Below are 72,089 nucleotides of genomic sequence, written 5' to 3' on the forward strand. Positions count from 1 at the left end.
ATCCAACTCTTCCCATCCAATCCTGAGACCCTTCCTATAACATGAGATGTTATATCCAACTCCTTCCCAATCCAATTCTGAGACCCTTCCGATAGCATGAGATGTGATATCAAAGTCCTTCCCATTCCAATCCTGAAACCCTTCCTATAACATGAGCTGTGATATCCAACTCCTTCCAATTCCAACCTGTGACCCTTCCTATAGCATGAGATGCGATATCCAACTCCTTCCCAATCCAATCCTGAGACCCTTCCGATAGCATGAGATGTGATATCTTAATGCTTCTAGCAAACCTGAGACCTTCCCATGGCATGAGATGTGATATCAAACTCCTTCCCATTCCAATCCTGAGACCCGTCCTATACTATGAGATGTTATATCTCAATGCTTCTAATCCAAACCTGAGACTGTCCTATAACATGAGATGTGATATCTCAATGCTTCTAATAACAAACCTGAGACCCTTCCTATAACATGAGATGTGATATCCAAGTCCTTCCAAATCCAATCCTGAGACCCTTCCGATAGCATGAGATATGATATCTCAATGCTTCTAATACCAAACCACAGAACCGTCCTATAACTTGAGATGTGATATCCAAATCCTTCCCCTTCCAAACCTGAGACCCTTTCTTTATCATGAGATGTGATATCCAACTCCTTCCCATTCCAATCCTGAGACCCTTCCTATAGCATGATATGTGATATCCAACTCCTTCCCTTTCCAATCCTGAGACCCGTCCTATACAATGAGATATGATATCTCAATGCTTCTAATACCAAACCTGAGACTGTCCTATAACATGAGATGCGATATCTCAATGCTTCTAATAACAAACCTGAGACCCTTCCTATAACATGAGATGTGATATCCAAATCCTTCCCATTCCAATCCTGAGACCCTTCCTATAACATGAGATGTGATATCCAACTCCTTCCCAATCCAATCCTGATACCCTTCCGATAGCATTAGATATGATATCTCAATGCTTCTAATACCAAACCACAGACCCGTCCTATAAATTGAGATGCGATATCCAAATCCTTCCCCTTCCAAACCTGAGACCCTTCCTTTAGCATGAGCTGTGATATCCAACTCCTTCCCATTGCAATCCTGAGACCCATCCTATACCATGAGATATGATATCTCAATGCTTCTAATACCAAACCTGAGACTGTCCTATAACATGAGATGTGATATCTCAATGCTTGTAATAACAAACCTGAGAGCCTTCCTATAACATGAGATGTGATATCCAACTCCTTCCCAATCCAATCCTGAGACCCTTCCGATAGCATGAGATATGATATCTCAAAGCTTCTAATACCAAACCACAGACCCGTCCTATAACTTGAGATGTGATATCCAAATCCTTCGCCTTCCAAACCTGAGACCCTTCCTTTAGCATGAGATGTGATATCCAACTCCTTCCCATTCCAATCCTGAGACCCTTCCTATAGCATGAGATGTGATATCCCAATGCTTCTACCAAACCTGAGACCCTTACTATAGCATGAGAGGTGATATCCAACTCTTCCCATCCAATCCTGAGACCCGTCCTATACCATGAGATGTTATATCTCAATGCTTCTAATACCAAACCTGAGACTGTCCTATAACATGAGATGTGATATCTCAATGCTTCTAATAACAAACCTGAGACACTTCCTATAACATGAGATGTGATATCTCAATGCTTCTAATACCAAACCTGAGACCCTCCCTATAGCGTGAGATGTGATATCAAAGTCCTTCCCATTCCAATCCTGATACCCTTCCTATAACATGAGATGTGATATCCAACTCTTCCCATCCAATCCTGAGACCCTTCCTATAACATGAGATGTTATATCCAACTCCTTCCCAATCCAATCCTGAGACCCTTCCGATAGCATGAGATGTGATATCAAAGTCCTTCCCATTCCAATCCTGAAACCCTTCCTATAACATGAGCTGTGATATCCAACTCCTTCCAATTCCAACCTGTGACCCTTCCTATAGCATGAGATGCGATATCCAACTCCTTCCCATTCCAATCCTGAGACCCTTCCGATAGCATGAGATATGATATCTCAATGCTTCTAATACCAAACCTGAGACTGTCCTATAACATGAGATGCGATATCTCAATGCTTCTAATAACAAACCTGAGACCCTTCCTATAACATGAGATGTGATATCCAAATCCTTCCCATTCCAATCCTGAAACCCTTCTGATAGCATGAGATATGATACCTCAATGCTTCTAATACCAAACCTGAGACTGTCCTATAACATGAGTTGCGATATCTCAATGCTTCTAATAACAAACCTGAGACCCTTCCTATAACATGAGATGTGATATCCAAATCCTTCCCATTCCAATCCTGAGACCCTTCCTATAGCATGAGATGTGATATCCAACTCCTTCCCATTCCAATCCTGAGACCCGTCCTATACCATGAGATATATCACAATGCTTCTAATACCAAACCTGAGACTGTCCTATAACATGAGATGCGATATCTCAATGCTTCTAATAACAAACCTGAGACCCTTCCTATAACATGAGATGTGATATCCAAATCTTTCCCATTCCAATCCTGAGACCCTTCCTATAACATGAGATGTGATATCCAACTCCTTCCCAATCCAATCCTGAGACCCTTATGATAGCATGAGATATGGTATCTCAATGCTTCTAATATCAAACCTGAGACCCTCCCTATAGCATGAGATGTGATATACAACTCCTTCCCATTCCAATCCTGAGACCCTTCCTATAACATGAGATGCGATATCTCAATGCTTCTAATAACAAACCTGAGACCCTTCCTATTACATGAGATGTGATATCCAAGTCCTTCCCATTCCAATCTTGAGACCCTTCCTATAACATGCTATGTGATATCCAACTCCTTCCCAATCCAATCCTGAAACCCTTCCGATAGCATGAGATATGATATCTCAATGCTTCTAATACCAAACCACAGAACCGTCCTATAACTTGAGATGTGATATCCAAATCCTTCCCCTTCCAAACCTGAGACCCTTTCTTTATCATGAGATGTGATATCCAACTCCTTCCCATTCCAATCCTGAGACCCTTCCTATAGCATGATATGTGATATCCAACTCCTTCCCATTCCAATCCTGAGACCCGTCCTATACAATGAGATATGACATCTCAATGCTTCTAATACCAAACCTGAGACTGTCCTATAACATGAGATGCGATATCTCAATACTTCTAATAACAAACCTGAGACCCTTCCTATAACATGAGATGTGATATCCAAATCCTTCCCATTCCACTCCTGAGACCCTTCCTATAACATGAGATGTGATATCCAACTCCTTCCCAATCCAATCCTGAGACCCTTCCGATAGCATGAGATATGATATCTCAATGCTTCTAATACCAAACCACAGACCCGTCCTATAAATTGAGATGTGATATCCAAATCCTTCCCCTTCCAAACCTGAGACCCTTCCTTTAGCATGAGATGTGATATCCAACTCCTTCCCATTCCAATCCTGAGGCCCGTCCTATACCATGAGATGATATCTCAATGCTTCTAATACCAAACCTGAGACTGTCCTATAACATGAGATGTGATATCTCAATGCTTCTAATAACAAACCTGAGAGCCTTCCTATAACATGAGATGTGATATCCAACTCCTTCGCAATCCAATCCTGAGACCCTTCTGATAGCATGAGATGTGATATCTCAATGCTTCTAATACCAAACCACAGACCCGTCCTATAACTTGAGATGTGATATCCAAATCCTTCCCCTTCCAAACCTGAGACCCTTCCTTTAGCATGAGATGTGATATCCAACTCCTTCCCATTCCAATCCTGAGATCCTTCCTATAGCATGAGATGTGATATCCCAATGCTTCTACCAAACCTGAGACCCTTACTATAGCATGAGAGGTGATATCCAACTCTTCCCATCCAATCCTGAGACCCGTCCTATACCATGAGATGTTATATCTCAATGCTTCTAATACCAAACCTGAGACTGTCCTATAACATGAGATGTGATATCTCAATGCTTCTAATAACAAACCTGAGACCCTTCCTATAACATGAGATGTGATATCTCAATGCTTCTAATACCAAACCTGAGACCCTCCCTATAGCGTGAGATGTGATATCAAAGTCCTTCCCATTTCAATCCTGATACCCTTCCTATAACATGAGATGTGATATCCAACTCTTCCCATCCAATCCTGAGACCCTTCCTATAACATGAGATGTTATATCCAACTCCTTCCCAATCCAATTCTGAGACCCTTCCGATAGCATGAGATGTGATATCAAAGTCCTTCCCATTCCAATCCTGAAACCCTTCCTATAACATGAGCTGTGATATCCAACTCCTTCCAATTCCAACCTGTGACCCTTCCTATAGCATGAGATGCGATATCCAACTCCTTCCCAATCCAATCCTGAGACCCTTCCGATAGCATGAGATGTGATATCTTAATGCTTCTAGCAAACCTGAGACCTTCCCATGGCATGAGATGTGATATCAAACTCCTTCCCATTCCAATCCTGAGACCCGTCCTATACTATGAGATGTTATATCTCAATGCTTCTAATAACAAACCTGAGACTCTTCCTATAACATGAGATGTGATATCCAAGTCCTTCCCATTCCAATCCTGAGACCCTTCCGATAGCATGAGATATGATATCTCAATGCTTCTAATACCAAACCACACACCCGTCCTATAACTTGAGATGTGATATCCAAATCCTTCCCCTTCCAAACCTGAGACCCTTCCTTTAGCATGAGATGTGATATCCAACTCCTTCCCATTCCAATCCTGAGACCCTTCCTATGGCATGAGATGTGATATCCAACTCTTCCCATCCAATCCTGAGACCCGTCCTATACCATGAGATGTTATATCTCAATGCTTCTAATACCAAACCTGAGACTGTCCTATAACATGAGATGTGATATCTCAATGCTTCTAATAACAAACCTGAGATCCTTCCTATAACATGAGATGTGATATCTCAATGCTTCTAATACCAAACCTGAGACCCTCCCTATAGCGTGAGATGTGATATCAAAGTCCTTCCCATTCCCATCCTGATACCCTTCCTATAACATGAGATGTGATATCCAACTCGTTCCCAATCCAATCCTGAGACCCTTCTGATAGCATGAGATGTGATATCTTAATGCTTCTAGCAAACCTGAGACCTTCCCATGGCATGAGATGTGATATCAAACTCCTTCCCATTCCAATCCTGAGACCCGTCCTATACTATGAGATGTTACATCTCAATGCTTCTAATACCAAACCTGAGACTGTCCTATAACATGAGATGTGATATCTCAATGCTTCTAATAACAAACCTGAGACCCTTCCTATAACATGAGATGTGATATCCAAGTCCTTCCCATTCAAATCTTGAGACCCTTCCTATAACATGAGATGTGATATCCAACTCCTTCCCAATCCAATCCTGAGACCCTTCCGATAGCATGAGATATGATATCTCAATGCTTCTAATACCAAACCACAGACCAGTCCTATAACTTGAGATGTGATATCCAAATCCTTCCCCTTCCAAACCTGAGACCCTTCCTTTATCATGAGATGTGATATCCAACTCCATCCCATTCCAATCCTGAGACCCGTCCTATAGCATGATATATGATATCCAACTCCTTCCCATTCCAATCCTGAGACCCGTCCTATACAATGAGATATGATATCTCAATGCTTCTATGACCAAACCTGAGACTGTCCTATGACTTGAGATGCGATATCTCAATGCTTCTAATAACAAACCTGAGACCCTTCCTATAACATGAGATGTGATATCCAAATCCTTCCCATTCCAATCCTGAGACCCTTCATATAACATGAGATGTGATATCCAACTCCTTCCCAATCCAATCCTGATACCCTTCCGATAGCATGAGATGTGATATCTCAATGCTTCTAATAACAAACCTGAGACCCTTCCTATAACATGAGATGTGATATCCAAATCCTTCCCATTCCAATCCTGAGACCCTTCCTATAACATGAGATGTGATATCCAACTTCTTCCCAATCCAATCCTGAGACCCTTCCGATAGCATGAGATATGATATCTCAATGCTTCTAATACCAAACCACAGACCCGTCCTATAAATTGAGATGTGATATCCAAATCCTTCCCCTTCCAAACCTGAGACCGTTCCTTTAGCATGAGATGTGATATCCAACTCCTTCCCATTCCAATCCTGAGGCCCGTCCTATACCATGAGATGATATCTCAATGCTTCTAATACCAAACCTGAGATTGTCCTATAACATGAGATGTGATATCTCAATGCTTCTAATAACAAACCTGAGAGCCTTCCTATAACATGAGATGTGATATCCAACTCCTTCGCAATCCAATCCTGAGACCCTTCCGATAGCATGAGATATGATATCTCAATGCTTCTAATACCAAACCACAGACCCGTCCTATAACTTGAGATGTGATATCCAAATCCTTCCCCTTCCAAACCTGAGACCCTTCCTTTAGCATGAGATGTGATATCCAACTCCTTCCCATTCCAATCCTGAGACCCTTCCTATAGCATGAGATGTGATATCCCAATGCTTCTACCAAACCTGAGACCCTTACTATAGCATGAGAGGTGATATCCAACTCTTCCCATCCAATCCTGAGACCCGTCCTATACCATGAGATGTTATATCTCAATGCTTCTAATACCAAACCTGAGACTGTCCTATAACATGAGATGTGATATCTCAATGCTTCTAATAACAAACCTGAGACCCTTCCTATAACATGAGATGTGATATCTCAATGCTTCTAATACCAAACCTGAGACCCTCCCTATAGCGTGAGATATGATATCAAAGTCCTTCCCATTCCAATCCTGATACCCTTCCTATAACATGAGATGTGATATCCAACGCTTCCCATCCAATCCTGAGACCCTTCCTATAACATGAGATGTTATATCCAACTCCTTCCCAATCCAATTCCGAGACCCTTCTGATAGCATGAGATGTGATATCTTAATGCTTCTAGCAAACCTGAGACCTTCCCATGGCATGAGATGTGATATCAAACTCCTTCCCATTCCAATCCTGAGACCCGTCCTATACTATGAGATGTTATATCTCAATGCTTCTAATACCAAACCTGAGACTGTCCTATAACATGAGATATGATATCTCAATGCTTCTAATACCAAACCACAGAACCGTCCTATAACTTGAGATGTGATATCCAAATCCTTCCCCTTCCAAACCTGAGACCCTTTCTTTATCATGAGATGTGATATCCAACTCCTTCCCATTCCAATCCTGAGACCCTTCCTATAGCATGATATGTGATATCCAACTTCCTCCCATTCCAATCCTGAGACCCGTCCTATACAATGAGATATGATATCTCAATGCTTCTAATACCAAACCTGAGACTGTCCTATAACATGAGATGCGATATCTCAATGCTTCTAATAACAAACCTGAGACCCTTCCTATAACATGAGATGTGATATCCAAATCCTTCCCATTCCAATCCTGAGACCCTTCCTATAACATGAGATGTGATATCCAACTCCTTCCCAATCCAATCCTGAGACCCTTCTGATAGCATGAGATATGATATCTCAATGCTTCTAATATCAAACCTGAGACCCTCCCTATAGCATGAGATGTGATATACAACTGCTTCCCATTCCAATCCTGAGACCCTTCCTATAACATGAGATGCGATATCTCAATGCTTCTAATAACAAACCTGAGACCCTTCCTATAACATGAGATGTGATATCCAAGTCCTTCCCATTCCAATTTTGAGACCCTTCCTATAACATGCGATGTGATATCCAACTCCTTCCCAATCCAATCCTGAGACCCTTACGATAGCATGAGATATGATATCTCAATGCTTCTAATACCAAACCACAGAACCGTCCTATAACTTGAGATGTGATATCCAAATCCTTCCCCTTCCAAACCTGAGACCCTTTCTTTATCATGAGATGTGATATCCAACTCCTTCCCATTCCAATCCTGAGACCCTTCCTATAGCATGATATGTGATATCCAACTCCTTCCCATTCCAATCCTGAGACCCGTCCTATACAATGAGATATGATATCTCAATGCTTCTAATACCAAACCTGAGACTGTCCTATAACATGAGATGCGATATCTCAATACTTCTAATAACAAACCTGAGACCCTTCCTATAACATGAGATGTGATATCCAAATCCTTCCCATTCCAATCCTGAGACCCTTCCTATAACATGAGATGTGATATCCAACTCCTTCCCAATCCAATCCTGAGACCCTTCCGATAGCATGAGATATGATATCTCAATGCTTCTAATATCAAACCTGAGACCCTCCCTATAGCATGAGATGTGATATACAACTGCTTCCCATTCCAATCCTGAGACCCTTCCTATAACATGAGATGCGATATCTCAATGCTTCTAATAACAAACCTGAGACCCTTCCTATAACATGAGATGTGATATCCAAGTCCTTCCCATTCCAATCTTGAGACCCTTCCTATAACATGCGATGTGATATCCAAATCCTTCCCATTCCAATCCTGAGACCCTTCCGATAGCATGAGATATGATATCTCAATGCTTCTAATACCAAACCACAGAACCGTCCTATAACTTGAGATGTGATATCCAAATCCTTCCCCTTCCAAACCTGAGACCCTTTATTTATCATGAGATGTGATATCCAACTCCTTCCCATTCCAATCCTGAGACCTTTCCTATACAATGAGATATGATATCTCAATGCTTCTAATACCAAACCTGAGACTGTCCTATAACATGAGATGCGATATCTCAATACTTCTAATAACAAACCTGAGACCCTTCCTATAACATGAGATGTGATATCCAAATCCTTCCCATTCCAATCCTGAGACCCTTCCTATAACATGAGATGTGATATCCAACTCCTTCCCATTCCAATCCTGAGACCCTTCCGATAGCATGAGATATGATATCTCAATGCTTCTAATACCAAACCACAGACCAGTCCTATAACTTGAGATGTGATATCCAAATCCTTCCCCTTCCAAACCTGAGACCCTTCCTTTATCATGAGATGTGATATCCACCTCCTTCCCATTCCAATCCTGAGACCCGTCCTATAGCATGATATATGATATCCAACTCCTTCCCATTCCAATCCTGAGGCCCGTCCTATACAATGAGATATGATATCTCAATGCTTCTATGACCAAACCTGAGACTGTCCTATGACATGAGATGCGATATCTCAATGCTTCTAATAACAAACCTGAGACCCTTCCTATAACATGAGATGTGATATCCAACTCCTTCCCAATCCAATCCTGATACCCTTCCGATAGCATGAGATGTGATATCAAAGTCCTTCCCATTCCAATCCTGAAACCCTTCGTATAACATGAGCTGTGATATCCAACTCCTTCCAATTCCAACCTGTGACCCTTCCTATAGCATGAGATGCGATATCCAACTCCTTCCCAATCCAATGCTGAGACCCTTCCGATAGCATGAGATGTGATATCTTAATGCTTCTAGCAAACCTGAGACCTTCCCATGGCATGAGATGTGATATCCAACTCCTTCCCAATCCAATCCTGAGACCCTTCCGATAGCATGAGATATGATATCTCAATGCTTCTAATACCAAACCTGAGACTGTCCTATAACATGAGATGCAATATCTCAATGCTTCTAATAACAAACCTGAGACCCTTCCTATAACATGAGATGTGATATCCAAATCCTTCCCATTCCAATCCTGAGACCCTTCCGATAGCATGAGATATGATATCTCAATGCTTCTAATACCAAACCTGAGACTGTCCTATAACATGAGATGCGATATCTCAATGCTTCTAATAACAAACCTGAGACCCTTCCTATAACATGAGATGTGATATCCAAATACTTCCCATTCCAATCCTGAGACCCTTCCTAGAACATGAGATGTGATATCTCAATGCTTCCAATAACAAACCTGAGACCCTTCCTATAACATGAGATGTGATATCCAGATCCTTCCCATTCCAATCCTGACACCCTTCCTATAGCATGAGATTTGATATCCAACTCCTTCCCATTGCAATCCTGAGACCCGTCCTATACCATGAGATATGATATCTCAATGCTTCTAATACCAAACCTGAGACTGTCCTATAACATGAGATGCGATATCTCAATGCTTCTAATAACAAACCTGAGACCCTTCCTATAACATGAGATGTGATATCCAAATCCTTCCCATTCCAATCCTGAGACCCTTCCTATAACATGAGATGTGATATCCAAATCCTTCCCATTCCAATCCTGAGACCCTTCCGATAGCATGAGATATGATATCTCAATGCTTCTAATACCAAACCTGAGACTGTCCTATAACATGAGATGCGATATCTCAATGCTTCTAATAACAAACCTGAGACCCTTCCTATAACATGAGATGTGATATCCAAATCCTTCCCATTCCAATCCTGAGACCCTTCCTATAACATGAGATGTGATATCCAACTCCTTCCCAATCCAATCCTGAGACCCTTCTGATAGCATGAGATATGATATCTCAATGCTTCTAATATCAAACCTGAGACCCTCCCTATAGCATGAGATGTGATATACAACTGCTTCCCATTCCAATCCTGAGACCCTTCCTATAACATGAGATGCGATATCTCAATGCTTCTAATAACAAACCTGAGACCCTTCCTATAACATGAGATGTGATATCCAAGTCCTTCCCATTCCAATCTTGAGACCCTTCCTATAACATGCGATGTGATATCCAACTCCTTCCCAATCCAATCCTGAGACCCTTACGATAGCATGAGATATGATATCTCAATGCTTCTAATACCAAACCACAGAACCGTCCTATAACTTGAGATGTGATATCCAAATCCTTCGCCTTCCAAACCTGAGACCCTTTCTTTATCATGAGATGTGATATCCAACTCCTTCCCATTCCAATCCTGAGACCCTTCCTATAGCATGATATGTGATATCCAACTCCTTCCCATTCCAATCCTGAGACCCGTCCTATACAATGAGATATGATATCTCAATGCTTCTAATACCAAACCTGAGACTGTCCTATAACATGAGATGCGATATCTCAATACTTCTAATAACAAACCTGAGACCCTTCCTATAACATGAGATGTGATATCCAAATCCTTCCCATTCCAATCCTGAGACCCTTCCTATAACATGAGATGTGATATCCAACTCCTTCCCAATCCAATCCTGAGACCCTTCCGATAGCATGAGATATGATATCTCAATGCTTCTAATATCAAACCTGAGACCCTCCCTATAGCATGAGATGTGATATACAACTGCTTCCCATTCCAATCCTGAGACCCTTCCTATAACATGAGATGCGATATCTCAATGCTTCTAATAACAAACCTGAGACCCTTCCTATAACATGAGATGTGATATCCAAGTCCTTCCCATTCCAATCTTGAGACCCTTCCTATAACATGCGATGTGATATCCAAATCCTTCCCATTCCAATCCTGAGACCCTTCCGATAGCATGAGATATGATATCTCAAGGCTTCTAATACCAAACCACAGAACCGTCCTATAACTTGAGATGTGATATCCAAATCCTTCCCCTTCCAAACCTGAGACCCTTTCTTTATCATGAGATGTGATATCCAACTCCTTCCCATTCCAATCCTGAGACCTTTCCTATACAATGAGATATGATATCTCAATGCTTCTAATACCAAACCTGAGACTGTCCTATAACATGAGATGCGATATCTCAATACTTCTAATAACAAACCTGAGACCCTTCCTATAACATGAGATGTGATATCCAAATCCTTCCCATTCCAATCCTGAGACCCTTCCTATAACATGAGATGTGATATCCAACTCCTTCCCAATCCAATCCTGAGACCCTTCCGATAGCATGAGATATGATATCTCAATGCTTCTAATACCAAACCACAGACCCGTCCTATAAATTGAGATGTGATATCCAAATCCTTCCGCTTCCAAACCTGAGACCCTTCCTTTAGCATGAGATGTGATATCCAACTCCTTCCCATTCCAATCCTGAGGCCCGTCCTATACCATGAGATGATATCTCAATGCTTCTAATACCAAACCTGAGACTGTCCTATAACATGAGATGTGATATCTCAATGCTTCTAATAACAAACCTGAGAGCCTTCCTATAACATGAGATGTGATATCCAACTCCTTCGCAATCGAATCCTGAGACCCTTCCGATAGCATGAGATATGATATCTCCATGCTTCTAATACCAAACCACAGACCCGTCCTATAACTTGAGATGTGATATCCAAATCCTTCCCCTTCCAAACCTGAGACCCTTCCTTTAGCATGAGATGTGATATCCAACTCCTTCCCATTCCAATCCTGAGACCCTTCCTATAGCATGAGATGTGATATCCCAATGCTTCTACCAAACCTGAGACCCTTACTATAGCATGAGAGGTGATATCCAACTCTTCCCATCCAATCCTGAGACCCGTCCTATACCATGAGATGTTATATCTCAATGCTTCTAATACCAAACCTGAGACTGTCCTATAACATGAGATGTGATATCTCAATGCTTCTAATAACAAACCTGAGACCCTTCCTATAACATGAGATGTGATATCTCAATGCTTCTAATACCAAACCTGAGACCCTCCCTATAGCGTGAGATGTGATATCAAAGTCCTTCCCATTCCAATCCTGATACCCTTCCTATAACATGAGATGTGATATCCAACTCTTCCCATCCAATCCTGAGACCCTTCCTATAACATGAGATGTTATATCCAACTCCTTCCCAATCCAATCCTGAGACCCTTCCGATAGCATGAGATGTGATATCAAAGTCCTTCCCATTCCAATCCTGAAACCCTTCCTATAACATGAGCTGTGATATCCAACTCCTTCCAATTCCAACCTGTGACCCTTCCTATAGCATGAGATGCGATATCCAACTCCTTCCCATTCCAATCCTAAGACCCTTCCGATAGCATGAGATATGATATCTCAATGCTTCTAATACCAAACCTGAGACTGTCCTATAACATGAGATGCGATATCTCAATACTTCTAATAACAAACCTGAGACCCTTCCTATAACATGAGATATGATATCCAAATCCTTCCCATTCCAATCCTGAGACCCTTCCTATAACATGAGATGTGATATCCAACTTCTTCCCAATCCAATCCTGAGACCCTTCCAATAGCATGAGATATGATATCTCAATGCTTCTAATACCAAACCACAGACCCGTCCTATAAATTGAGATGTGATATCCAAATCCTTCCCCTTCCAAACCTGAGACCCTTCCTTTAGCATGAGATGTGATATCCAACTCCTTCCCATTCCAATCCTGAGGCCCGTCCTATACCATGAGATGATATCTCAATGCTTCTAATACCAAACCTGAGACTGTCCTATAACATGAGATGTGATATCTCAATGCTTCTAATAACAAACCTGAGAGCCTTCCTATAACATGAGATGTGATATCCAACTCCTTCGCAATCCAATCCTGAGACCCTTCCGATAGCATGAGATATGATATCTCAATGCTTCTAATACCAAACCACAGACCCGTCCTATAACTTGAGATGTTATATCCAAATCCTTCCCCTTCCAAACCTGAGACCCTTCCTTTAGCATGAGATGTGATATCCAACTCCTTCCCATTCCAATCCTGAGACCCTTCCTATAGCATGAGATGTGATATCCCAATGCTTCTACCAAACCTGAGACCCTTACTATAGCATGAGAGGTGAAATCCAACTCTTCCCATCCAATCCTGAGACCCGTCCTATACCATGAGATGTTATATCTCAATGCTTCTAATACCAAACCTGAGACCCTTCCTATAACATGAGATGTGATATCTCAATGCTTCTAATAACAAACCTGAGACCCTTCCTATAACATGAGATGTGATATCTCAATGCTTCTAATACCAAACCTGAGACCCTCCCTATAGCGTGAGATGTGATATCAAAGTCCTTCCCATTCCAATCCTGATACCCTTCCTATAACATGAGATGTGATATCCAACTCTTCCCATCCAATCCTGAGACCCTTCCTATAACATGAGATGTTATATCCAACTCCTTCCCAATCCAATTCTGAGACCCTTCCGATAGCATGAGATGTGATATCAAAGTCCTTCCCATTCCAATCCTGAAACCCTTCCTATAACATGAGCTGTGATATCCAACTCCTTCCAATTCCAACCTGTGACCCTTCCTATAGCATGAGATGCGATATCCAACTCCTTCCCAATCCAATCCTGAGACCCTTCCGATAGCATGAGATGTGATATCTTAATGCTTCTAGCAAACCTGAGACCTTCCCATGGCATGAGATGTGATATCAAACTCCTTCCCATTCCAATCCTGAGACCCGTCCTATACTATGAGATGTTATATCTCAATGCTTCTAATCCAAACCTGAGACTGTCCTATAACATGAGATGTGATATCTCAATGCTTCTAATAACAAACCTGAGACCCTTCCTATAACATGAGATGTGATATCCAAGTCCTTCCAAATCCAATCCTGAGACCCTTCCGATAGCATGAGATATGATATCTCAATGCTTCTAATACCAAACCACAGAACCGTCCTATAACTTGAGATGTGATATCCAAATCCTTCCCCTTCCAAACCTGAGACCCTTTCTTTATCATGAGATGTGATATCCAACTCCTTCCCATTCCAATCCTGAGACCCTTCCTATAGCATGATATGTGATATCCAACTCCTTCCCATTCCAATCCTGAGACCCGTCCTATACAATGAGATATGATATCTCAATGCTTCTAATACCAAACCTGAGACTGTCCTATAACATGAGATGCGATATCTCAATGCTTCTAATAACAAACCTGAGACCCTTCCTATAACATGAGATGTGATATCCAAATCCTTCCCATTCCAATCCTGAGACCCTTCCTATAACATGAGATGTGATATCCAACTCCTTCCCAATCCAATCCTGATACCCTTCCGATAGCATTAGATATGATATCTCAATGCTTCTAATACCAAACCACAGACCCGTCCTATAAATTGAGATGCGATATCCAAATCCTTCCCCTTCCAAACCTGAGACCCTTCCTTTAGCATGAGCTGTGATATCCAACTCCTTCCCATTGCAATCCTGAGACCCATCCTATACCATGAGATATGATATCTCAATGCTTCTAATACCAAACCTGAGACTGTCCTATAACATGAGATGTGATATCTCAATGCTTGTAATAACAAACCTGAGAGCCTTCCTATAACATGAGATGTGATATCCAACTCCTTCCCAATCCAATCCTGAGACCCTTCCGATAGCATGAGATATGATATCTCAAAGCTTCTAATACCAAACCACAGACCCGTCCTATAACTTGAGATGTGATATCCAAATCCTTCCCCTTCCAAACCTGAGACCCTTCCTTTAGCATGAGATGTGATATCCAACTCCTTCCCATTCCAATCCTGAGACCCTTCCTATAGCATGAGATGTGATATCCCAATGCTTCTACCAAACCTGAGACCCTTACTATAGCATGAGAGGTGATATCCAACTCTTCCCATCCAATCCTGAGACCCGTCCTATACCATGAGATGTTATATCTCAATGCTTCTAATACCAAACCTGAGACTGTCCTATAACATGAGATGTGATATCCCAATGCTTCTAATAACAAACCTGAGACACTTCCTATAACATGAGATGTGATATCTCAATGCTTCTAATACCAAACCTGAGACCCTCCCTATAGCGTGAGATGTGATATCAAAGTCCTTCCCATTCCAATCCTGATATCCTTCCTATAACATGAGATGTGATATCCAACTCTTCCCATCCAATCCTGAGACCCTTCCTATAACATGAGATGTTATATCCAACTCCTTCCCAATCCAATCCTGAGACCCTTCCGATAGCATGAGATGTGATATCAAAGTCCTTCCCATTCCAATCCTGAAACCCTTCCTATAACATGAGCTGTGATATCCAACTCCTTCCAATTCCAACCTGTGACCCTTCCTATAGCATGAGATGCGATATCCAACTCCTTCCCATTCCAATCCTGAGACCCTTCCGATAGCATGAGATATGATATCTCAATGCTTCTAATACCAAACCTGAGACTGTCCTATAACATGAGATGCGATATCTCAATGCTTCTAATAACAAACCTGAGACCCTTCCTATAACATGAGATGTGATATCCAAATCCTTCCCATTCCAATCCTGAGACCCTTCTGATAGCATGAGATATGATACCTCAATGCTTCTAATACCAAACCTGAGACTGTCCTATAACATGAGTTGCGATATCTCAATGCTTCTAATAACAAACCTGAGACCCTTCCTATAACATGAGATGTGATATCCAAATCCTTCCCATTCCAATCCTGAGACCCTTCCTATAGCATGAGATGTGATATCCAACTCCTTCCCATTCCAATCCTGAGACCCGTCCTATACCATGAGATATATCTCAATGCTTCTAATACCAAACCTGAGACTGTCCTATAACATGAGATGCGATATCTCAATGCTTCTAATAACAAACCTGAGACCCTTCCTATAACATGAGATGTGATATCCAAATCTTTCCCATTCCAATCCTGAGACCCTTCCTATAACATGAGATGTGATATCCAACTCCTTCCCAATCCAATCCTGAGACCCTTATGATAGCATGAGATATGGTATCTCAATGCTTCTAATATCAAACCTGAGACCCTCCCTATAGCATGAGATGTGATATACAACTCCTTCCCATTCCAATCCTGAGACCCTTCCTATAACATGAGATGCGATATCTCAATGCTTCTAATAACAAACCTGAGACCCTTCCTATTACATGAGATGTGATATCCAAGTCCTTCCCATTCCAATCTTGAGACCCTTCCTATAACATGCTATGTGATATCCAACTCCTTCCCAATCCAATCCTGAAACCCTTCCGATAGCATGAGATATGATATCTCAATGCTTCTAATACCAAACCACAGAACCGTCCTATAACTTGAGATGTGATATCCAAATCCTTCCCCTTCCAAACCTGAGACCCTTTCTTTATCATGAGATGTGATATCCAACTCCTTCCCATTCCAATCCTGAGACCCTTCCTATAGCATGATATGTGATATCCAACTCCTTCCCATTCCAATCCTGAGACCCGTCCTATACAATGAGATATGACATCTCAATGCTTCTAATACCAAACCTGAGACTGTCCTATAACATGAGATGCGATATCTCAATACTTCTAATAACAAACCTGAGACCCTTCCTATAACATGAGATGTGATATCCAAATCCTTCCCATTCCACTCCTGAGACCCTTCCTATAACATGAGATGTGATATCCAACTCCTTCCCAATCCAATCCTGAGACCCTTCCGATAGCATGAGATATGATATCTCAATGCTTCTAATACCAAACCACAGACCCGTCCTATAAATTGAGATGTGATATCCAAATCCTTCCCCTTCCAAACCTGAGACCCTTCCTTTAGCATGAGATGTGATATCCAACTCCTTCCCATTCCAATCCTGAGGCCCGTCCTATACCATGAGATGATATCTCAATGCTTCTAATACCAAACCTGAGACTGTCCTATAACATGAGATGTGATATCTCAATGCTTCTAATAACAAACCTGAGAGCCTTCCTATAACATGAGATGTGATATCCAACTCCTTCGCAATCCAATCCTGAGACCCTTCTGATAGCATGAGATGTGATATCTCAATGCTTCTAATACCAAACCACAGACCCGTCCTATAACTTGAGATGTGATATCCAAATCCTTCCCCTTCCAAACCTGAGACCCTTCCTTTAGCATGAGATGTGATATCCAACTCCTTCCCATTCCAATCCTGAGATCCTTCCTATAGCATGAGATGTGATATCCCAATGCTTCTACCAAACCTGAGACCCTTACTATAGCATGAGAGGTGATATCCAACTCTTCCCATCCAATCCTGAGACCCGTCCTATACCATGAGATGTTATATCTCAATGCTTCTAATACCAAACCTGAGACTGTCCTATAACATGAGATGTGATATCTCAATGCTTCTAATAACAAACCTGAGACCCTTCCTATAACATGAGATGTGATATCTCAATGCTTCTAATACCAAACCTGAGACCCTCCCTATAGCGTGAGATGTGATATCAAAGTCCTTCCCATTTCAATCCTGATACCCTTCCTATAACATGAGATGTGATATCCAACTCTTCCCATCCAATCCTGAGACCCTTCCTATAACATGAGATGTTATATCCAACTCCTTCCCAATCCAATTCTGAGACCCTTCCGATAGCATGAGATGTGATATCAAAGTCCTTCCCATTCCAATCCTGAAACCCTTCCTATAACATGAGCTGTGATATCCAACTCCTTCCAATTCCAACCTGTGACCCTTCCTATAGCATGAGATGCGATATCCAACTCCTTCCCAATCCAATCCTGAGACCCTTCCGATAGCATGAGATGTGATATCTTAATGCTTCTAGCAAACCTGAGACCTTCCCATGGCATGAGATGTGATATCAAACTCCTTCCCATTCCAATCCTGAGACCCGTCCTATACTATGAGATGTTATATCTCAATGCTTCTAATAACAAACCTGAGACTCTTCCTATAACATGAGATGTGATATCCAAGTCCTTCCCATTCCAATCCTGAGACCGTTCCGATAGCATGAGATATGATATCTCAATGCTTCTAATACCAAACCACACACCCGTCCTATAACTTGAGATGTGATATCCAAATCCTTCCCCTTCCAAACCTGAGACCCTTCCTTTAGCATGAGATGTGATATCCAACTCCTTCCCATTCCAATCCTGAGACCCTTCCTATGGCATGAGATGTGATATCCAACTCTTCCCATCCAATCCTGAGACCCGTCCTATACCATGAGATGTTATATCTCAATGCTTCTAATACCAAACCTGAGACTGTCCTATAACATGAGATGTGATATCTCAATGCTTCTAATAACAAACCTGAGATCCTTCCTATAACATGAGATGTGATATCTCAATGCTTCTAATACCAAACCTGAGACCCTCCCTATAGCGTGAGATGTGATATCAAAGTCCTTCCCATTCCCATCCTGATACCCTTCCTATAACATGAGATGTGATATCCAACTCGTTCCCAATCCAATCCTGAGACCCTTCTGATAGCATGAGATGTGATATCTTAATGCTTCTAGCAAACCTGAGACCTTCCCATGGCATGAGATGTGATATCAAACTCCTTCCCATTCCAATCCTGAGACCCGTCCTATACTATGAGATGTTACATCTCAATGCTTCTAATACCAAACCTGAGACTGTCCTATAACATGAGATGTGATATCTCAATGCTTCTAATAACAAACCTGAGACCCTTCCTATAACATGAGATGTGATATCCAAGTCCTTCCCATTCAAATCTTGAGACCCTTCCTATAACATGAGATGTGATATCCAACTCCTTCCCAATCCAATCCTGAGACCCTTCCGATAGCATGAGATATGATATCTCAATGCTTCTAATACCAAACCACAGACCAGTCCTATAACTTGAGATGTGATATCCAAATCCTTCCCCTTCCAAACCTGAGACCCTTCCTTTATCATGAGATGTGATATCCAACTCCATCCCATTCCAATCCTGAGACCCGTCCTATAGCATGATATATGATATCCAACTCCTTCCCATTCCAATCCTGAGACCCGTCCTATACAATGAGATATGATATCTCAATGCTTCTATGACCAAACCTGAGACTGTCCTATGACTTGAGATGCGATATCTCAATGCTTCTAATAACAAACCTGAGACCCTTCCTATAACATGAGATGTGATATCCAAATCCTTCCCATTCCAATCCTGAGACCCTTCATATAACATGAGATGTGATATCCAACTCCTTCCCAATCCAATCCTGATACCCTTCCGATAGCATGAGATGTGATATCTCAATGCTTCTAATAACAAACCTGAGACCCTTCCTATAACATGAGATGTGATATCCAAATCCTTCCCATTCCAATCCTGAGACCCTTCCTATAACATGAGATGTGATATCCAACTTCTTCCCAATCCAATCCTGAGACCCTTCCGATAGCATGAGATATGATATCTCAATGCTTCTAATACCAAACCACAGACCCGTCCTATAAATTGAGATGTGATATCCAAATCCTTCCCCTTCCAAACCTGAGACCGTTCCTTTAGCATGAGATGTGATATCCAACTCCTTCCCATTCCAATCCTGAGGCCCGTCCTATACCATGAGATGATATCTCAATGCTTCTAATACCAAACCTGAGATTGTCCTATAACATGAGATGTGATATCTCAATGCTTCTAATAACAAACCTGAGAGCCTTCCTATAACATGAGATGTGATATCCAACTCCTTCGCAATCCAATCCTGAGACCCTTCCGATAGCATGAGATATGATATCTCAATGCTTCTAATACCAAACCACAGACCCGTCCTATAACTTGAGATGTGATATCCAAATCCTTCCCCTTCCAAACCTGAGACCCTTCCTTTAGCATGAGATGTGATATCCAACTCCTTCCCATTCCAATCCTGAGACCCTTCCTATAGCATGAGATGTGATATCCCAATGCTTCTACCAAACCTGAGACCCTTACTATAGCATGAGAGGTGATATCCAACTCTTCCCATCCAATCCTGAGACCCGTCCTATACCATGAGATGTTATATCTCAATGCTTCTAATACCAAACCTGAGACTGTCCTATAACATGAGATGTGATATCTCAATGCTTCTAATAACAAACCTGAGACCCTTCCTATAACATGAGATGTGATATCTCAATGCTTCTAATACCAAACCTGAGACCCTCCCTATAGCGTGAGATATGATATCAAAGTCCTTCCCATTCCAATCCTGATACCCTTCCTATAACATGAGATGTGATATCCAACGCTTCCCATCCAATCCTGAGACCCTTCCTATAACATGAGATGTTATATCCAACTCCTTCCCAATCCAATTCCGAGACCCTTCTGATAGCATGAGATGTGATATCTTAATGCTTCTAGCAAACCTGAGACCTTCCCATGGCATGAGATGTGATATCAAACTCCTTCCCATTCCAATCCTGAGACCCGTCCTATACTATGAGATGTTATATCTCAATGCTTCTAATACCAAACCTGAGACTGTCCTATAACATGAGATATGATATCTCAATGCTTCTAATACCAAACCACAGAACCGTCCTATAACTTGAGATGTGATATCCAAATCCTTCCCCTTCCAAACCTGAGACCCTTTCTTTATCATGAGATGTGATATCCAACTCCTTCCCATTCCAATCCTGAGACCCTTCCTATAGCATGATATGTGATATCCAACTTCCTCCCATTCCAATCCTGAGACCCGTCCTATACAATGAGATATGATATCTCAATGCTTCTAATACCAAACCTGAGACTGTCCTATAACATGAGATGCGATATCTCAATGCTTCTAATAACAAACCTGAGACCCTTCCTATAACATGAGATGTGATATCCAAATCCTTCCCATTCCAATCCTGAGACCCTTCCTATAACATGAGATGTGATATCCAACTCCTTCCCAATCCAATCCTGATACCCTTCCGATAGCATTAGATATGATATCTCAATGCTTCTAATACCAAACCACAGACCTGTCCTATAAATTGAGATGCGATATCCAAATCCTTCCCCTTCCAAACCTGAGACCCTTCCTTTAGCATGAGCTGTGATATCCAACTCCTTCCCATTGCAATCCTGAGACCCGTCCCATACCATGAGATATGATATCTCAATGCTTCTAATACCAAACCTGAGACTGTCCTATAACATGAGATGTGATATCTCAATGCTTCTAATAACAAACCTGAGAGCCTTCCTATAACATGAGATGTGATATCCAACTCCTTCGCAATCCAATCCTGAGACCCTTCCGATAGCATGAGATATGATATCTCAATGCTTCTAATACCAAACCACAGACCCGTCCTATAACTTGAGATGTGATATCCAAATCCTTCCCCTTCCAAACCTGAGACCCTTCCTTTAGCATGAGATGCGATATCCAACTCCTTCCCATTCCAATCCTGAGACCCTTCCTATAGCATGAGATGTGATATCCCAATGCTTCTACCAAACCTGAGACCCTTACTATAGCATGAGAGGTGATATCCAACTCTTCCCATCCAATCCTGAGACCCGTCCTATACCATGAGATGTTATATCTCAATGCTTCTAATACCAAACCTGAGACTGTCCTATAACATGAGATGTGATATCTCAATGCTTCTAATAACAAACCTGAGACCCTTCCTATAACATGAGATGTGATATCTCAATGCTTCTAATACCAAACCTGAGACCCTCCCTATAGCGTGAGATGTGATATCAAAGTCCTTCCCATTCCAATCCTGATACCGTTCCTATAACATGAGATGTGATATCCAACTCTTCCCATCCAATCCTGAGACCCTTCCTATAACATGAGATGTTATATCCAACTCCTTCCCAATCCAATTCTGAGACCCTTCCGATAGCATGAGATGTGATATCAAAGTCCTTCCCATTCCAATCCTGAAACCCTTCCTATAACATGAGCTGTGATATCCAACTCCTTCCAATTCCAACCTGTGACCCTTCCTATAGCATGAGATGCGATATCCAACTCCTTCCCAATCCAATCCTGAGACCCTTCCGATAGCATGAGATGTGATATCTTAATGCTTCTAGCAAACCTGAGACCTTCCCATGGCATGAGATGTGATATCAAACTCCTTCCCATTCCAATCCTGAGACCCGTCCTATACTATGAGATGTTATATCTCAATGCTTCTAATAACAAACCTGAGACTCTTCCTATAACATGAGATGTGATATCCAAGTCCTTCCCATTCCAATCCTGAGACCCTTCCGATAGCATGAGATATGATATCTCAATGCTTCTAATACCAAACCACACACCCGTCCTATAACTTGAGATGTGATATCCAAATCCTTCCCCTTCCAAACCTGAGACCCTTCCTTTAGCATGAGATGTGATATCCAACTCCTTCCCATTCCAATCCTGAGACCCTTCCTATGGCATGAGATGTGATATCCAACTCTTCCCATCGAATCCTGAGACCCGTCCTATACCATGAGATGTTATATCTCAATGCTTCTAATACCAAACCTGAGACTGTCCTATAACATGAGATGTGATATCTCAATTCTTCTAATAACAAACCTGAGATCCTTCCTATAACATGCGATGTGATATCTCAATGCTTCTAATACCAAACCTGAGACCCTCCCTATAGCGTGAGATGTGATATCAAAGTCCTTCCCATTCCCATCCTGATACCCTTCCTATAACATGAGATGTGATATCCAACTCGTTCCCAATCCAATCCTGAGACCCTTCTGATAGCATGAGATGTGATATCTTAATGCTTCTAGCAAACCTGAGACCTTCCCATGGCATGAGATGTGATATCAAACTCCTTCCCATTCCAATCCTGAGACCCGTCCTATACTATGAGATGTTACATCTCAATGCTTCTAATACCAAACCTGAGACTGTCCTATAACATGAGATGTGATATCTCAATGCTTCTAATAACAAACCTGAGACCCTTCCTATAACATGAGATGTGATATCCAAGTCCTTCCCATTCAAATCTTGAGACCCTTCCTATAACATGAGATGTGATATCCAACTCCTTCCCAATCCAATCCTGAGACCCTTCCGATAGCATGAGATATGATATCTCAATGCTTCTAATACCAAACCACAGACCACTCCTATAACTTGAGATGTGATATCCAAATCCTTCCCCTTCCAAACCTGAGACCCTTCCTTTATCATGAGATGTGATATCCAACTCCATCCCATTCCAATCCTGAGACCCGTCCTATAGCATGATATATGATATCCAACTCCTTCCCATTCCAATCCTGAGACCCGTCCTATACAATGAGATATGATATCTCAATGCTTCTATGACCAAACCTGAGACTGTCCTATGACTTGAGATGCGATATCTCAATGCTTCTAATAACAAACCTGAGACCCTTCCTATAACATGAGATGTGATATCCAAATCCTTCCCATTCCAATCCTGAGACCCTTCATATAACATGAGATGTGATATCCAACTCCTTCCCAATCCAATCCTGATACCCTTCCGATAGCATGAGATGTGATATCTCAATGCTTCTAATAACAAACCTGAGACCCTTCCTATAACATGAGATGTGATATCCAAATCCTTCCCATTCCAATCCTGAGACCCTTCCTATAACATGAGATGTGATATCCAACTTCTTCCCAATCCAATCCTGAGACCCTTCCGATAGCATGAGATATGATATCTCAATGCTTCTAATACCAAACCACAGACCCGTCCTATAAATTGAGATGTGATATCCAAATCCTTCCCGTTCCAAACCTGAGACCCTTCCTTTAGCATGAGATGTGATATCCAACTCCTTCCCATTCCAATCCTGAGGCCCGTCCTATACCATGAGATGATATCTCAATGCTTCTAATACCAAACCTGAGATTGTCCTATAACATGAGATGTGATATCTCAATGCTTCTAATAACAAACCTGAGAGCCTTCCTATAACATGAGATGTGATATCCAACTCCTTCGCAATCCAATCCTGAGACCCTTCCGATAGCATGAGATATGATATCTCAATGCTTCTAATACCAAACCACAGACCCGTCCTATAACTTGAGATGTGATATCCAAATCCTTCCCCTTCCAAACCTGAGACCCTTCCTTTAGCATGAGATGTGATATCCAACTCCTTCCCATTCCAATCCTGAGACCCTTCCTATAGCATGGGATGTGATATCCCAATGCTTCTACCAAACCTGAGACCCTTACTATAGCATGAGAGGTGATATCCAACTCTTCTCATCCAATCCTGAGACCCGTCCTATACCATGAGATGTTATATCTCAATGCTTCTAATACCAAACCTGAGACTGTCCTATAACATGAGATGTGATATCTCAATGCTTCTAATAACAAACCTGAGACCCTTCCTATAACATGAGATGTGATATCTCAATGCTTCTAATACCAAACCTGAGACCCTCCCTATAGCGTTAGATGTGATATCAAAGTCCTTCCCATTCCAATCCTGATACCCTTCCTATAACATGAGATGTGATATCCAACTCTTCCCATCCAATCCTGAGACCCTTCCTATAACATGAGATGTTATATCCAACTCCTTCCCAATCCAATTCCGAGACCCTTCTGATAGCATGAGATGTGATATCTTAATGCTTCTAGCAAACCTGAGACCTTCCCATGGCATGAGATGTGATATCAAACTCCTTCCCATTCCAATCCTGAGACCCGTCCTATACTATGAGATGTTATATCTCAATGCTTCTAATACCAAACCTGAGACTGTCCTATAACATGAGATGTGATATCTCAATGCTTCTAATAACAAACTTGAGACCCTTCCTATAACATGAGATGTGATATCCAAGTCCTTCCCAATCCAATCCTGAGACCCTTCCGATAGCATGAGATATGATATCTCAATGCTTCTAATACCAAACCACAGAACCGTCCTATAACTTGAGATGTGATATCCAAATCCTTCCCCTTCCAAACCTGAGACCCTTTCTTTATCATGAGATGTGATATCCAACTCCTTCCCATTCCAATCCTGAGACCCTTCCTATAGCATGATATGTGATATCCAACTTCCTCCCATTCCAATCCTGAGACCCGTCCTATACAATGAGATATGATATCTCAATGCTTCTAATACCAAACCTGAGACTGTCCTATAACATGAGATGCGATATCTCAATGCTTCTAATAACAAACCTGAGACCCTTCCTATAACATGAGATGTGATATCCAAATCCTTCCCATTCCAATCCTGAGACCCTTCCTATAACATGAGATGTGATATCCAACTCCTTCCCAATCCAATCCTGATACCCTTCCGATAGCATTAGATATGATATCTCAATGCTTCTAATACCAAACCACAGACCTGTCCTATAAATTGAGATGCGATATCCAAATCCTTCCCCTTCCAAACCTGAGACCCTTCCTTTAGCATGAGCTGTGATATCCAACTCCTTCCCATTGCAATCCTGAGACCCGTCCTATACCATGAGATATGATATCTCAATGCTTCTAATACCAAACCTGAGACTGTCCTATAACATGAGATGTGATATCTCAATGCTTCTAATAACAAACCTGAGAGCCTTCCTATAACATGAGATGTGATATCCAACTCCTTCGCAATCCAATCCTGCGACCCTTCCGATAGCATGAGATATGATATCTCAATGCTTCTAATACCAAACCACAGACCCGTCCTATAACTTGAGATGTGATATCCAAATCCTTCCCCTTCCAAACCTGAGACCCTTCCTTTAGCATGAGATGCGATATCTAACTCCTTCCCATTCCAATCCTGAGACCCTTCCTATAGCATGAGATGTGATATCCCAATGCTTCTACCAAACCTGAGACCCTTACTATAGCATGAGAGGTGATATCCAACTCTTCCCATCCAATCCTGAGACCCGTCCTATACCATGAGATGTTATATCTCAATGCTTCTAATACCAAACCTGAGACTGTCCTATAACATGAGATGTGATATCTCAATGCTTCTAATAACAAACCTGAGACCCTTCCTATAACATGAGATGTGATATCTCAATGCTTCTAATACCAAACCTGAGACCCTCCCTATAGCGTGAGATGTGATATCAAAGTCCTTCCCATTCCAATCCTGATACCCTTCCTATAACATGAGATGTGATATCCAACTCTTCCCATCCAATCCTGAGACCCTTCCTATAACATGAGATGTTATATCCAACTCCTTCCCAATCCAATTCCGAGACCCTTCTGATAGCATGAGATGTGATATCTTAATGCTTCTAGCAAACCTGAGACCTTCCCATGGCATGAGATGTGATATCAAACTCCTTCCCATTCCAATCCTGAGACCCGTCCTATACTATGAGATGTTATATCTCAATGCTTCTAATACCAAACCTGAGACTGTCCTATAACATGAGATGTGATATCTCAATGCTTCTAATAACAAACTTGAGACCCTTCCTATAACATGAGATGTGATATCCAAGTCCTTCCCAATCCAATCCTGAGACCCTTCCGATAGCATGAGATATGATATCTCAATGCTTCTAATACCAAACCACAGAACCGTCCTTTAACTTGAGATGTGATATCCAAATCCTTCCCCTTCCAAACCTGAGACCCTTTCTTTATCATGAGATGTGATATCCAACTCCTTCCCATTCCAATCCTGAGACCCTTCCTATCGCATGATATGTGATATCCAACTTCCTCCCATTCCAATCCTGAGACCCGTCCTATACAATGAGATATGATATCTCAATGCTTCTAATACCAAACCTGAGACTGTCCTATAACATGAGATGCGATATCTCAATGCTTCTAATAACAAACCTGAGACCCTTCCTATAACATGAGATGTGATATCCAAATCCTTCCCATTCCAATCCTGAGACCCTTCCTATAACATGAGATGTGATATCCAACTCCTTCCCAATCCAATCCTGATACTCTTCCGATAGCATTAGATATGATATCTCAATGCTTCTAATACCAAACCACAGACCTGTCCTATAAATTGAGATGCGATATCCAAATCCTTCCCCTTCCAAACCTGAGACCCTTCCTTTAGCATGAGCTGTGATATCCAACTCCTTCCCATTGCAATCCTGAGACCCGTCCTATACCATGAGATATGATATCTCAATGCTTCTAATACCAAACCTGAGACTGTCCTATAACATGAGATGTGATATCTCAATGCTTCTAATAACAAACCTGAGAGCCTTCCTATAACATGAGATGCGATATCCAACTCCTTCCCATTCCAATCCTGAGACCCTTCCGATAGCATGAGATATGATATCTCAATGCTTCTAATACCAAACCTGAGACTGTCCTATAACATGAGATGCGATATCTCAATGCTTCTAATAACAAACCTGAGACCCTTCCTATAACATGAGATGTGGTATCCAAATCCTTCCCATTCCAATCCTGAGACCCTTCCGATAGCATGAGATATGATATCTCAATGCTTCTAATACCAAACCTGAGACTGTCCTATAACATGAGATGCGATATCTCAATGCTTCTAATAACAAACCTGAGACCCTTCCTATAACATGAGATGTGATATCCAAATCCTTCCCATTCCAATCCTGAGACCCTTCCTAGAACATGAGATGTGATATCTCAATGCTTCTAATAACAAACCTGAGAACCTTCCTATAACATGAGATGTGATATCCAAATCCTTCCCATTCCAATCCTGAGACCCGTCCTATACCATGAGATGTTATATCTCAATGCTTCTAATACCAAACCTGAGACTGTCCTATAACATGAGATGTGATATCTCAATGCTTCTAATAACAAACCTGAGACCCTTCCTATAACATGAGATGTGATATCTCAATGCTTCTAATACCAAACCTGAGACCCTCCCTATAGCGTGAGATGTGATATCAAAGTCCTTCCCATTCCAATCCTGACACCCTTCCTATAACATGAGATGTGATATCCAACTCTTCCCATCCAATCCTGAGACCCTTCCTATAACATGAGATGTTATATCCAACTCCTTCCCAATCCAATTCTGAGACCCTTCCGATAGCATGAGATGTGATATCTTAATGCTTCTAGCAAACCTGAGACCTTCCCATGGCATGAGATGTGATATCAAACTCCTTCCCATTCCAATCCTGAGACCCGTCCTATACTATGAGATGTTATATCTCAATGCTTCTAATACCAAACCTGAGACTGTCCTATAACATGAGATGTGATATCTCAATGCTTCTAATAACAAACTTGAGACCCTTCCTATAACATGAGATTTGATATCCAAGTCCTTCCCAATCCAATCCTGAGACCCTCCCGATAGCATGAGATATGATATCTCAATGCTTCTAATACCAAACCACAGAACCGTCCTATAACTTGAGATGTGATATCCAAATCCTTCCCCTTCCAAACCTGAGACCCTTTCTTTATCATGAGATGTGATATCCAACTCCTTCCCATTCCAATCCTGAGACCCTTCCTATAGCATGATATGTGATATCCAACTTCCTCCCATTCCAATCCTGAGACCCGTCCTATACAATGAGATATGATATCTCAATGCTTCTAATACCAAACCTGAGACTGTCCTATAACATGAGATGCGATATCTCAATGCTTCTAATAACAAACCTGAGACCCTTCCTATAACATGAGATGTGATATCCAAATCCTTCCCATTCCAATCCTGAGACCCTTCCTATAACATGAGATGTGATATCCAACTCCTTCCCAATCCAATCCTGATACCCTTCCGATAGCATTAGATATGATATCTCAATGCTTCTAATACCAAACCACAGACCTGTCCTATAAATTGAGATGCGATATCCAAATCCTTCCCCTTCCAAACCTGAGACCCTTCCTTTAGCATGAGCTGTGATATCCAACTCCTTCCCATTGCAATCCTGAGACCCGTCCTATACTATGAGATGTTATATCTCAATGCTTCTAATACCAAACCTGAGACTGTCCTATAACATGAGATGTGATATCTCAATGCTTCTAATAACAAACCTGAGAGCCTTCCTATAACATGAGATGCGATATCCAACTCCTTCCCATTCCAATCCTGAGACCCTTCCGATAGCATGAGATATGATATCTCAATGCTTCTAATACCAAACCTGAGACTGTCCTATAACATGAGATGCGATATCTCAATGCTTCTAATAACAAACCTGAGACCCTTCCTATAACATGAGATGTGATATCCAAATCCTTCCCATTCCAATCCTGAGACCCTTCCGATAGCATGAGATATGATATCTCAATGCTTCTAATACCAAACCTGAGACTGTCCTATAACATGAGATGCGATATCTCAATGCTTCTAATAACAAACCTGAGACCCTTCCTATAACATGAGATGTGATATCCAAATCCTTCCCATTCCAATCCTGAGACCCTTCCTAGAACATGAGATGTGATATCTCAATGCTTCTAATAACAAACCTGAGACCCTTCCTATAACATGAGATGTGATATCCAAATCCTTCCCATTCCAATCCTGAGACCCTTCCTATACCATGAGATATGATATCTCAATGCTTCTAATACCAAACCTGAGACTGTCCTATAACATGAGATGTGATATCTCAATGCTTCTAATAACAAACCTGAGAGCCTTCCTATAACATGAGATGCGATATCCAACTCCTTCCCATTCCAATCCTGAGACCCTTCCGATAGCATGAGATATGATATCTCAATGCTTCTAATACCAAACCTGAGACTGTCCTATAACATGAGATGCGATATCTCAATGCTTCTAATAACAAACCTGAGACCCTTCCTATAACATGAGATGTGATATCCAAATCCTTCACATTCCAATCCTGAGACCCTTCCGATAGCATGAGATATGATATCTCAATGCTTCTAATACCAAACCTGAGACTGTCCTATAACATGAGATGCGATATCTCAATGCTTCTAATAACAAACCTGAGAACCTTCCTATAACATGAGATGTGATATCCAAATTCTTCCCATTCCAATCCTGAGACCCTTCCTATAGCATGAGATGTGATATCCAACTCCTTCCCATTCCAATCCTGAGACCCGTCCTATACCATGAGATATATCTCAATGCTTCTAATACCAAACCTGAGACCCTTCCTATAACATGAGATGTGATATCCAAATCTTTCCCATTCCAATCCTGAGACCCTTCCTATAACATGAGATGTGATATCCAAGTCCTTCCCAATCCAATCCTGAGACCCTTATGATAGCATGAGATATGATATCTCAATGCTTCTAATATCAAACCTGAGACCCTCCCTATAGCATGAGATGTGATATACAACTCCTTCCCATTCCAATCCTGAGACCCTTCCTATAACATGAGATGCGATATCTCAATGCTTCTAATAACAAACCTGAGACCCTTCCTATTACATGAGATGTGATATCAAAGTCTTTCCCATTCCAATCTTGAGACCCTTCCTATAACATGCAATGTGATATCCAACTCCTTCCCAATCCAATCCTGAGACCCTTCCGATAGCATGAGATATGATATCTCAATGCTTCTAATACCAAACCACACAACCGTCCTATAACTTGAGATGTGATATCCAAATCCTTCCCCTTCCAAACCTGAGACCCTTTCTTTATCATGAGATGTGATATCCAACTCCTTCCCATTCCAATCCTGAGACCCTTCCTATAGCATGATATGTGATATCCAACTCCTTCCCATTCCAATCCTGAGACCCGTCCTATACAATGAGATATGATATCTCAATGCTTCTAATACCAAACCTGAGACTGTCCTATAACATGAGATGCGATATCTCAATACTTCTAATAACAAACCTGAGACCCTTCCTATAACATGAGATGTGATATCCAAATCCTTCCCATTCCAATCCTGAGACCCTTCCTATAACATGAGATGTGATATCCAACTCCTTCCCAATCCAATCCTGAGACCCTTCCGATAGCATGAGATATGATATCTCAATGCTTCTAATACCAAACCACAGACCCGTCCTATAAATTGAGATGTGATATCCAAATCCTTCCCCTTCCAAACCTGAGACCCTTCCTTTAGCATGAGATGTGATATCCAACTCCTTCCCATTCCAATCCTGAGACCCTTACTATAGCATGAGAGGTGATATCCAACTCTTCTCATCCAATCCTGAGACCCGTCCGATACCATGAGATGTTATATCTCAATGCTTCTAATACCAAACCTGAGACTGTCCTATAACATGAGATGTGATATCTCAATGCTTCTAATAACAAACCTGAGACCCTTCCTATAACATGAGATGTGATATCTCAATGCTTCTAATACCAAACCTGAGACCCTCCCTATAGCGTTAGATGTGATATCAAAGTCCTTCCCATTCCAATCCTGATACCCTTCCTATAACATGAGATGTGATATCCAACTCTTCCCATCCAATCCTGAGACCCTTCCTATAACATGAGATGTTATATCCAACTCCTTCCCAATCCAATTCCGAGACCCTTCTGATAGCATGAGATGTGATATCTTAATGCTTCTAGCAAACCTGAGACCTTCCCATGGCATGAGATGTGATATCAAACTCCTTCCCATTCCAATCCTGAGACCCGTCCTATACTATGAGATGTTATATCTCAATGCTTCTAATACCAAACCTGAGACTGTCCTATAACATGAGATGTGATATCTCAATGCTTCTAATAACAAACTTGAGACCCTTCCTATAACATGAGATGTGATATCCAAGTCCTTCCCAATCCAATCCTGAGACCCTTCCGATAGCATGAGATATGATATCTCAATGCTTCTAATACCAAACCACAGAACCGTCCTATAACTTGAGATGTGATATCCAAATCCTTCCCCTTCCAAACCTGAGACCCTTTCTTTATCATGAGATGTGATATCCAACTCCTTCCCATTCCAATCCTGAGACCCTTCCTATAGCATGATATGTGATATCCAACTTCCTCCCATTCCAATCCTGAGACCCGTCCTATACAATGAGATATGATATCTCAATGCTTCTAATACCAAACCTGAGACTGTCCTATAACATGAGATGCGATATCTCAATGCTTCTAATAACAAACCTGAGACCCTTCCTATAACATGAGATGTGATATCCAAATCCTTCCCATTCCAATCCTGAGACCCTTCCTATAACATGAGATGTGATATCCAACTCCTTCCCAATCCAATCCTGATACCCTTCCGATAGCATTAGATATGATATCTCAATGCTTCTAGTACCAAACCACAGACCTGTCCTATAAATTGAGATGCGATATCCAAATCCTTCCCCTTCCAAACCTGAGACCCTTCCTTTAGCATGAGCTGTGATATCCAACTCCTTCCCATTGCAATCCTGAGACCCGTCCTATACCATGAGATATGATATCTCAATGCTTCTAATACCAAACCTGAGACTGTCCTATAACATGAGATGTGATATCTCAATGCTTCTAATAACAAACCTGAGAGCCTTCCTATAACATGAGATGTGATATCCAACTCCTTCGCAATCCAATCCTGCGACCCTTCCGATAGCATGAGATATGATATCTCAATGCTTCTAATACCAAACCACAGACCCGTCCTATAACTTGAGATGTGATATCCAAATCCTTCCCCTTCCAAACCTGAGACCCTTCCTTTAGCATGAGATGCGATATCCAACTCCTTCCCATTCCAATCCTGAGACCCTTCCTATAGCATGAGATGTGATATCCCAATGCTTCTACCAAACCTGAGACCCTTACTATAGCATGAGAGGTGATATCCAACTCTTCCCATCCAATCCTGAGACCCGTCCTATACCATGAGATGTTATATCTCAATGCTTCTAATACCAAACCTGAGACTGTCCTATAACATGAGATGTGATATCTCAATGCTTCTAATAACAAACCTGAGACCCTTCCTATAACATGAGATGTGATATCTCAATGCTTCTAATACCAAACCTGAGACCCTCCCTATAGCGTGAGATGTGATATCAAAGTCCTTCCCATTCCAATCCTGATACCCTTCCTATAACATGAGATGTGATATCCAACTCTTCCCATCCAATCCTGAGACCCTTCCTATAACATGAGATGTTATATCCAACTCCTTCCCAATCCAATTCCGAGACCCTTCTGATAGCATGAGATGTGATATCTTAATGCTTCTAGCAAACCTGAGACCTTCCCATGGCATGAGATGTGATATCAAACTCCTTCCCATTCCAATCCTGAGACCCGTCCTATACTATGAGATGTTATATCTCAATGCTTCTAATACCAAACCTGAGACTGTCCTATAACATGAGATGTGATATCTCAATGCTTCTAATAACAAACTTGAGACCCTTCCTATAACATGAGATGTGATATCCAAGTCCTTCCCAATCCAATCCTGAGACCCTTCCGATAGCATGAGATATGATATCTCAATGCTTCTAATACCAAACCACAGAACCGTCCTTTAACTTGAGATGTGATATCCAAATCCTTCCCCTTCCAAACCTGAGACCCTTTCTTTATCATGAGATGTGATATCCAACTCCTTCCCATTCCAATCCTGAGACCCTTCCTATCGCATGATATGTGATATCCAACTTCCTCCCATTCCAATCCTGAGACCCGTCCTATACAATGAGATATGATATCTCAATGCTTCTAATACCAAACCTGAGACTGTCCTATAACATGAGATGCGATATCTCAATGCTTCTAATAACAAACCTGAGACCCTTCCTATAACATGAGATGTGATATCCAAATCCTTCCCATTCCAATCCTGAGACCCTTCCTATAACATGAGATGTGATATCCAACTCCTTCCCAATCCAATCCTGATACCCTTCCGATAGCATTAGATATGATATCTCAATGCTTCTAATACCAAACCACAGACCTGTCCTATAAATTGAGATGCGATATCCAAATCCTTCCCCTTCCAAACCTGAGACCCTTCCTTTAGCATGAGCTGTGATATCCAACTCCTTCCCATTGCAATCCTGAGACCCGTCCTATACCATGAGATATGATATCTCAATGCTTCTAATACCAAACCTGAGACTGTCCTATAACATGAGATGTGATATCTCAATGCTTCTAATAACAAACCTGAGAGCCTTCCTATAACATGAGATGCGATATCCAACTCCTTCCCATTCCAATCCTGAGACCCTTCCGATAGCATGAGATATGATATCTCAATGCTTCTAATACCAAACCTGAGACTGTCCTATAACATGAGATGCGATATCTCAATGCTTCTAATAACAAACCTGAGAACCTTCCTATAACATGAGATGTGATATCCAAATCCTTCCCATTCCAATCCTGAGACCCTTCCTATAGCATGAGATGTGATATCCAACTCCTTCCCATTCCAATCCTGAGACCCGTCCTATACCATGAGATATATCTCAATGCTTCTAATACCAAACCTGAGACCCTTCCTATAACATGAGATGTGATATCCAAATCTTTCCCATTCCAATCCTGAGACCCTTCCTATAACATGAGATGTGATATCCAAGTCCTTCCCAATCCAATCCTGAGACCCTTATGATAGCATGAGATATGATATCTCAATGCTTCTAATATCAAACCTGAGACCCTCCCTATAGCATGAGATGTGATATACAACTCCTTCCCATTCCAATCCTGAGACCCTTCCTATAACATGAGATGCGATATCTCAATGCTTCTAATAACAAACCTGAGACCCTTCCTATTACATGAGATGTGATATCAAAGTCTTTCCCATTCCAATCTTGAGACCCTTCCTATAACATGCAATGTGATATCCAACTCCTTCCCAATCCAATCCTGAGACCCTTCCGATAGCATGAGATATGATATCTCAATGCTTCTAATACCAAACCACACAACCGTCCTATAACTTGAGATGTGATATCCAAATCCTTCCCCTTCCAAACCTGAGACCCTTTCTTTATCATGAGATGTGATATCCAACTCCTTCCCATTCCAATCCTGAGACCCTTCCTATAGCATGATATGTGATATCCAACTCCTTCCCATTCCAATCCTGAGACCCGTCCTATACAATGAGATATGATATATCAATGCTTCTAATACCAAACCTGAGACTGTCCTATAACATGAGATGCGATATCTCAATACTTCTAATAACAAACCTGAGACCCTTCCTATAACATGAGATGTGATATCCAAATCCTTCCCATTCCAATCCTGAGACCCTTCCTATAACATGAGATGTGATATCCAACTCCTTCCCAATCCAATCCTGAGACCCTTCCGATAGCATGAGATATGATATCTCAATGCTTCTAATACCAAACCACAGACCCGTCCTATAAATTGAGATGTGATATCCAAATCCTTCCCCTTCCAAACCTGAGACCCTTCCTTTAGCATGAGATGTGATATCCAACTCCTTCCCATTCCAATCCTGAGACCCTTACTATAGCATGAGAGGTGATATCCAACTCTTCTCATCCAATCCTGAGACCCGTCCGATACCATGAGATGTTATATCTCAATGCTTCTAATACCAAACCTGAGACTGTCCTATAACATGAGATGTGATATCTCAATGCTTCTAATAACAAACCTGAGACCCTTCCTATAACATGAGATGTGATATCTCAATGCTTCTAATACCAAACCTGAGACCCTCCCTATAGCGTTAGATGTGATATCAAAGTCCTTCCCATTCCAATCCTGATACCCTTCCTATAACATGAGATGTGATATCCAACTCTTCCCATCCAATCCTGAGACCCTTCCTATAACATGAGATGTTATATCCAACTCCTTCCCAATCCAATTCCGAGACCCTTCTGATAGCATGAGATGTGATATCTTAATGCTTCTAGCAAACCTGAGACCTTCCCATGGCATGAGATGTGATATCAAACTCCTTCCCATTCCAATCCTGAGACCCGTCCTATACTATGAGATGTTATATCTCAATGCTTCTAATACCAAACCTGAGACTGTCCTATAACATGAGATGTGATATCTCAATGCTTCTAATAACAAACTTGAGACCCTTCCTATAACATGAGATGTGATATCCAAGTCCTTCCCAATCCAATCCTGAGACCCTTCCGATAGCATGAGATATGATATCTCAATGCTTCTAATACCAAACCACAGAACCGTCCTATAACTTGAGATGTGATATCCAAATCCTTCCCCTTCCAAACCTGAGACCCTTTCTTTATCATGAGATGTGATATCCAACTCCTTCCCATTCCAATCCTGAGACCCTTCCTATAGCATGATATGTGATATCCAACTTCCTCCCATTCCAATTCTGAGACCCGTCCTATACAATGAGATATGATATCTCAATGCTTCTAATACCAAACCTGAGACTGTCCTATAACATGAGATGCGATATCTCAATGCTTCTAATAACAAACCTGAGACCCTTCCTATAACATGAGATGTGATATCCAAATCCTTCCCATTCCAATCCTGAGACCCTTCCTATAACATGAGATGTGATATCCAACTCCTTCCCAATCCAATCCTGATACCCTTCCGATAGCATTAGATATGATATCTCAATGCTTCTAATACCAAACCACAGACCTGTCCTATAAATTGAGATGCGATATCCAAATCCTTCCCCTTCCAAACCTGAGACCCTTCCTTTAGCATGAGCTGTGATATCCAACTCCTTCCCATTGCAATCCTGAGACCCGTCCTATACCATGAGATATGATATCTCAATGCTTCTAATACCAAACCTGAGACTGTCCTATAACATGAGATGTGATATCTCAATGCTTCTAATAACAAACCTGAGAGCCTTCCTATAACATGAGATGTGATATCCAACTCCTTCGCAATCCAATCCTGCGACCCTTCCGATAGCATGAGATATGATATCTCAATGCTTCTAATACCAAACCACAGACCCGTCCTATAACTTGAGATGTGATATCCAAATCCTTCCCCTTCCAAACCTGAGACCCTTCCTTTAGCATGAGATGCGATATCCAACTCCTTCCCATTCCAATCCTGAGACCCTTCCTATAGCATGAGATGTGATATCCCAATGCTTCTACCAAACCTGAGACCCTTACTATAGCATGAGAGGTGATATCCAACTCTTCCCATCCAATCCTGAGACCCGTCCTATACCATGAGATGTTATATCTCAATGCTTCTAATACCAAACCTGAGACTGTCCTATAACATGAGATGTGATATCTCAATGCTTCTAATAACAAACCTGAGACCCTTCCTATAACATGAGATGTGATATCTCAATGCTTCTAATACCAAACCTGAGACCCTCCCTATAGCGTGAGATGTGATATCAAAGTCCTTCCCATTCCAATCCTGATACCCTTCCTATAACATGAGATGTGATATCCAACTCTTCCCATCCAATCCTGAGACCCTTCCTATAACATGAGATGTTATATCCAACTCCTTCCCAATCCAATTCCGAGACCCTTCTGATAGCATGAGATGTGATATCTTAATGCTTCTAGCAAACCTGAGACCTTCCCATGGCATGAGATGTGATATCAAACTCCTTCCCATTCCAATCCTGAGACCCGTCCTATACTATGAGATGTTATATCTCAATGCTTCTAATACCAAACCTGAGACTGTCCTATAACATGAGATGTGATATCTCAATGCTTCTAATAACAAACTTGAGACCCTTCCTATAACATGAGATGTGATATCCAAGTCCTTCCCAATCCAATCCTGAGACCCTTCCGATAGCATGAGATATGATATCTCAATGCTTCTAATACCAAACCACAGAACCGTCCTTTAACTTGAGATGTGATATCCAAATCCTTCCCCTTCCAAACCTGAGACCCTTTCTTTATCATGAGATGTGATATCCAACTCCTTCCCATTCCAATCCTGAGACCCTTCCTATCGCATGATATGTGATATCCAACTTCCTCCCATTCCAATCCTGAGACCCGTCCTATACAATGAGATATGATATCTCAATGCTTCTAATACCAAACCTGAGACTGTCCTATAACATGAGATGCGATATCTCAATGCTTCTATTAACAAACCTGAGACCCTTCCTATAACATGAGATGTGATATCCAAATCCTTCCCATTCCAATCCTGAGACCCTTCCTATAACATGAGATGTGATATCCAACTCCTTCCCAATCCAATCCTGATACCCTTCCGATAGCATTAGATATGATATCTCAATGCTTCTAATACCAAACCACAGACCTGTCCTATAAATTGAGATGCGATATCCAAATCCTTCCCCTTCCAAACCTGAGACCCTTCCTTTAGCATGAGCTGTGATATCCAACTCCTTCCCATTGCAATCCTGAGACCCGTCCTATACCATGAGATATGATATCTCAATGCTTCTAATACCAAACCTGAGACTGTCCTATAACATGAGATGTGATATCTCAATGCTTCTAATAACAAACCTGAGAGCCTTCCTATAACATGAGATGCGATATCCAACTCCTTCCCATTCCAATCCTGAGACCCTTCCGATAGCATGAGATATGATATCTCAATGCTTCTAATACCAAACCTGAGACTGTCCTATAACATGAGATGCGATATCTCAATGCTTCTAATAACAAACCTGAGACCCTTCCTATAACATGAGATGTGGTATCCAAATCCTTCCCATTCCAATCCTGAGACCCTTCCGATAGCATGAGATATGATATCTCAATGCTTCTAATACCAAACCTGAGACTGTCCTATAACATGAGATGCGATATCTCAATGCTTCTAATAACAAACCTGAGACCCTTCCTATAACATGAGATGTGATATCCAAATCCTTCCCATTCCAATCCTGAGACCCTTCCTAGAACATGAGATGTGATATCTCAATGCTTCTAATAACAAACCTGAGAACCTTCCTATAACATGAGATGTGATATCCAAATCCTTCCCATTCCAATCCTGAGACCCGTCCTATACCATGAGATGTTATATCTCAATGCTTCTAATACCAAACCTGAGACTGTCCTATAACATGAGATGTGATATCTCAATGCTTCTAATAACAAACCTGAGACCCTTCCTATAACATGAGATGTGATATCTCAATGCTTCTAATACCAAACCTGAGACCCTCCCTATAGCGTGAGATGTGATATCAAAGTCCTTCCCATTCCAATCCTGATACCCTTCCTATAACATGAGATGTGATATCCAACTCTTCCCATCCAATCCTGAGACCCTTCCTATAACATGAGATGTTATATCCAACTCCTTCCCAATCCAATTCTGAGACCCTTCCGATAGCATGAGATGTGATATCTTAATGCTTCTAGCAAACCTGAGACCTTCCCATGGCATGAGATGTGATATCAAACTCCTTCCCATTCCAATCCTGAGACCCGTCCTATACTATGAGATGTTATATCTCAATGCTTCTAATACCAAACCTGAGACTGTCCTATAACATGAGATGTGATATCTCAATGCTTCTAATAACAAACTTGAGACCCTTCCTATAACATGAGATGTGATATCCAAGTCCTTCCCAATCCAATCCTGAGACCCTTCCGATAGCATGAGATATGATATCTCAATGCTTCTAATACCAAACCACAGAACCGTCCTATAACTTGAGATGTGATATCCAAATCCTTCCCCTTCCAAACCTGAGACCCTTTCTTTATCATGAGATGTGATATCCAACTCCTTCCCATTCCAATCCTGAGACCCTTCCTATAGCATGATATGTGATATCCAACTTCCTCCCATTCCAATCCTGAGACCCGTCCTATACAATGAGATATGATATCTCAATGCTTCTAATACCAAACCTGAGACTGTCCTATAACATGAGATGCGATATCTCAATGCTTCTAATAACAAACCTGAGACCCTTCCTATAACATGAGATGTGATATCCAAATCCTTCCCATTCCAATCCTGAGACCCTTCCTATAACATGAGATGTGATATCCAACTCCTTCCCAATCCAATCCTGATACCCTTCCGATAGCATTAGATATGATATCTCAATGCTTCTAATACCAAACCACAGACCTGTCCTATAAATTGAGATGCGATATCCAAATCCTTCCCCTTCCAAACCTGAGACCCTTCCTTTAGCATGAGCTGTGATATCCAACTCCTTCCCATTGCAATCCTGAGACCCGTCCTATACCATGAGATATGATATCTCAATGCTTCTAATACCACACCTGAGACTGTCCTATAACATGAGATGTGATATCTCAATGCTTCTAATAACAAACCTGAGAGCCTTCCTATAACATGAGATGCGATATCCAACTCCTTCCCATTCCAATCCTGAGACCCTTCCGATAGCATGAGATATGATATCTCAATGCTTCTAATACCAAACCTGAGACTGTCCTATAACATGAGATGCGATATCTCAATGCTTCTAATAACAAACCTGAGACCCTTCCTATAACATGAGATGTGATATCCAAATCCTTCCCATTCCAATCCTGAGACCCTTCCAATAGCATGAGATATGATATCTCAATGCTTCTAATACCAAACCTGAGACTGTCCTATAACATGAGATGCGATATCTCAATGCTTCTTATAACAAACCTGAGACCCTTCCTATAACATGAGATGTGATATCCAAATCCTTCCCATTCCAATCCTGAGACCCTTCCTAGAACATGAGATGTGATATCTCAATGCTTCTAATAACAAACCTGAGAACCTTCCTATAACATGAGATGTGATATCCAAATCCTTCCCATTCCAATCCTGAGACCCGTCCTATACCATGAGATGTTATATCTCAATGCTTCTAATACCAAACCTGAGACTGTCCTATAACATGAGATGTGATATCTCAATGCTTCTAATAACAAACCTGAGACCCTTCCTATAACATGAGATGTGATATCTCAATGCTTCTAATACCAAACCTGAGACCATCCCTATAGCGTGAGATGTGATATCAAAGTCCTTCCCATTCCAATCCTGATACCCTTCCTATAACATGAGATGTGATATCCAACTCTTCCCATCCAATCCTGAGACCCTTCCTATAACATGAGATGTTATATCCAACTCCTTCCCAATCCAATTCTGAGACCCTTCCGATAGCATGAGATGTGATATCTTAATGCTTCTAGCAAACCTGAGACCTTCCCATGGCATGAGATGTGATATCAAACTCCTTCCCATTCCAATCCTGAGACCCGTCCTATACTATGAGATGTTATATCTCAATGCTTCTAATACCAAACCTGAGACTGTCCTACAACATGAGATGTGATATCTCAATGCTTCTAATAACAAACTTGAGACCCTTCCTATAACATGAGATGTGATATCCAAGTCCTTCCCAATCCAATCCTGAGACCCTTCCGATAGCATGAGATATGATATCTCAATGCTTCTAATACCAAACCACAGAACCGTCCTATAACTTGAGATGTGATATCCAAATCCTTCCCCTTCCAAACCTGAGACCCTTTCTTTATCATGAGATGTGATATCCAACTCCTTCCCATTCCAATCCTGAGACCCTTCCTATAGCATGATATGTGATATCCAACTTCCTCCCATTCCAATCCTGAGACCCGTCCTATACAATGAGATATGATATCTCAATGCTTCTAATACCAAACCTGAGACTGTCCTATAACATGAGATGCGATATCTCAATGCTTCTAATAACAAACCTGAGACCCTTCCTATAACATGAGATGTGATATCCAAATCCTTCCCATTCCAATCCTGAGACCCTTCCTATAACATGAGATGTGATATCCAACTCCTTCCCAATCCAATCCTGATACCCTTCCGATAGCATTAGATATGATATCTCAATGCTTCTAATACCAAACCACAGACCTGTCCTATAAATTGAGATGCGATATCCAAATCCTTCCCCTTCCAAACCTGAGACCCTTCCTTTAGCATGAGCTGTGATATCCAACTCCTTCCCATTGCAATCCTGAGACCCGTCCTATACTATGAGATGTTATATCTCAATGCTTCTAATACCAAACCTGAGACTGTCCTATAACATGAGATGTGATATCTCAATGCTTCTAATAACAAACCTGAGAGCCTTCCTATAACATGAGATGCGATATCCAACTCCTTCCCATTCCAATCCTGAGACCCTTCCGATAGCATGAGATATGATATCTCAATGCTTCTAATACCAAACCTGAGACTGTCCTATAACATGAGATGCGATATCTCAATGCTTCTAATAACAAACCTGAGACCCTTCCTATAACATGAGATGTGATATCCAAATCCTTCCCATTCCAATCCTGAGACCCTTCCGATAGCATGAGATATGATATCTCAATGCTTCTAATACCAAACCTGAGACTGTCCTATAACATGAGATGCGATATCTCAATGCTTCTAATAACAAACCTGAGACCCTTCCTATAACATGAGATGTGATATCCAAATCCTTCCCATTCCAATCCTGAGACCCTTCCTAGAACATGAGATGTGATATCTCAATGCTTCTAATAACAAACCTGAGACCCTTCCTATAACATGAGATGTGATATCCAAATCCTTCCCATTCCAATCCTGAGACCCTTCCTATACCATGAGATATGATATCTCAATGCTTCTAATACCAAACCTGAGACTGTCCTATAACATGAGATGTGATATCTCAATGCTTCTAATAACAAACCTGAGAGCCTTCCTATAACATGAGATGCGATATCCAACTCCTTCCCATTCCAATCCTGAGACCCTTCCGATAGCATGAGATATGATATCTCAATGCTTCTAATACCAAACCTGAGACTGTCCTATAACATGAGATGCGATATCTCAATGCTTCTAATAACAAACCTGAGACCCTTCCTATAACATGAGATGTGATATCCAAATCCTTCCCATTCCAATCCTGAGACCCTTCCGATAGCATGAGATATGATATCTCAATGCTTCTAATACCAAACCTGAGACTGTCCTATAACATGAGATGCGATATCTCAATGCTTCTAATAACAAACCTGAGAACCTTCCTATAACATGAGATGTGATATCCAAATCCTTCCCATTCCAATCCTGAGACCCTTCCTATAGCATGAGATGTGATATCCAACTCCTTCCCATTCCAATCCTGAGACCCGTCCTATACCATGAGATATATCTCAATGCTTCTAATACCAAACCTGAGACCCTTCCTATAACATGAGATGTGATATCCAAATCTTTCCCATTCCAATCCTGAGACCCTTCCTATAACATGAGATGTGATATCCAAGTCCTTCCCAATCCAATCCTGAGACCCTTATGATAGCATGAGATATGATATCTCAATGCTTCTAATATCAAACCTGAGACCCTCCCTATAGCATGAGATGTGATATACAACTCCTTCCCATTCCAATCCTGAGACCCTTCCTATAACATGAGATGCGATATCTCAATGCTTCTAATAACAAACCTGAGACCCTTCCTATTACATGAGATGTGATATCCAAGTCTTTCCCATTCCAATCTTGAGACCCTTCCTATAACATGCAATGTGATATCCAACTCCTTCCCAATCCAATCCTGAGACCCTTCCGATAGCATGAGATATGATATCTCAATGCTTCTAATACCAAACCACACAACCGTCCTATAACTTGAGATGTGATATCCAAATCCTTCCCCTTCCAAACCTGAGACCCTTTCTTTATCATGAGATGTGATATCCAACTCCTTCCCATTCCAATCCTGAGACCCTTCCTATAGCATGATATGTGATATCCAACTCCTTCCCATTCCAATCCTGAGACCCGTCCTATACAATGAGATATGATATCTCAATGCTTCTAATACCAAACCTGAGACTGTCCTATAACATGAGATGCGATATCTCAATACTTCTAATAACAAACCTGAGACCCTTCCTATAACATGAGATGTGATATCCAAATCCTTCCCATTCCAATCCTGAGACCCTTCCTATAACATGAGATGTGATATCCAACTCCTTCCCAATCCAATCCTGAGACCCTTCCGATAGCATGAGATATGATATCTCAATGCTTCTAATACCAAACCACAGACCCGTCCTATAAATTGAGATGTGATATCCAAATCCTTCCCCTTCCAAACCTGAGACCCTTCCTTTAGCATGAGATGTGATATCCAACTCCTTCCCATTCCAATCCTGAGACCCTTCCTTTAGCATGAGATGTGATATCCAACTCTTCCCATCCAATCCTGAGACCCTTCCTATAACATGAGATGTTATATCCAACTCCTTCCCAATCCAATTCCGAGACCCTTCTGATAGCATGAGATGTGATATCTTAATGCTTCTAGCAAACCTGAGACCTTCCCATGGCATGAGATGTGATATCAAACTCCTTCCCATTCCAATCCTGAGACCCGTCCTATACTATGAGATGTTATATCTCAATGCTTCTAATACCAAACCTGAGACTGTCCTATAACATGAGATGTGATATCTCAATGCTTCTAATAACAAACTTGAGACCCTTCCTATAACATGAGATGTGATATCCAAGTCCTTCCCAATCCAATCCTGAGACCCTTCCGATAGCATGAGATATGATATCTCAATGCTTCTAATACCAAACCACAGAACCGTCCTATAACTTGAGATGTGATATCCAAATCCTTCCCCTTCCAAACCTGAGACCCTTTCTTTATCATGAGATGTGATATCCAACTCCTTCCCATTCCAATCCTGAGACCCTTCCTATCGCATGATATGTGATATCCAACTTCCTCCCATTCCAATCCTGAGACCCGTCCTATACAATGAGATATGATATCTCAATGCTTCTAATACCAAACCTGAGACTGTCCTATAACATGAGATGCGATATCTCAATGCTTCTAATAACAAACCTGAGACCCTTCCTATAACATGAGATGTGATATCCAAATCCTTCCCATTCCAATCCTGAGACCCTTCCTATAACATGAGATGTGATATCCAACTCCTTCCCAATCGAATCCTGATACCCTTCCGATAGCATTAGATATGATATCTCAATGCTTCTAATACCAAACCACAGACCTGTCCTATAAATTGAGATGCGATATCCAAATCCTTCCCCTTCCAAACCTGAGACCCTTCCTTTAGCATGAGCTGTGATATCCAACTCCTTCCCATTGCAATCCTGAGACCCGTCCTATACCATGAGATATGATATCTCAATGCTTCTAATACCAAACCTGAGACTGTCCTATAACATGAGATGTGAAATCTCAATGCTGCTAATAACAAACCTGAGAGCCTTCCTATAACATGAGATGCGATATCCAACTCCTTCCAATTCCAATCCTGAGACCCTTCCGATAGCATGAGATATGATATCTCAATGCTTCTAATACCAAACCTGAGACTGTCCTATAACATGAGATGCGATATCTCAATGCTTCTAATAACAAACCTGAGACCCTTCCTATAACATGAGATGTGGTATCCAAATCCTTCCCATTCCAATCCTGAGACCCTTCCGATAGCATGAGATATGATATCTCAATGCTTCTAATACCAAACCTGAGACTGTCCTATAACATGAGATGCGATATCTCAATGCTTCTAATAACAAACCTGAGACCCTTCCTATAACATGAGATGTGATATCCAAATCCTTCCCATTCCAATCCTGAGACCCTTCCTAGAACATGAGATGTGATATCTCAATGCTTCTAATAACAAACCTGAGAACCTTCCTATAACATGAGATGTGATATCCAAATCCTTCCCATTCCAATCCTGAGACCCTTCCTATACCATGAGATGTTATATCTCAATGCTTCTAATACCAAACCTGAGACTGTCCTATAACATGAGATGTGATATCTCAATGCTTCTAATAACAAACCTGAGACCCTTCCTATAACATGAGATGTGATATCTCAATGCTTCTAATACCAAACCTGAGACCCTCCCTATAGCGTGAGATGTGATATCAAAGTCCTTCCCATTCCAATCCTGATACCCTTCCTATAACATGAGATGTGATATCCAACTCTTCCCATCCAATCCTGAGACCCTTCCTATAACATGAGATGTTATATCCAACTCCTTCCCAATCCAATTCTGAGACCCTTCCGATAGCATGAGATGTGATATCTTAATGCTTCTAGCAAACCTGAGACCTTCCCATGGCATGAGATGTGATATCAAACTCCTTCCCATTCCAATCCTGAGACCCGTCCTATACTATGAGATGTTATATCTCAATGCTTCTAATACCAAACCTGAGACTGTCCTATAACATGAGATGTGATATCTCAATGCTTCTAATAACAAACTTGAGACCCTTCCTATAACATGAGATGTGATATCCAAGTCCTTCCCAATCCAATCCTGAGACCCTTCCGATAGCATGAGATATGATATCTCAATGCTTCTAATACCAAACCACAGAACCGTCCTATAACTTGAGATGTGATATCCAAATCCTTCCCCTTCCAAACCTGAGACCCTTTCTTTATCATGAGATGTGATATCCAACTCCTTCCCATTCCAATCCTGAGACCCTTCCTATAGCATGATATGTGATATCCAATTTCCTCCCATTCCAATCCTGAGACCCGTCCTATACAATGAGATATGATATCTCAATGCTTCTAATACCAAACCTGAGACTGTCCTATAACATGAGATGCGATATCTCAATGCTTCTAATAACAAACCTGAGACCCTTCCTATAACATGAGATGTGATATCCAAATCCTTCCCATTCCAATCCTGAGACCCTTCCTATAACATGAGATGTGATATCCAACTCCTTCCCAATCCAATCCTGATACCCTTCCGATAGCATTAGATATGATATCTCAATGCTTCTAATACCAAACCACAGACCTGTCCTATAAATTGAGATGCGATATCCAAATCCTTCCCCTTCCAAACCTGAGACCCTTCCTTTAGCATGAGCTGTGATATCCAACTCCTTCCCATTGCAATCCTGAGACCCGTCCTATACCATGAGATATGATATCTCAATGCTTCTAATACCAAACCTGAGACTGTCCTATAACATGAGATGTGATATCTCAATGCTTCTAATAACAAACCTGAGAGCCTTCCTATAACATGAGATGCGATATCCAACTCCTTCCCATTCCAATCCTGAGACCCTTCCGATAGCATGAGATATGATATCTCAATGCTTCTTATACCAAACCTGAGACTGTCCTATAACATGAGATGCGATATCTCAATGCTTCTAATAACAAACCTGAGACCCTTCCTATAACATGAGATGTGATATCCAAATCCTTCCCATTCCAATCCTGAGACCCTTCCGATAGCATGAGATATGATATCTCAATGCTTCTAATACCAAACCTGAGACTGTCCTATAACATGAGATGCGATATCTCAATGCTTCTAATAACAAACCTGAGACCCTTCCTATAACATGAGATGTGATATCCAAATCCTTCCCATTCCAATCCTGAGACCCTTCCTAGAACATGAGATGTGATATCTCAATGCTTCTAATAACAAACCTGAGAACCTTCCTATAACATGAGATGTGATATCCAAATCCTTCCCATTCCAATCCTGAGACCCGTCCTATACCATGAGATGTTATATCTCAATGCTTCTAATACCAAACCTGAGACTGTCCTATAACATGAGATGTGATATCTCAATGCTTCTAATAACAAACCTGAGACCCTTCCTATAACATGAGATGTGATATCTCAATGCTTCTAATACCAAACCTGAGACCCTCCCTATAGCGTGAGATGTGATATCAAAGTCCTTCCCATTCCAATCCTGATACCCTTTCTATAACATGAGATGTGATATCCAACTCTTCCCATCCAATCCTGAGACCCTTCCTATAACATGAGATGTTATATCCAACTCCTTCCCAATCCAATTCTGAGACCCTTCCGATAGCATGAGATGTGATATCTTAATGCTTCTAGCAAACCTGAGACCTTCCCATGGCATGAGATGTGATATCAAACTCCTTCCCATTCCAATCCTGAGACCCGTCCTATACTATGAGATGTTATATCTCAATGCTTCTAATACCAAACCTGAGACTGTCCTATAACATGAGATGTGATATCTCAATGCTTCTAATAACAAACTTGAGACCCTTCCTATAACATGAGATGTGATATCCAAGTCCTTCCCAATCCAATCCTGAGACCCTTCCGATAGCATGAGATATGATATCTCAATGCTTCTAATACCAAACCACAGAACCGTCCTATAACTTGAGATGTGATATCCAAATCCTTCCCCTTCCAAACCTGAGACCCTTTCTTTATCATGAGATGTGATATCCAACTCCTTCCCATTCCAATCCTGAGACCCTTCCTATCGCATGATATGTGATATCCAACTTCCTCCCATTCCAATCCTGAGACCCGTCCTATACAATGAGATATGATATCTCAATGCTTCTAATACCAAACCTGAGACTGTCCTATAACATGAGATGCGATATCTCAATGCTTCTAATAACAAACCTGAGACCCTTCCTATAACATGAGATGTGATATCCAAATCCCTCCCATTCCAATCCTGAGACCCTTCCTATAACATGAGATGTGATATCCAACTCCTTCCCAATCGAATCCTGATACCCTTCCGATAGCATTAGATATGATATCTCAATGCTTCTAATACCAAACCACAGACCTGTCCTATAAATTGAGATGCGATATCCAAATCCTTCCCCTTCCAAACCTGAGACCCTTCCTTTAGCATGAGCTGTGATATCCAACTCCTTCCCATTGCAATCCTGAGACCCGTCCTATACCATGAGATATGATATCTCAATGCTTCTAATACCAAACCTGAGACTGTCCTATAACATGAGATGTGAAATCTCAATGCTGCTAATAACAAACCTGAGAGCCTTCCTATAACATGAGATGCGATATCCAACTCCTTCCAATTCCAATCCTGAGACCCTTCCGATAGCATGAGATATGATATCTCAATGCTTCTAATACCAAACCTGAGACTGTCCTATAACATGAGATGCGATATCTCAATGCTTCTAATAACAAACCTGAGACCCTTCCTATAACATGAGATGTGGTATCCAAATCCTTCCCATTCCAATCCTGAGACCCTTCCGATAGCATGAGATATGATATCTCAATGCTTCTAATACCAAACCTGAGACTGTCCTATAACATGAGATGCGATATCTCAATGCTTCTAATAACAAACCTGAGACCCTTCCTATAACATGAGATGTGATATCCAAATCCTTCCCATTCCAATCCTGAGACCCTTCCTAGAACATGAGATGTGATATCTCAATGCTTCTAATAACAAACCTGAGAACCTTCCTATAACATGAGATGTGATATCCAAATCCTTCCCATTCCAATCCTGAGACCCTTCCTATACCATGAGATGTTATATCTCAATGCTTCTAATACCAAACCTGAGACTGTCCTATAACATGAGATGTGATATCTCAATGCTTCTAATAACAAACCTGAGACCCTTCCTATAACATGAGATGTGATATCTCAATGCTTCTAATACCAAACCTGAGACCCTCCCTATAGCGTGAGATGTGATATCAAAGTCCTTCCCATTCCAATCCTGATACCCTTCCTATAACATGAGATGTGATATCCAACTCTTCCCATCCAATCCTGAGACCCTTCCTATAACATGAGATGTTATATCCAACTCCTTCCCAATCCAATTCTGAGACCCTTCCGATAGCATGAGATGTGATATCTTAATGCTTCTAGCAAACCTGAGACCTTCCCATGGCATGAGATGTGATATCAAACTCCTTCCCATTCCAATCCTGAGACCCGTCCTATACTATGAGATGTTATATCTCAATGCTTCTAATACCAAACCTGAGACTGTCCTATAACATGAGATGTGATATCTCAATGCTTCTAATAACAAACTTGAGACCCTTCCTATAACATGAGATGTGATATCCAAGTCCTTCCCAATCCAATCCTGAGACCCTTCCGATAGCATGAGATATGATATCTCAATGCTTCTAATACCAAACCACAGAACCGTCCTATAACTTGAGATGTGATATCCAAATCCTTCCCCTTCCAAACCTGAGACCCTTTCTTTATCATGAGATGTGATATCCAACTCCTTCCCATTCCAATCCTGAGACCCTTCCTATAGCATGATATGTGATATCCAATTTCCTCCCATTCCAATCCTGAGACCCGTCCTATACAATGAGATATGATATCTCAATGCTTCTAATACCAAACCTGAGACTGTCCTATAACATGAGATGCGATATCTCAATGCTTCTAATAACAAACCTGAGACCCTTCCTATAACATGAGATGTGATATCCAAATCCTTCCCATTCCAATCCTGAGACCCTTCCTATAACATGAGATGTGATATCCAACTCCTTCCCAATCCAATCCTGATACCCTTCCGATAGCATTAGATATGATATCTCAATGCTTCTAATACCAAACCACAGACCTGTCCTATAAATTGAGATGCGATATCCAAATCCTTCCCCTTCCAAACCTGAGACCCTTCCTTTAGCATGAGCTGTGATATCCAACTCCTTCCCATTGCAATCCTGAGACCCGTCCTATACCATGAGATATGATATCTCAATGCTTCTAATACCAAACCTGAGACTGTCCTATAACATGAGATGTGATATCTCAATGCTTCTAATAACAAACCTGAGAGCCTTCCTATAACATGAGATGCGATATCCAACTCCTTCCCATTCCAATCCTGAGACCCTTCCGATAGCATGAGATATGATATCTCAATGCTTCTTATACCAAACCTGAGACTGTCCTATAACATGAGATGCGATATCTCAATGCTTCTAATAACAAACCTGAGACCCTTCCTATAACATGAGATGTGATATCCAAATCCTTCCCATTCCAATCCTGAGACCCTTCCGATAGCATGAGATATGATATCTCAATGCTTCTAATACCAAACCTGAGACTGTCCTATAACATGAGATGCGATATCTCAATGCTTCTAATAACAAACCTGAGACCCTTCCTATAACATGAGATGTGATATCCAAATCCTTCCCATTCCAATCCTGAGACCCTTCCTAGAACATGAGATGTGATATCTCAATGCTTCTAATAACAAACCTGAGAACCTTCCTATAACATGAGATGTGATATCCAAATCCTTCCCATTCCAATCCTGAGACCCGTCCTATACCATGAGATGTTATATCTCAATGCTTCTAATACCAAACCTGAGACTGTCCTATAACATGAGATGTGATATCTCAATGCTTCTAATAACAAACCTGAGACCCTTCCTATAACATGAGATGTGATATCTCAATGCTTCTAATACCAAACCTGAGACCCTCCCTATAGCGTGAGATGTGATATCAAAGTCCTTCCCATTCCAATCCTGATACCCTTCCTATAACATGAGATGTGATATCCAACTCTTCCCATCCAATCCTGAGACCCTTCCTATAACATGAGATGTTATATCCAACTCCTTCCCAATCCAATTCTGAGACCCTTCCGATAGCATGAGATGTGATATCTTAATGCTTCTAGCAAACCTGAGACCTTCCCATGGCATGAGATGTGATATCAAACTCCTTCCCATTCCAATCCTGAGACCCGTCCTATACTATGAGATGTTATATCTCAATGCTTCTAATACCAAACCTGAGACTGTCCTATAACATGAGATGTGATATCTCAATGCTTCTAATAACAAACTTGAGACCCTTCCTATAACATGAGATGTGATATCCAAGTCCTTCCCAATCCAATCCTGAGACCCTTCCGATAGCATGAGATATGATATCTCAATGCTTCTAATACCAAACCACAGAACCGTCCTATAACTTGAGATGTGATATCCAAATCCTTCCCCTTCCAAACCTGAGACCCTTTCTTTATCATGAGATGTAATATCCAACTCCTTCCCATTCCAATCCTGAGACCCTTCCTATAGCATGATATGTGATATCCAACTTCCTCCCATTCCAATCCTGAGACCCGTCCTATACAATGAGATATGATATCTCAATGCTTCTAATACCAAACCTGAGACTGTCCTATAACATGAGATGCGATATCTCAATGCTTCTAATAACAAACCTGAGACCCTTCCTATAACATGAGATGTGATATCCAAATCCTTCCCATTCCAATCCTGAGACCCTTCCTATAACATGAGATGTGATATCCAACTCCTTCCCAATCCAATCCTGATACCCTTCCGATAGCATTAGATATGATATCTCAATGCTTCTAATACCAAACCACAGACCTGTCCTATAAATTGAGATGCGATATCCAAATCCTTCCCCTTCCAAACCTGAGACCCTTCCTTTAGCATGAGCTGTGATATCCAACTCCTTCCCATTGCAATCCTGAGACCCATCCTATACCATGAGATATGATATCTCAATGCTTCTAATACCAAACCTGAGACTGTCCTATAACATGAGATGTGATATCTCAATGCTTCTAATAACAAACCTGAGAGCCTTCCTATAACATGAGATGCGATATCCAACTCCTTCCCATTCCAATCCTGAGACCCTTCCGATAGCATGAGATATGATATCTCAATGCTTCTAATACCAAACCTGATACTGTCCTATAACATGAGATGCGATATCTCAATGCTTCTAATAACAAACCTGAGACCCTTCCTATAACATGAGATGTGATATCCAAATCCTTCCCATTCCAATCCTGAGACCCCTCCGATAGCATGAGATATGATATCTCAATGCTTCTAATACCAAACCTGAGACTGTCCTATAACATGAGATGCGATATCTCAATGCTTCTAATAACAAACCTGAGACCCTTCCTATAACATGAGATGTGATATCCAAATCCTTCCCATTCCAATCCTGAGACCCTTCCTAGAACATGAGATGTGATATCTCAATGCTTCTAATAACAAACCTGAGAACCTTCCTATAACATGAGATGTGATATCCAAATCCTTCCCATTCCAATCCTGAGACCCGTCCTATACCATGAGATGTTATATCTCAATGCTTCTAATACCAAACCTGAGACTGTCCTATAACATGAGATGTGATATCTCAATGCTTCTAATACCAAACCTGAGACCCTCCCTATAGCGTGAGATGTGATATCAAAGTCCTTCCCATTCCAATCCTGATACCCTTCCTATAACATGAGATGTGATATCCAACTCTTCCCATCCAATCCTGAGACCCTTCCTATAACATGAGATGTTATATCCAACTCCTTCCCAATCCAATTCTGAGACCCTTCCGATAGCATGAGATGTGATATCTTAATGCTTCTAGCAAACCTGAGACCTTCCCATGGCATGAGATGTGATATCAAACTCCTTCCCATTCCAATCCTGAGACCCGTCCTATACTATGAGATGTTATATCTCAATGCTTCTAATACCAAACCTGAGACTGTCCTATAACATGAGATGTGATATCTCAATGCTTCTAATAACAAACTTGAGACCCTTCCTATAACATGAGATGTGATATCCAAGTCCTTCCCAATCCAATCCTGAGACCCTTCCGATAGCATGAGATATGATATCTCAATGCTTCTAATACCAAACCACAGAACCGTCCTATAACTTGAGATGTGATATCCAAATCCTTCCCCTTCCAAACCTGAGACCCTTTCTTTATCATGAGATGTAATATCCAACTCCTTCCCATTCCAATCCTGAGACCCTTCCTATAGCATGATATGTGATATCCAACTTCCTCCCATTCCAATCCTGAGACCCGTCCTATACAATGAGATATGATATCTCAATGCTTCTAATACCAAACCTGAGACTGTCCTATAACATGAGATGCGATATCTCAATGCTTCTAATAACAAACCTGAGACCCTTCCTATAACATGAGATGTGATATCCAAATCCTTCCCATTCCAATCCTGAGACCCTTCCTATAACATGAGATGTGATATCCAACTCCTTCCCAATCCAATCCTGATACCCTTCCGATAGCATTAGATATGATATCTCAATGCTTCTAATACCAAACCACAGACCTGTCCTATAAATTGAGATGCGATATCCAAATCCTTCCCCTTCCAAACCTGAGACCCTTCCTTTAGCATGAGCTGTGATATCCAACTCCTTCCCATTGCAATCCTGAGACCCATCCTATACCATGAGATATGATATCTCAATGCTTCTAATACCAAACCTGAGACTGTCCTATAACATGAGATGTGATATCTCAATGCTTCTAATAACAAACCTGAGAGCCTTCCTATAACATGAGATGCGATATCCAACTCCTTCCCATTCCAATCCTGAGACCCTTCCGATAGCATGAGATATGATATCTCAATGCTTCCAATACCAAACCTGAGACTGTCCTATAACATGAGATGCGATATCTCAATGCTTCTAATAACAAACCTGAGACCCTTCCTATAACATGAGATGTGATATCCAAATCCTTCCCATTCCAATCCTGAGACCCTTCCGATAGCATGAGATATGATATCTCAATGCTTCTAATACCAAACCTGAGACTGTCCTATAACATGAGATGCGATATCTCAATGCTTCTAATAACAAACCTGAGACCCTTCCTATAACATGAGATGTGATATCCAAATCCTTCCCATTCCAATCCTGAGACCCTTCCTAGAACATGAGATGTGATATCTCAATGCTTCTAATAACAAACCTGAGACCCTTCCTATAACATGAGATGTGATATCCAAATCCTTCCCATTCCAATCCTGAGACCCTTCCTATACCATGAGATATGATATCTCAATGCTTCTAATACCAAACCTGAGACTGTCCTATAACATGAGATGTGATATCTCAATGCTTCTAATAACAAACCTGAGAGCCTTCCTATAACATGAGATGCGATATCCAACTCCTTCCCATTCCAATCCTGAGACCCTTCCGATAGCATGAGATATGATATCTCAATGCTTCTAATACCAAACCTGAGACTGTCCTATAACATGAGATGCGATATCTCAATGCTTCTAATAACAAACCTGAGACCCTTCCTATAACATGAGATGTGATATCCAAATCCTTCCCATTCCAATCCTGAGACCCTTCCGATAGCATGAGATATGATATCTCAATGCTTCTAATACCAAACCTGAGACTGTCCTATAACATGAGATGCGATATCTCAATGCTTCTAATAACAAACCTGAGAACCTTCCTATAACATGAGATGTGATATCCAAATCCTTCCCATTCCAATCCTGAGACCCTTCCTATAGCATGAGATGTGATATCCAACTCCTTCCCATTCCAATCCTGAGACCCGTCCTATACCATGAGATATATCTCAATGCTTCTAATACCAAACCTGAGACCCTTCCTATAACATGAGATGTGATATCCAAATCTTTCCCATTCCAATCCTGAGACCCTTCCTATAACATGAGATGTGATATCCAACTCCTTCCCAATCCAATCCTGAGACCCTTATGATAGCATGAGATATGATATCTCAATGCTTCTAATATCAAACCTGAGACCCTCCCTATAGCATGAGATGTGATATACAACTCCTTCCCATTCCAATCCTGAGACCCTTCCTATAACATGAGATGCGATATCTCAATGCTTCTAATAACAAACCTGAGACCCTTCCTATTACATGAGATGTGATATCCAAGTCATTCCCATTCCAATCTTGAGACCCTTCCTATAACATGCAATGTGATATCCAACTCCTTCCCAATCCAATCCTGAGACCCTTCCTATAGCATGAGATATGATATCTCAATGCTTCTAATACCAAACCACACAACCGTCCTATAACTTGAGATGTGATATCCAAATCCTTCCCCTTCCAAACCTGAGACCCTTTCTTTATCATGAGATGTGATATCCAACTCCTTCCCATTCCAATCCTGAGACCCTTCCTATAGCATGATATGTGATATCCAACTCCTTCCCATTCCAATCCTGAGACCCGTCCTATACAATGAGATATGATATCTCAATGCTTCTAATACCAAACCTGAGACTGTACTATAACATGAGATGCGATATCTCAATACTTCTAATAACAAACCTGAGACCCTTCCTATAACATGAGATGTGATATCCAAATCCTTCCCATTCCAATCCTGAGACCCTTCCTATAACATGAGATGTGATATCCAACTCCTTCCCAATCCAATCCTGAGACCCTTCCGATAGCATGAGATATGATATCTCAATGCTTCTAATACCAAACCACAGACCCGTCCTATAAATTGAGATGTGATATCCAAATCCTTCCCCTTCCAAACCTGAGACCCTTCCTTTAGCATGAGATGTGATATCCAACTCCTTCCCATTCCAATCCTGAGACCCTTCCTATAGCATGAGATGTGATATCCCAATGCTTCTACCAAACCTGAGACCCTTACTATAGCATGAGAGGTGATATCCAACTCTTCCCATCCAATCCTGAGACCCGTCCTATACCATGAGATGTTATATCTCAATGCTTCTAATACCAAACCTGAGACTGTCCTATAACATGAGATGTGATATCTCAATGCTTCTAATAACAAACCTGAGACCCTTCCTATAACATGAGATGTGATATCCAAATCCTTCCCATTCCAATCCTGAGACCCTTCCGATAGCATGAGATATGATATCTCAATGCTTCTAATACCAAACCTGAGACTGTCCTATAACATGAGATGCGATATCTCAATGCTTCTAATAACAAACCTGAGAACCTTCCTATAACATGAGATGTGATATCCAAATCCTTCCCATTCCAATCCTGAGACCCTTCCTATAGCATGAGATGTGATATCCAACTCCTTCCCATTCTAATCCTGAGACCCGTCCTATACCATGAGATATATCTCAATGCTTCTAATACCAAACCTGAGACCCTTCCTATAACATGAGATGTGATATCCAAATCTTTCCCATTCCAATCCTGAGACCCTTCCTATAACATGAGATGTGATATCCAACTCCTTCCCAATCCAATCCTGAGACCCTTATGATAGCATGAGATATGATATCTCAATGCTTCTAATATCAAACCTGAGACCCTCCCTATAGCATGAGATGTGATATACAACTCCTTCCCATTCCAATCCTGAGACCCTTCCTATAACATGAGATGCGATATCTCAATGCTTCTAATAACAAACCTGAGACCCTTCCTATTACATGAGATGTGATATCCAAGTCATTCCCATTCCAATCTTGAGACCCTTCCTATAACATGCAATGTGATATCCAACTCCTTCCCAATCCAATCCTGAGACCCTTCCGATAGCATGAGATATGATATCTCAATGCTTCTAATACCAAACCACACAACCGTCCTATAACTTGAGATGTGATATCCAAATCCTTCCCCTTCCAAACCTGAGACCCTTTCTTTATCATGAGATGTGATATCCAACTCCTTCGCATTCCAATCCTGAGACCCTTCCTATAGCATGATATGTGATATCCAACTCCTTCCCATTCCAATCCTGAGACCCGTCCTATACAATGAGATATGATATCTCAATGCTTCTAATACCAAACCTGAGACTGTCCTATAACATGAGATGTGATATCTCAATACTTCTAATAACAAACCTGAGACCCTTCCTATAACATGAGATGTGATATCCAAATCCTTCCCATTCCAATCCTGAGACCCTTCCTATAACATGAGATGTGATATCCCAATGCTTCTACCAAACCTGAGACCCTTACTATAGCATGAGAGGTGATATCCAACTCTTCCCATCCAATCCTGAGACCCGTCCTATACCATGAGATGTTATATCTCAATGCTTCTAATACCAAACCTGAGACTGTCCTATAACATGAGATGTGATATCTCAATGCTTCTAATAACAAACCTGAGACCCTTCCTATAACATGAGATGTGATATCTCAATGCTTCTAATACCAAACCTGAGACCCTCCCTATAGCGTGAGATGTGATATCAAAGTCCTTCCCATTCCAATCCTGATACCCTTCCTATAACATGAGATGTGATATCCAACTCTTCCCATCCAATCCTGAGACCCTTCCTATAACATGAGATGTTATATCCAACTCCTTCCCAATCCAATTCTGAGACCCTTCCGATAGCATGAGATTTGATATCTTAATGCTTCTAGCAAACCTGAGACCTTCCCATGGCATGAGATGTGATATCAAACTCCTTCCCATTCCAATCCTGAGACCCGTCCTATACTATGAGATGTTATATCTCAATGCTTCTAATACCAAACCTGAGACTGTCCTATAACATGAGATGTGATATCTCAATGCTTCTAATAACAAACCTGAGACCCTTCCTATAACATGAGATGTGATATCCAAGTCCTTCCAAATCCAATCCTGAGACCCTTCCGATAGCATGAGATATGATATCTCAATGCTTCTAATACCAAACCACAGAACCGTCCTATAACTTGAGATGTGATATCCAATTCCTTCCCCTTCCAAACCTGAGACCCTTTCTTTATCATGAGATGTGATATCCAACTCCTTCCCATTCCAATCCTGAGACCCTTCCTATAGCATGATATGTGATATCCAACTCCTTCCCATTCCAATCCTGAGACCCGTCCTATACAATGAGATATGATATCTCAATGCTTCTAATACCAAACCTGAGACTGTCCTATAACATGAGATGCGATATCTCAATGCTTCTAATAACAAACCTGAGACCCTTCCTATAACATGAGATGTGATATCCAAATCCTTCCCATTCCAATCCTGAGACCCTTCCTATAACATGAGATGTGATATCCAACTCCTTCCCAATCCAATCCTGATACCCTTCCGATAGCATTAGATATGATATCTCAATGCTTCTAATACCAAACCACAGACCAGTCCTATAAATTGAGATGCGATATCCAAATCCTTCCCCTTCCAAACCTGAGACCCTTCCTTTAGCATGAGCTGTGATATCCAACTCCTTCCCATTGCAATCCTGAGACCCGTCCTATACCATGAGATATGATATCTCAATGCTTCTAATACCAAACCTGAGACTGTCCTATAACATGAGATGTGATATCTCAATGCTTGTAATAACAAACCTGAGAGCCTTCAAATAACATGAGATGTGATATCCAACTCCTTCCCAATCCAATCCTGAGACCCTTCCGATAGCATGAGATATGATATCTCAAAGCTTCTAATACCAAACCACAGACCCGTCCTATAACTTGAGATGTGATATCCAAATCCTTCCCCTTCCAAACCTGAGACCCTTCCTTTAGCATGAGATGTGATATCCAACTCCTTCCCATTCCAATCCTGAGACCCTTCCTATAGCATGAGATGTGATATCCCAATGTTTCTACCAAACCTGAGACCCTTACTATAGCATGAGAGGTGATATCCAACTCTTCCCATCCAATCCTGAGACCCGTCCTATACCATGAGATGTTATATCTCAATGCTTCTAATACCAAACCTGAGACTGTCCTATAACATGAGATGTGATATCTCAATGCTTCTAATAACAAACCTGAGACCCTTCCTATAACATGAGATGTGATATCTCAATGCTTCTAATACCAAACCTGAGACCCTCCCTATAGCGTGAGATGTGATATCAAAGTCCTTCCCATTCCAATCCTGATACCCTTCCTATAACATGAGATGTGATATCCAACTCTTCCCATCCAATCCTGAGACCCTTCCTATAACATGAGATGTTATATCCAACTCCTTCCCAATCCAATCCTGAGACCCTTCCGATAGCATGAGATGTGATATCAAAGTCCTTCCCATTCCAATCCTGAAACCCTTCCTATAACATGAGCTGTGATATTCAACTCCTTCCAATTCCAACCTGTGACCCTTCCTATAGCATGAGATGCGATATCCAACTCCTTCCCATTCCAATCCTGAGACCCTTCCGATAGCATGAGATATGATATCTCAATGCTTCTAATACCAAACCTGAGACTGTCCTATAACATGAGATGCGATATCTCAATGCTTCTAATAACAAACCTGAGACCCTTCCTATAACATGAGATGTGATATCCAAATCCTTCCCATTCCAATCCTGAGACCCTTCCGATAGCATGAGATATGATATCTCAATGCTTCTAATACCAAACCTGAGACTGTCCTATAACATGAGATGCGATATCGCAATGCTTCTAATAACAAACCTGAGACCCTTCCTATAACATGAGATGTGATATCCAAATCCTTCCCATTCCAATCCTGAGACCCTTCCTAGAACATGAGATGTGATATCTCAATGCTTCTAATAACAAACCTGAGACCCTTCCTATAACATGAGATGTGATATCCAAATTCTTCCCATTCCAATCCTGAGACCCTTCCTATAGCATGAGATGTGATATCCAACTCCTTCCCATTCCAATCCTGAAACCCGTCCTATACCATGAGATATATCTCAATGCTTCTAATACCAAACCTGAGACTGTCCTATAACATGAGATGCGATATCTCAATGCTTCTAATAACAAACCTGAGACCCTTCCTATAACATGAGATGTGATATCCAAATCTTTCCCATTCCAATCCTGAGACCCTTCCTATAACATGAGATGTGATATCCAACTCCTTCCCAATCCAATCCTGAGACCCTTATGATAGCATGAGATATGCTATCTCAATGCTTCTAATATCAAACCTGAGACCCTCCCTATAGCATGAGATGTGATATACAACTCCTTCCCATTCCAATCCTGAGACCCTTCCTATAACATGAGATGCGATATCTCAATGCTTCTAATAACAAACCTGAGACCCTTCCTATTACATGAGATGTGATATCCAAGTCCTTCCCATTCCAATCTTGAGACCCTTCCTATAACATGCTATGTGATATCCAACTCCTTCCAAATCCAATCCTGAGACCCTTCCGATAGCATGAGATATGATATCTCAATGCTTCTAATACCAAACCACAGAACCGTCCTATAACTTGAGATGTGATATCCCAATGTTTCTACCAAACCTGAGACCCTTACTATAGCATGAGAGGTGATATCCAACTCTTCCCATCCAATCCTGAGACCCGTCCTATACCATGAGATGTTATATCTCAATGCTTCTAATACCAAACCTGAGACTGTCCTATAACATGAGATGTGATATCTCAATGCTTCTAATATCAAACCTGAGACCCTCCCTATAGCATGAGATGTGATATACAACTCCTTCCCATTCCAATCCTGAGACCCTTCCTATAACATGAGATGCGATATCTCAATGCTTCTAATAACAAACCTGAGACCCTTCCTATAACATGAGATGTGATATCCAAATCCTTCCCATTCCAATCCTGAGACCCTTCCGATAGCATGAGATATGATATCTCAATGCTTCTAATACCAAACCTGAGACTGTCCTATAACATGAGATGCGATATCGCAATGCTTCTAATAACAAACCGGAGACCCTTCCTATAACATGAGATGTGATATCCAAATCCTTCCCATTCCAATCCTGAGACCCTTCCTAGAACATGAGATGTGATATCTCAATGCTTCTAATAACAAACCTGAGACCCTTCCTATAACATGAGATGTGATATCCAAATTCTTCCCATTCCAATCCTGAGACCCTTCCTATAGCATGAGATGTGATATCCAACTCCTTCCCATTCCAATCCTGAGACCCGTCCTATACCATGAGATATATCTCAATGCTTCTAATACCAAACCTGAGACTGTCCTATAACATGAGATGCGATATCTCAATGCTTCTAATAACAAACCTGAGACCCTTCCTATAACATGAGATGTGATATCCAAATCTTTCCCATTCCAATCCTGAGACCCTTCCTATAACATGAGATGTGATATCCAACTCCTTCCCAATCCAATCCTGAGACCCTTATGATAGCATGAGATATGCTATCTCAATGCTTCTAATATCAAACCTGAGACCCTCCCTATAGCATGAGATGTGATATACAACTCCTTCCCATTCCAATCCTGAGACCCTTCCTATAACATGAGATGCGATATCTCAATGCTTCTAATAACAAACCTGAGACCCTTCCTATTACATGAGATGTGATATCCAAGTCCTTCCTATTCCAATCTTGAGACCCTTCCTATAACATGCTATGTGATATCCAACTCCTTCCCAATCCAATCCTGAGACCCTTCCGATAGCATGAGATATGATATCTCAATGCTTCTAATACCAAACCACAGAACCGTCCTATAACTTGAGATGTGATATCCAAATCCTTCCCCTTCCAAACCTGAGACCCTTTCTTTATCATGAGATGTGATATCCAACTCCTTCCCATTCCAATCCTGAGACCCTTCCTATAGCATGATATGTGATATCCAACTCCTTCCCATTCCAATCCTGAGACCCGTCCTATACAATGAGATATGACATCTCAATGCTTCTAATACCAAACCTGAGACTGTCCTATAACATGAGATGCGATATCTCAATACTTCTAATAACAAACCTGAGACCCTTCCTATAACATGAGATGTGATATCCAAATCCTTCCCATTCCAATCCTGAGACCCTTCCTATAACATGAGATGTGATATCCAACTCCTTCCCAATCCAATCCTGAGACCCTTCCGATAGCATGAGATATGATATCTCAATGCTTCTAATACCAAACCACAGACCCGTCCTATAAATTGAGATGTGATATCCAAATCCTTCCCCTTCCAAACCTGAGACCCTTCCTTTAGCATGAGATGTGATATCCAACTCCTTCCCATTCCAATCCTGAGGCCCGTCCTATACCATGAGATGATATCTCAATGCTTCTAATACCAAACCTGAGACTGTCCTATAACATGAGATGCAATATCTCAATGCTTCTAATAACAAACCTGAGAGCCTTCCTATAACATGAGATGTGATATCCAACTCCTTCGCAATCCAATCCTGAGACCATTCTGATAGCATGAGATATGATATCTCAATGCTTCTAATACCAAACCACAGACCCGTCCTATAACTTGAGATGTGATATCCAAATCCTTCCCCTTCCAAACCTGAGACCCTTCCTTTAGCATGAGATGTGATATCCAACTCCTTCCCATTCCAATCCTGAGACCCTTCCTATAGCATGAGATGTGATATCCCAATGCTTCTACCAAACCTGAGACCCTTACTATAGCATGAGAGGTGATATCCAACTCTTCCCATCCAATCCTGAGACCCGTCCTATACCATGAGATGTTATATCTCAATGCTTCTAATACCAAACCTGAGACTGTCCTATAACATGAGATGTGATATCTCAATGCTTCTAATAACAAACCTGAGACCCTTCCTATAACATGAGATGTGATATCTCAATGCTTCTAATACCAAACCTGAGTCCCTCCCTATAGCGTGAGATGTGATATCAAAGTCCTTCCCATTCCAATCCTGATACCCTTCCTATAACATGAGATGTGATATCCAACTCTTCCCATCCAATCCTGAGACCCTTCCTATAACATGAGATGTTATTTCCAACTCCTTCCCAATCCAATTCTGAGACCCTTCCGATAGCATGAGATGTGATATCAAAGTCCTTCCCATTCCAATCCTGAAACCCTTCCTATAACATGAGCTGTGATATCCAACTCCTTCCAATTCCAACCTGTGACCCTTCCTATAGCATGAGATGCAATATCCAACTCCTTCCCAATCCAATCCTGAGACCCTTCCGATAGCATGAGATGTGATATCTTAATGCTTCTAGCAAACCTGAGACCTTCCCATGGCATGAGATGTGATATCAAACTCCTTCCCATTCCAATCCTGAGACCCGTCCTATACTATGAGATGTTATATCTCAATGCTTCTAATAACAAACCTGAGACTCTTCCTATAACATGAGATGTGATATCCAAGTCTTTCCCATTCCAATCCTGAGACCCTTCCGATAGCATGAGATATGATATCTCAATGCTTCTAATACCAAACCACAGACCCGTCCTATAACTTGAGATGTGATATCCAAATCCTTCCCCTTCCAAACCTGAGACCCTTCCTTTAGCATGAGATGTGATATCCAACTCCTTCCCATTCCAATCCTGAGACCCTTCCTATGGCATGAGATGTGATATCCAACTCTTCCCATCCAATCCTGAGACCCGTCCTATAACATGAGATGTGATATCCAACTGCTTCCCAATCCAATCCTGAGACCCTTCCGATAGCATGAGATATGATATCTCAATGCTTCTAATATCATACCTGAGACCCTCCCTATAGCATGAGATGAGATATCCAATTCCTTCCCATTCCAATCCTGAGACCCTTCCGATAGCATGAGATGTGATGTCCAACTCCTTCCAATTCCAACCTGTGACTCTTCCGATAGCATGAGATGTGATATCTCAATGCTTCTAATACCAAACCTGAGACCCTTCCTATAACATGAGATGTGATATCCAACTCCTTCCCAATCCAATCCTGAGACCCTTCTGATAGCATGAGATGTGATATCTCAATGCTTCTAATACCAAACCTGAGACCCTCCCTATAGCGAGATGTGATATAAAAGTCCTTCCCATTCCAATCCTGATACCCTTCCTATAACATGAGATGTGATATCCAACTCCTTCCAATTCCAACCTGTGACCCTTCCTATAGCATAAGATGGGATATCCAACTCCTTCCCAATCCAATCCTGAGACCCTTCCGATAGCATGAGATGTGATATCCTAATGCTTCCACCAAACCTGAGACCTTCCTAAGGCATGAGATGTGATATCAAACTCCTTCCCATTCCAATCCTGAGACCCGTCCTATACCATGAGATATTTTATCTCAATGCTTCTAATACCAAATATGAGACTGTCCATGACAGTCTCAGGTTATAACATGAGATGTGATATCTCAATGCTTCTAATAACAAACCTGAGACCGTTCCTATAACGTAAGATGTGATGTCCAAGTCCTTCCCATTCCAATCCTGAGCCCCTTCCTATAACATGAGATGTGATATCTCAATGCTTCTAATAACAAACCTGAGACCCTTCCTATAACATGAGATGTGATATCTCAATGCTTCTAATACCAAACCTGAGACCCTCCCTATAGCGTGAGATGTGATATCAAAGTCCTTCCCATTCCAATCCTGATACCCTTCCTATAACATGAGATGTGATATCCAACTCTTCCCATCCAATCCTGAGACCCTTCCTATAACATGAGATGTTATATCCAACTCCTTCCCAATCCAATTCTGAGACCCTTCCGATAGCATGAGATGTGATATCAAAGTCCTTCCCATTCCAATCCTGAAACCCTTCCTATAACATGAGCTGTGATATCCAACTCCTTCCATTTCCAACCTGTGACCCTTCCTATAGCATGAGATGCGATATCCAACTCCTTCCCAATCCAATCCTGAGACCCTTCCGATAGCATGAGATGTGATATCTCAATGCTTCTAGCAAACCTGAGACCTTCCCATGGCATGAGATGTGATATCCAAGTCTTTCCCATTCCAATCCTGAGACCCTTCCGATAGCATGAGATATGATATCTCAATGCTTCTAATACCAAACCACAGACCCGTCCTATAACTTGAGATGTGATATCCAAATCCTTCCCCTTCCAAACCTGAGACCCTTCCTTTAGCATGAGATGTGATATCCAACTCCTTCCCATTCCAATCCTGAGACCCTTCCTATGGCATGAGATGTGATATCCAACTCTTCCCATCCAATCCTGAGACCCGTCCTATAACATGAGATGTGATATCCAACTCCTTCCCAATCCAATCCTGAGACCCTTCCGATAGCATGAGATATGATATCTCAATGCTTCTAATATCATACCTGAGACCCTCCCTATAGCATGAGATGAGATATCCAATTCCTTCCCATTCCAATCCTGAGACCCTTCCGATAGCATGAGATGTGATATCCAACTCCTTCCAATTCCAACCTGTGACTCTTCCGATAGCATGAGATGTGATATCTCAATGCTTCTAATACCAAACCTGAGACCCTTCCTATAACATGAGATGTGATATCCAACTCCTTCCCAATCCAATCCTGAGACCCTTCTGATAGCATGAGATGTGATATCTCAATGCTTCTAATACCAAACCTGAGACCCTCCCTATAGCGAGATGTGATATAAAAGTCCTTCCCATTCCAATCCTGATACCCTTCCTATAACATGAGATGTGATATCCAACTCCTTCCAATTCCAACCTGTGACCCTTCCTATAGCATGAGATGGGATATCCAACTCCTTCCCAATCCAATCCTGAGACCCTTCCGATAGCATGAGATGTGATATCCTAATGCTTCCACCAAACCTGAGACCTTCCTAAGGCATGAGATGTGATATCAAACTCCTTCCCATTCCAATCCTGAGACCCGTCCTATACCATTAGATATTATATCTCAATGCTTCTAATACCAAATATGAGACTGTCCATGACAGTCTCAGGTTATAACATGAGATGTGATATCTCAATGCTTCTAATAACAAACCTGAGACCCTTCCTATAACGTAAGATGTGATGTCCAAGTCCTTCCCATTCCAATCCTGAGCCCCTTCCTATAACATGAGATGTGATATCCAACTCCTTCCCAATCCAATCCTGAGACCCTTCCGAGAGCATGAGATGTGATATCCCAATGCTTCTACCAAACCTGAGACCTTTCCGATAGCATGAGATGTGATATCCAACTCCTTCCCATTCCAATCATGAGGCCCTTCCTATAGCATGAGATGTGATATCCCAATGCTTCTACCAAACCTGAGACCTTTCCGATAGCATGAGTGTGATATCCAACTCCTTCCCATTCCAATCCTGAGACCCTTCCTATGGCATGAGATGTGATATCCAACTCTTCCCAACCAATCCTGAGACCCTTCCTATAACATGAGATGTGATATCCAACTCCTTCCCAATCCAATCCTGAGACCCTTCCGATAGCATGAGATGTGATATCTCAATGCTTCTAATACCAAACCACAGACCCGTCCTATAAATTGAGATGTGATATCCAAATCCTTACCTTCCAAACCTGAGACCCTTCCTTTAGCATGAGATGTGATATCCAACTCCTTCCCATTCCAATCCTGAGACCCGTCCTATACCATGAGATATGATATCTTAATGCTTCTAATACCAAACCTGAGACTGTCCTATAACATGAGATGTGATATCTCAATGCTTCTAATAACAAATCTGAGAGCCTTCCTATAACATGAGATGTTATATCCAACTCTTCCCCAATCCAATCCTGAGACCCTTCCGATAACATGAGATGTGATATCCAACTCCTTCGCAATCCAATCCTCACACCCTTCCGATAGCATGAGATATGATATCTCAATGCTTCTAATACCAAACCACAGACCCGTCCTATAGCTTGAGATGTGATATCCAACTCTTCCCATCCAATCCTGAGACCCGTCCTATACCATGAGATGTTATATCTCAATGCTTCTAATACCAAACCTGAGACTGTCCTATAACATGAGATGTGATATCTCAATGCTTCTAATAACAAACCTGAGACCCTTCCTATAACATGAGATGTGATATCTCAATGCTTCTAATACCAAACCTGAGACCCTCCCTATAGCGTGAGATGTGATATCAAAGTCCTTCCCATTCCCATCCTGATACCCTTCCTATAACATGAGATGTGATATCCAACACTTCCCATCCAATCCTGAGACCCTTCCTATAACATGAGATGTTATATCCAACTCCTTCCCAATCCAATCCTGAGACCCTTCCGATAGCATGAGATGTGATATCAAAGTCCTTCCCATTCCAATCCTGATACCCTTCCTATAACATGAGCTGTGATATCCAACTCCTTCCAATTCAAACCTGTGACCCTTCCTATAGCATGAGATGCGATATCCAACTCCTTCCCAATCCAATCCTGAGACCCTTCCGATAGCATGAGATGTGATATCTTAATGCTTCTAGCAAACCTGAGACCTTCCCATGGCATGAGATGTGATATCAAACTCCTTCCCATTCCAATCCTGAGACCCGTCCTATACTATGAGATGTTACATCTCAATGCTTCTAATACCAAACCTGAGACTGTCCTATAACATGAGATGTGATATCTCAATGCTTCTAATAACAAACCTGAGACCCTTCCTATAACATGAGATGTGATATCCAAGTCCTTCCCATTCAAATCTTGAGACCCTTCCTATAACATGAGATGTGATATCCAACTCCTTCCCAATCCAATCCTGAGACCCTTCCGATAGCATGAGATATGATATCTCAATGCTTCTAATACCAAACCACAGACCAGTCCTATAACTTGAGATGTGATATCCAAATCCTTCCCCTTCCAAACCTGAGACCCTTCCTTTATCATGAGATGTGATATCCAACTCCATCCCATTCCAATCCTGAGACCCGTCCTATAGCATGATATATGATATCCAACTCCTTCCCATTCCAATCCTGAGACCCGTCCTATACAATGAGATATGATATCTCAATGCTTCTATGACCAAACCTGAGACTGTCCTATGACATGAGATGCGATATCTCAATGCTTCTAATAACAAACCTGAGACCCTTCCTATAACATGAGATGTGATATCCAAATCCTTCCCATTCCAATCCTGAGACCCTTCCTATAACATGAGATGTGATATCCAACTTCTTCCCAATCCAATCCTGAGACCCTTCCGATAGCATGAGATATGATATCTCAATGCTTCTAATACCAAACCACAGACCCGTCCTATAACTTGAGATGTGATATCCAAATCCTTCCCCTTCCAAACCTGAGACCCTTCCTTTAGCATGAGATGTGATATCCAACTCCTTCCCATTCCAATCCTGAGGCCCGTCCTACACCATGAGATGATATCTCAATGCTTCTAATACCAAACCTGAGACTGTCCTATAACATGAGATGTGATATCTCAATGCTTCTAATAACAAACCTGAGAGCCTTCCTATAACATGAGATGTGATATCCAACTCCTTCGCAATCCAATCCTGAGACCCTTCCGATAGCATGAGATATGATATCTCAATGCTTCTAATACCAAACCACAGACCCGTCCTATAACTTGAGATGTGGTATCCAAATCCTTCCCCTTCCAAACCTGAGACCCTTCCTTTAGCATGAGATGTGATATCCAACTCCTTCCCATTCCAATCCTGAGACCCGTCCTATACCATGAGATATATCTCAATGCTTCTAATACCAAACCTGAGACTGTCCTATAACATGAGATGCGATATCTCAATGCTTCTAATAACAAACCTGAGACCCTTCCTATAACATGAGATGTGATATCCAAATCTTTCCCATTCCAATCCTGAGACCCTTCCTATAACATGAGATGTGATATCCAACTCCTTCCCAATCCAATCCTGAGACCCTTATGATAGCATGAGATATGATATCTCAATGCTTCTAATATCAAACCTGAGACCCTCCCTATAGCATGAGATGTGATATACAACTCCTTCCCATTCCAATCCTGAGACCCTTCCTATAACATGAGCTGCGATATCTCAATGCTTCTAATAACAAACCTGAGACCCTTCCTATTACATGAGATGTGATATCCAAGTCCTTCCCATTCCAATCTTGAGACCCTTCCTATAACATGCTATGTGATATCCAACTCCTTCCCAATCCAATCCTGAGACCCTTCCGATAGCATGAGATATGATATCTCAATGCTTCTAATACCAAACCACAGAACCGTCCTATAACTTGAGATGTGATATCCAAATCCTTCCCCTTCCAAACCTGAGACCCTTTCTTTATCATGAGATGTGATATCCAACTCCTTCCCATTCCAATCCTGAGACCCTTCCTATAGCATGATATGTGATATCCAACTCCTTCCCATTCCAATCCTGAGACCCGTCCTATACAATGAGATATGACATCTCAATGCTTCTAATACCAAACCTGAGACTGTCCTATAACATGAGATGCGATATCTCAATACTTCTAATAACAAACCTGAGACCCTTCCTATAACATGAGATGTGATATCCAAATCCTTCCCATTCCAATCCTGAGACCCTTCCTATAACATGAGATGTGATATCCAACTCCTTCCCAATCCAATCCTGAGACCCTTCCGATAGCATGAGATATGATATCTCAATGCTTCTAATACCAAACCACAGACCCGTCCTCTAAATTGAGATGTGATATCCAAATCCTTCCCCTTCCAAACCTGAGACCCTTCCTTTAGCATGAGATGTGATATCCAACTCCTTCCCATTCCAATCCTGAGGCCCGTCCTATACCATGAGATGATATCTCAATGCTTCTAATACCAAACCTGAGACTGTCCTATAACATGAGATGTGATATCTCAATGCTTCTAATAACAAACCTGAGAGCCTTCCTATAACATGAGATGTGATATCCAACTCCTTCGCAATCCAATCCTGAGACCATTCTGATAGCATGAGATATGATATCTCAATGCTTCTAATACCAAACCACAGACCCGTCCTATAACTTGAGATGTGATATCCAAATCCTTCCCCTTCCAAACCTGAGACCCTTCCTTTAGCATGAGATGTGATATCCAACTCCTTCCCATTCCAATCCTGAGACCCTTCCTATAGCATGAGATGTGATATCCCAATGCTTCTACCAAACCTGACACCCTTACTATAGCATGAGAGGTGATATCCAACTCTTCCCATCCAATCCTGAGACCCGTCCTATACCATGAGATGTTATATCTCAATGCTTCTAATACCAAACCTGAGACTGTCCTATAACATGAGATGTGATATCTCAATGCTTCTAATAACAAACCTGAGACCCTTCCTATAACATGAGATGTGATATCTCAATGCTTCTAATACCAAACCTGAGACCCTCCCTATAGCGTGAGATGTGATATCAAAGTCCTTCCCATTCCAATCCTGATACCCTTCCTATAACATGAGATGTGATATCCAACTCTTCCCATCCAATCCTGAGACCCTTCCTATAACATGAGATGTTATATCCAACTCCTTCCCAATCCCATTCTGAGACCCTTCCGATAGCATGAGATGTGATATCAAAGTCCTTCCCATTCCAATCCTGAAACCCTTCCTATAACATGAGCTGTGATATCCAACTCCTTCCAATTCCAACCTGTGACCCTTCCTATAGCATGAGATGCGATATCCAACTCCTTCCCAATCCAATCCTGAGACCCTTCCGATAGCATGAGATGTGATATCTTAATGCTTCTAGCAAACCTGAGACCTTCCCATGGCATGAGATGTGATATCAAACTCCTTCCCATTCCAATCCTGAGACCCGTCCTATACTTTGAGATGTTATATCTCAATGCTTCTAATAACAAACCTGAGACTCTTCCTATAACATGAGATGTGATATCCAAGTCTTTCCCATTCCAATCCTGAGACCCTTCCGATAGCATGAGATATGATATCTCAATGCTTCTAATACCAAACCACAGACCCGTCCTATAACTTGAGATGTGATATCCAAATCCTTCCCCTTCCAAAC

Source organism: Ambystoma mexicanum, chromosome 12, assembly GCF_040938575.1.
Source record: "Ambystoma mexicanum isolate Mex_15411 chromosome 12, UKY_AmexF1_1, whole genome shotgun sequence".
Lineage (NCBI taxonomy): Eukaryota > Metazoa > Chordata > Amphibia > Caudata > Ambystomatidae > Ambystoma > Ambystoma mexicanum.